The sequence below is a fragment of the Apium graveolens genome, chromosome 8 (genome assembly GCF_009905375.1).
Source record: "Apium graveolens cultivar Ventura chromosome 8, ASM990537v1, whole genome shotgun sequence".
NCBI lineage: Eukaryota > Viridiplantae > Streptophyta > Magnoliopsida > Apiales > Apiaceae > Apium > Apium graveolens.
In genome coordinates, this window is record NC_133654.1 from 262195008 (window position 1) to 262262951 (window position 67944).

Consider the following 67944-nt stretch of genomic DNA (forward strand, 5'->3'; position numbering starts at 1 on the left):
GTCAAGCCGAACGAGTTGAAGAGAGCTGGGACTTCGGACCACCTCACATAATATTAAATGTTGAGGTTCATCCTAATTAAGACATTGAAGCTGGAAGAAAATCCTGACGGTATACATTAAATCAAGGCAAGTAGGGCAGTAGTTTCGTCCCATTATGCTAGAAGGAGTTTCGGCCCACCACTCTAAAGGACTCGAGCTCACATGTATAAGGGGTTTGGGCTCACCTCTTTAAGAGATTTCATCCCACCTCTCTACGCTAGCAAAGAGGCTCTCATCTCTTTTCGATAGCAGAGATTCAGGCTCTCACCACTTTAAAGAATTCGTGCTCTCTACGCTAGTAGAGAGGCTCTCATCTCTCTTTGCTAGCAGATATTCGGGTTCATCTCTCTCCGAAGGACTCAGGCTCTCCTCTCTCTCTCAGAGATTCGGGCTCACCTCTCACTTATGAGTTCGGGCTCCCCCCTCTCTCAGAGTTTCGGGCTCTCTACACTAGTAGACGGACTCTCATCTCCCGTTGCTAGCAAAGATTCGGGCTCTCTACGCTAGCATAGAGGCTCTCCACTCTCTTCGCTAGCATAGATTCGGGCTCAACTCTCTCTGAAGGAATTAGGCTCTCCTTTTTCTCAGATATTTATACACACCTCTCACTCATGAATGTGGGTTCTCCACTCTCTCAGAGATTCGGGCTCACCTCTCACTTATGAGTTCAGGCTCTCCTCTCACTCATAGGTTCAGACTCTTCTATCACTCATAGGTTCAGGCTCACATCTTTAAGGAGCTCGACCTCACTTCACTAACAGAAGCTCTGACTCTCATCACGGGCGGGATTTAGAAGATAGGTCGCGAACCCACAATGCTTGGGCTATTGTGAAGACTTAAAGTGTGGTGAGACGCCAACCGGCTCACATCATGAATACAAATACATTAAGAAAATGCAAAAAAGAAAATGAAGTGAGGCCACAATGGCTCACTTCATGACTTTCTTAGGAGGATTAATTAATGGCCCTACCAAGAGGGTTGGTGTGAGCCGAGATGGCCGGTCTATCTCGCATCACCTAATATTGGATGAATAGGCTATAATCCCAACGCATGAAGGCCTGTCACACAAAAGATGAACACCGCGTGTTGGGATCATGAGCTCGCATATAATGAATAAGATAATTTAAGACTCTTTAAAGTGCGAGCTCGCATCTCATGAAAGGGTCATGCGAGTTGGAATAAACTAATAAGGAACTGGCATAACGTCATACAGGGGAGAAACCAGACGGGCTCACCTCTCCGCTTTTTTGAGTAATTCTCGTTGATGCGAGCCGAGGTGACCAGGCTGGCTCGCATAATGCAAATTATAGATGCATTATGGATAATGACTCATAGACGATTGAGTTATTCGTAAATTTCGTGGTCGACACGGAACATTTCTATAATTACAGGAAGAAATGCGGGAGATTATAGGAGTCGTATGCATTCGGTCGGGATTTGCGTGATTAATTGGCTGAAGCCCTCATTTGGAAATGAGCTTGGGCTGTATTGGTCGAAAAATCCTAACCCTATCTATGTAACTTGTTCCCCAAGAATTACGTGAGGTATGATCCCTATAAATAGGGTATGCAGGCACTTGTATGAGGGATAGGTTGACACTTTACGAAGAATAAAGAAAACTATATTCTTTCTTGAGGAGTCATCATACAAGCTCAGCCACCACTACAAACAATCTACCTCCGCCATTAAATACCACCCCTAGATCTTTATTTCGGCCAAGAACCTCCAAACACTATTGTACAAAATTTTTCCTATGAAAGCGTGTAATGCTTCTTAAACAAAATTAACTTTGAGATTAATTTAGTAATATAGGTGATGCTTGAAAAAGCTATCCTAAATTAAACTCAATCAGTATAAATTGTGATTAACAATGATGTTAATGTGTATTTTGGATATGAATATACGTATTCATCACAAGTAGTCAAATTAGGGTTATGTGTTTGGTGCTCGTGAATTTAAATTTTGCATATGAATATGGGAATTAATCTTATGAGTTAGATTCAATTGAGATTTAGAAGGTTCTCGTGAATATATATGAACCTTATACTAGCAGTTAGAACAAGGAAATAGAGATAGCAAAAGATACTTGTTAAACTCGAGAGAAAGTTGAAGGCCTAGATATCTTTGCTATTGTTTTATTCTTAAGGTGATATGTATATTTTCGTAATTAGGATTATCTAATAATATTGCTTTAATCATAGTTTAATATTTTAGGTCACACACACTGTAGAAGGGGGTTGAATACAGTGTATAATACAATCAAATCGAATTAAGAACACAAGTATATAATAAAGAATAATCGTATTAATAAAACAGTATTGCAATGGAACCGTTCTCTCTCAGTGATGAACAAATATCACGAGAGCTGCTAGGGTTACAATGAATAATATTCTCGATAATGATAACACTTATGGTGTAAACCCTATATCTGTGTTTATATAACACACAGTTACAAGATAATCTCTAATTGATATCGAATATAATTTTGTATCCTAAAATATATCAATTAGTTATCTTTTCCTCCAAGTCTTCTATTCTTCATAGAATTCTTCTCCATGCATATCTCTTCTTATTTTAGTCTTGATCTTCTTTCCCATCAATCAGCCGACTTCCTTATCTGAAAGTCTTCATAAGTCCTGATATTATCTTCTGATGAATATCTTCTGATATCTTAAGTTCTGATAACTTAAGTTCTGATATCTTACGTTCTGACTTCAGTATAAGTACTGATTTCCAGTTTAAGTCCTGATTTGTCCTGTTAGTCAAGATTTGAAAAACTAAACACAAATCATTATTAGACATGACATCACAAATATATCTAACATAATATTTAACTTGAATTGAGTGGAAAATAGTATTTGATATTTAACAACTTAAATTAGTCCTTGTGAAAATGAATTAATATATTACTCGGTATGTGTACTTCATTAACGTTTGTAAAATCGACGACATTCATATATTCATCTAAATTGAACAATCGCTTAAAATATAGATGTTGAATGCTTCTTCCTTAGAAAGGAAATCAAGTGATTTTTTGCAAATGATAGAAATATATGTACTTTTTGTGACCCAACTGTTTTGAGTAATCAGTCGTAGATGCAACCCCATAAAATTTTTATCACAAAATCAAAATCATGAAAATGTTGCAGATCTGTAACCCTAGACATGAAAAACACCAAAACATACCAAGATAAACCAAACTCACAAGAGGAAACAAAACAAAACCCAAAAATGGAGATTATTGAAGGAAAGTAAAAAATTAATCAAGAAAAACGGAAAAGAAAAAAGGATTGATGCTTTCCTGTAACAAACCAAGTTTATAAATAATTAATTGCTAGTTTTTTCGGACTGATCAGTGATGAGTTATTAGGTTCGGTATATATTTGAATATGGGGTTGGATGTTATAATTTCACCGGTGAAAACTAATCAAAATTCCTCAAAAAATATTAAGACAGCTAGTCAACGAAGAGAGAATATTTTTAAATTTTGTGCAATGGTTAAGCTCATGTTCCCTTACGAGAGGTTACGAGTTCGACGGGATGGAAGACCAGTACTCTTGAATTCTTTTCCTGTTGATCAAATAAGTGATGATGGGTTTTTTTTGAGATATATGTGAATCAAAATTTTAGATAAGTGATGATTGATTTCTTCTCGTGAAATATATGTGAATTTCAGATAAGTGATGATGGAATTCCTCTTATCAAATTTCAGATAAGTGATGATGGAATTCCTCTTATCAAATATATCTGACATGTGTGTATGTGATTAATTATCAAAAAAAAATTTGGTCGGTTGAGTGGTTAAAAGATCAAGTAAATTTTTGTTCATCAGGGACGAAATGTAAATCTATACTATATATATATACTATAATAACTGTAATGAGATATAATTTGTAGTTTGGTTATCCCTTTTAATCATGATCGTCAGATCCTCTTCAACAAATGACCCGAGCCGTTAAATTCAAATACTAAAAAACTATACTCCACAAGTTCTCATGTTCGAATCTCATCAACAACAAATATTTATATTATTATTATTTATAAAGATACATATTAGTTTTCATGTTCGAATCCCCTTACCAACAAATATTTTATTATTATTTATAAAGATACATATAAGTTTTCAGGTTATAATCTCATCAACAATAAACATTATGAATAAGATCTCATCAATCATATACTACTTATACTATTTGAACTTAACTTGAAATTATATGCAATAAAATATAATTATATTATCATTATTTAGTATTTAGTTATTTATATAAAATTTAATGAAATTATATAAAATAAAAATAAAAATATATAAATATTAATTAAGACATGTGCATCGCACGGGCCGTAAGCTGGTTTTTAATATAACTTCAAATTATCCTGATTGATTTTGTTGGTTCTGTTAGAGTTGATACTAACCACTAACCATTGGACAAAAATGAACTTGATGAACCCGAATATTTAACAAATATACGAGAATAATATTTTAAGGAAGTCTTTTTTTATTCAATTGACCAACTTTTACAAATGTGCTCTACCTTCCTTTTTATAGGAAAGCTGTAAGAGGCTTTTTTTATTACAATTGGGCTTTGTGGGTCTTAGACTAAATACTATCTATTTATTACAATAAAGTCATCTTGGGCCTTTTGCTTTGAGTCCATGGTCCTACATTTGTCTCCATCCTTATTTTGAGCAATATTTTTAGATTTGCTTATGGTATTTTGATTCTGAAAATTGGATAAGAAGAATAACGATGTAAATATAGTTAGAGTAATGATAGGAGGTAATTAAAATCATGATTAGTGTAATAAATAAAATAAAATGTAAGGTGACAAATAAAACATGAGTGGGCCCTTATTATGTTTTGTTTGTCGGTTGTTGTTTCATTTATTTTTTAGGCTATGTATGTGTGTGTGTGTGTATTATGAGGCATTTTCTTATTGGGAGATTGGGCAACCGTTCGGCTTCCTTGACGATCATACATAACCGTCGATGGTCTGAATCTGCTGCCACTCCATTTCCTTGCTATCTCTGTAAGTTCCCCTTCTTCATCTTCTTTTTCTTTACCAAGTTTCAAACTTTATAATCTGTGATTGTATATGTCATATCTCTTTCTCGTAATTCTTGTGTAAAAGATAATATCTTTTAGTATAAATTATGAATGTTGTTAGTTATTCTTCTTCTATCAGGACCATATCTGATCGGAACCTTGAGAAATGGCCCCTCGAGGAGGGTGACCAAGAGTCTTCGTGGAATCTGAATCACTTGGAAATTCCTTATGATCTAGCACAGTGTCATTCTTTTGATTTTTTGGATGAATTCATGTTGAAAGTCAAGTTTCTGCTCCGATGAGTCCTCGAACCTTGGCCCTTAGGAGTCGTGTTTTGGAGGATAGTTATCATTTGGGGAGGGAAGAATTTTTAGATAAGTCTAGTCTTAACTACCTTAGCCATTATATAAACAAAGAGGTCTCGCTAAAAAGTTGGAGACGTACATCGATTTAGCTAACGGGTTTAGGTATCGGGTCCCGACAGCTGATGAGCGTGTTTGGATGATGCCGGAATATGACATGCATGCTATCCCGATGCTTTTGTTTCATTTCGGACTTAGGCTGCCGATGCATCCCTTTTTCCTGGCGATGTACGAGGCAATAGGGTGTGGAGTTGGCCAATTGGCGCTCAACTCAGTTGCTCAAATCAATGGTTTTATAGCATTATGTTGTGATAGAGATAGGGTTCCTTCTATCAAGTTATTTTTCTTGATATATGGGGTACGTTATTACGAGGGTCAAGTTTACTTTGACACAGGTCACAAAAGGATGAAGATTGTGAGTTGTAGATCGTCGAACTCTGGCTATCATGCCAATTGGTTGTACATTGGGGGTCCGGACTTAGAATTTGTGATGTGTCAGCGGACGACACTGTGCATTGTCGGCGTTCGCGAGGTTGCTAATACGTCGACTCAGTGGACGGCTCATATTCATATTCATATCTCACGCTGTCGCTCTAGTTTAGCTTGAACAAGACGGGCCTCCCTTTCCAGGTAGTCGAGTTCTACATCGGAGTACAGCGGTTCCTCAAGCTCCTCCGCCTCCTGTGATTTTATGCGTTCAACTTTTTCCAGATGTAGGCGCATGTCGCTGGAGAGCACTTGTTTGCCTTTTGATGTTTGAACTCGCCGGCGTTGATCTGCCTTGCGTTTTCTCGCTGATGGCTCCGCGACAGCCGGATCCAGCGACTGGTCGTGAGTAGCTTTCTCAGACGGAGGAAATAAACATCTCGGCTGTAACGTTGGCTGCTTCGACGATCCTTAATCGTCGTGAAGTTTTGGAACGGTGGGTATCTCAGTCGTGGCCTCTGTTGGTAGGACTGGTTCAGCTTCTTGCGGATCGATCTCTTCCCCAATCATGGTTTGGTTGGATATCAAGAATAAAGTTTTTTCTAGCGCCAAATGATGAAACCGAATATTTAACGAATATACGAGAATAATATTTTAAAAAAGTCTTTTTTTATTCGATTGATCAACTTTTACAAATGCATTCTAGCTCCCTTTTTATTAGAAGGAGTTAAGAGATTTTTTATTACAATTGGGGTTTATGGGCCTTAGATTAAATACTATCTATTTATTATAATAAAATTATCTGGGATCTTTTACTTTGAGTTCATGGTCTAACAGAACTCGAATCAGTTTTTTACAAATTTAAAATCTGGGTCAAATTTATCAAATAAATACAAAGTATCGCCCCCTCGTACACTTCGATTTTTCAATGGAGTCGTACTTGTAGCTCTCGTCAAAATTCCTATTTGTGGTCGGCAAAATTATAATGATTAATTTATAATTCAATCTAACAATTTGTTAATGACTGCAAAAGTAACTGAATTAAGATTTGCTAAATAAAAATAAATAAATTTTACACTTGTTATTATGGCGTGTCGTTTTTAAATTTGTTGCATTATTATAAATGTTTGATTTATCTTATTATTTTATTTAGATAATGAATGAAGCCGAGGTGACAATAGTACACTCACAATAATAAGGTTGTAATAAGAAAAGTGAAAAGAATTTCATGCTAGTTAATCAGACAAATACTATGATTTTTAAATTTATAATTAAATTAATAGCAGTGTTTTGTTAATTGTTATTGTAAATCTTATACAAACAAATCAAATAGTTCGAATATATATATATATATAATATTGAAGAATTGGAGAAAACTAAAATTTTATATATTTAGTTGAAAGGTATAGAAAAAACTATTATTACTATAACAACTTCTCGTTAAAAATACCGTGTACAACATCGTCAGTACCGTGTTTAGCATTGATTATAATCTAGTAGTATAAAATAGAATAATTATATTAATTATAACTATTAATGCCTTACAGTCAAATTATAAAATAAAAATAACTTATTTTTTTAATTTCTTTTTGTTAGTTATTAAATTACATGCGCAAATATGCAAATATTGGAAGTTAAACTTATTGACCTCGCTTGAGAGAACACATAGAATCCTTTTGTTGGCCAACTCTTATATTGGTGTTCTTTATACTTGTGTTATCATATTGCTTTGTTAGTTAATTTTTATAATTGTTTGAAATTTTTAATAACCGACCATAAAAACTTGAGGCCAATATAATAATTTAATAAAAGGGTTTTATATCAAATTACCCACCGAACTCGTTAAAATGTATCAAGTAGCTACTCAATTTCCACGGCAACTCATTTAAACAACTAAAATATTAGTATATATCACTCCGTTATATTTTTAAAAAAAAATTAACAGAAGTGTTATGTTTGCCGTGTATTTCTTTGATTATTATGGTTTATCAGCAAACTTGAGTGATTCTATCTCATCTGTATATATGTTTAATTGATCCTAAAATAATCGTTATCTTCACGAGTAAAATAAAAACTGGGTGGTCTGCGATTACAGTATTAATTTGAGTAAAATTCAACAGAGAGATGAAAATAATATGTTCTTTCAATTAGGACTCTAAATTGTTTATCTCAATTTCAAATTTCATGTGTCTGACAGTTTAACAAAAAATATACGACTATAAATTTTTAGTGTTTATCGTGTATTTCTTTTATTATTATGGTTTATCAGTAAACTTGAGTGTCTCTCTCTCATCTGTATATATGTTTATTTGGTCCTAAAATAATCTTTATCTTTACGAGTAAAATAAAAACTGGGTGGTCTGCAATTTCAGTATTAATTTGAGTAAAATTCAACAAAAAAAATGAAAAGAATATGTCATTTCAATTAGAACTCTCGTTATTTATCTCAATTTCATGTGTCTGGCGATTTAACAAAAATATATGACTACAAATTTTTAAAGTTAATATTTTCCGTTAATTTTAAATAAAAAAAATCTAACGGAGTGATATATACTAGTATTTTTGTGGTTTAAATGAGTCGACGTGGAGATTGAGTAGGTACTTAATACATTTTAACGAGTTCGGTGGGCAATAAGATATAAAACCTTTTAACAAAATGATCAAAATGCCAAAAGTCGACAATTCCTCATGAATCTCATCTCAAGAATCAAGATTCATGGCCTTCACTACCCGAACCCATCTTCATCTCCTTCCCTCCCATCTCTCTCTCCTCCCCTCTTTCTCTCTCTAAACCCTCTTCACCAAAAACCCAATCTCTCTCTGTCAATCCCTCCTCATTTCTCTTCCTCTAAGCCCAAATTAAAGCCCAAACATGTCAGGGTTTCAAATCTTGGAGAAGCCAAATACACAGAGAGTTTCAAGAAAATATTTGATGACAATGACTTGACTGTGGATGGAGAAGTGTATAATAAGACACTGAGATTAGTTGAGTGTTCCATGTTTGCTGCACTTGGTGGTCTGACTTATATACTCAGCAGCTCTCTTGCTATTGAGGTAAAAAATGTAAAATGCAACCAATTTTTGTATGTATTTATTAACATATATGATCATGTTTTGCTAGTAATTTTCTTGGCTCATCAAGTAAAATGCAGTGGATTATAAAATACGCATGGCCTTGCTCTCGAGTTTTTAAAAGGGAAGAAAGTAAGTGATTAGTAGGTAAATATTTTCATCCCATTTCTGGAGTAAAAGTTCTGGAGTGAAAGTATGTTAAATTTGCATTCATCACCACTTGGTTTCGTTCCTTTTTAAAACAAAACTCGGGAGCACGAAGATGAGTGAAAGTGAAAGTATTTACTTAACTAACAATTGCTTTCCTTACTTTTTATTTTAAAACTCGGGAGCAAGGGATAAATACTATATAAAATGTAGGATTGTGTTGGACATTTTGCCTATTAACTGAAAAAACAGTTATAGACTTAAGATAGTACAAATCACTAGACTTATGATAGTACAAATCACCGGCCACGGTAATATAAATCTAATATATGTAGGAATGTGTTCGATCACAAACATTTTAGCCAGGTGCCAACTAGAAAAAATTGGTTCGAGTAGTACAAGTTTACTAAATAACTGTTACATGACAATATGTGAAGAAATCACCGTCGTAATAGTATAAATCGTGTGTTTCTCACTGAAACTAATCATCAGTTTGTAGCTTGTTAGCTAAATTAGTTTGTTTACATACGTGTATTTGTTTTTAATGGACAAGCGGCATTTAGCATTTGCTTATAGTTAAAAGACTGAAAGAATCTACAGCTGACATAATTATTGTCAGCTGTTTTAGCTCATAGTGTTTTCCTTGCCACATTTTGTTGAACAGATGATATGTTCATCTCAGTATTAATGTATCATTTTATATTTCTGAATTATATATGGTTCTATATCCCGTCAAACAATAGCTGCAGCGAAGTAAGGCATTTTATATGCATAGAGAGGGGACTATCCTTTTCGGGCTCTTAGGGGCTAAGACACGCCTTAGTCCTTACCCATTAATATGGAGAAAGTGATCATGTTCGACTGCATACTATTTTTAAAAATCTACGATTCACCAATGATAGTATGTTTTGGCCCTCCCTCATATTTAATCCTGCCTCCGTCACTGTACATGAGTGTTATTTTAGCCTACAAACTCTACAAATTAACAGTTACAATAGTATCATACGACATACTCGTCTCATCCCAATGCTAAAAACCATCGTCACCGCACTACAAATCACCCGTCATAGTTATGTTATATCACCAGTTTGTATTTTGCAAACAGAAATGATTTTGTTTTTAATTACACGTATTCGTTTTTCGTATACACGTATTTGATATTGCAGCTGAAAGACTAATACATTGAACATTTGGCAGAATTATTTTGGCTGTTTTTTCGCCTTGCCAATAGTATTCTCCTCTATGAGATGGGGTTTATCTGCTGGAAGAAAAACCATGGTTTGTTCATGTCCATATCTCTTTTGAAGTTTTTTTCCTTTGGATTTTCGTAGATGTTAGTTGAACATTACAATATCATCGCATATTGCAGGTCGCAACTGCTATACTATTACTTGTTTTAGCTGGTCCAATTAAAGCCTTAACTTATATGGTTAGCTCCTTCTCTACTCGTAGGCATTTTTTTGTGGGTCTTTACTTGAATGCATCTATATAGAATATATTGTAAATTTTTTACTACTCTTTTATAAGGAAAAGACTGTGATTTGCTCCATTGGGTGTTTCTCTTGGTTGCATTGAGAAGTTGAAGGCATCCTTTTGGTCTCTTCGAATATTTGTGGTGGTTTGGGGCATATTTTCTAATGTACCACCAACATGTTTGATTTGCTCTGCGCAAAAATTGTTTAATATACATAGTTAATTAACTGGTTCTACGAAGTTCTATCTTACCTCCTGCTTGCTGTTTTACTTGAATATGCCGCTTTTATTTTGCAGTTGATGTATGGGTTTCTAGGATTGACAATGGGTTCATTGTGGAGGTATGTACATCTTATCTATATTGTGCCTGTATGTAAAAATTTACTGAACGACAATATAAAGGATTGTAGTTTTTCTATGACCTTTTAAACAGTTGTGTGATGCTTGAAAATTTGGCGAAGTTGTGCACAGGTTATGCACTTAGATAAAAATGACTTGCTAGTGTTACCAGTTCCTTCTAGAAAACAAATCCTTTCTTGTAATGCTCGAACCTGGAAGATTGTAACTGCAGAACCATTGATGGCTTACTGATTGATAGGATATACCAATGCTTTTATTTATATCTCAATTTTACTTCACAGACTTCTTCATTGCAAAATTCTTATTTCTCTCAAGCAACCTAGGTGATTCTTTGAACTTTTAAAAAATATGTGTCATTTTCGGTTTCTTTTTTCTTTTCTAATTGATTTGTTCTCTATTCCAACATCTTTTAGATGGGCGTCTGTTCCAAGTTCAAACCATGTATTTTTATCATGTCTCCTGGTATATTACATAATCAAGTTGATACTTTTCTTCCACTTTTTTGATTTACAGGTTAAGGGCAGGTTGGGGGCTTTCGGTTGGTCTGTCCGCAATTGTAAGTTTCTTCCTTACTATTAGTTATGCACTTCTTTGAAGCTGTTATACGCTGCAACCTGTGGTCGTAAAGTAATGCTCGATAAAATATGTCTATTTGATTTGCAGGCTCGGGCTTTGGGTGCCTCGGCGTATGTTGTGATGTTATCGTTTTTAATCAGAGAGAACATTTTTGCTCTGGTAAATTTGGACCTTGCTTGTCCCTAATTGTATAGCCAAGACTCTGAGAGGCCAGTATTTCACTAATCGACTTCCCTTACTCTGTTTGTAGATCACAATAAATGTACATGCTTCTCTAACATACATCCTCACGTCATTAGGATTTTTCACAATTCCATCAATGAACACGATATATGTCATCTTTGGAACTCTGGTATGTCTGCTTCTGCATACATTATACCTGTCTGCTTATGTTATACTTCTCCTTGCATTTGATATATAATAGTTGATGCTCTCTTCTCTCTTTTGAACAGGTTCTAATCAATAGTAGCTTCTTTGTGTTTCTGCTCCATCTTCTATACTCGGTATTCTTTACACGGCTTGGGATGAAAGAATCACTAAGCTTGCCAAAATGGTTGGAGAAGGCAATATGACTTGAAAAGAGGATTTACTTGAACTGAAGAGAGATTCTTTAAAGAATAAGTTGTGAATATATTAAAAGAACTTGTCTATATTTGTTTAGTTAGAGTGTTTTGTTAATGAATTTTATTGCAAAACGAAGTGGCGGCCTCACAAAAAAAGATGTCAAATGGCAGTATTAAAAAAAATTCTGCAGCTAATCCGTGCATAGTAGAAAACTTGAAATGCTATTTAGTTCAAAGTATATAAATAGAAGCAGATAAAACTAGAATTGGTAATTCGTTCGTGTCGTATATTTTTGTGTCGTGTAATTTCGTATTTCGTGTACTTGAAGGTCGAAAGTGTATTTTCGTGTTTAGGATTCGTGTATTTTCGGGTTCATGTACTTTTGTTTCGTGTCATTTTGTGTCGTGTTTTTTGTATAAAATTGAATATTAATATTAATTACAAGAAATAAAAAAATATAAGATTTTTAGTTTAATTATTTTACAAAATATATTAAGAATATATATTAGATCACATTTATATACATATTATAAAATTCAGTAATTATTTTAAAAATAAATATACATATATCTATCATAAATATGCATATATTCATTACAAATAGGAATGTCAAACAGATAATTGGGACAGGTATATCCGTATTCGCAATCATCAAATTCGAATACGGATAATATCCGCTTTATTTCAGATACAGAAAATATCCATTTTTTTCGGATACGAATGCAGATATTTCGGATGAAGATTATTGAAGATTTTCTACGATTAAATACAAATAATATTTTTATATATGTATAAAGTCTGTGTACAATTATATAAAATTTGTACGTATTATTTAATACATTTACACATACTATAAATTAAAAAAAAAAAAAAATTAAATTATATAAAATTATATATTTATATAATTTAAATATCATATATATATTTAGTTTCAGATTCGAATAACCCGAATTCGGATACGAATAATATCCGCTTTTTATCGGATACGGATGCGGATTTTTCAGACGAATATCGTATTTTTCAAATTTTTTTGACAGCCCTAAATTTACAAATATTAATATTTAATTATAAGACATATATTAATATTATAATTATTAATACAAATTATTCTTGGTCATATTATTCTTGGTCATGTACTTTCGTACTCGTATATCTTCGTGTCGTATACTAAAAAAGACATACACAGACACTAAATTTTCATATCATTTTGTGTCATGTAAGTCGTGTCCAAAATTAACTGGTCCATTTTTGAACTCCTACGAAAGGAAGGGTGGTAATTTGATCATTTACCGATCTGGGTCTGATAGATCCTAGTTTTTTCTTTGATGGAAGGATAAAACCTTACAAAGAAAATTATATAAATGAACCCCCTTTACTACAAATTATCATTGTTATGTGAACGCTAGAGAACTGCCTAAAAATATACGAAACACGAATATTACCGGTGACGATTGTATCAGCTTTCAACCAAAGCGAACTTTACTTTAAAGAGATTACAAAGGACAGTTTACATCACCACTTCTACCTCTTGTCTGAAGCAAAATACTGCAAGGGGTATTACTACAAATGGATTTCCCGTCTATCAATGAGGAATGAGATGTAATGAATGGCATATAGCCAAGTATAAATACAATGAATCACAGAATCAACTGGATCATGTAACTGTGCTAGATGTCCTACTGCATCCTCCAAAAACCCAATCGATCGACCAAACATACTTCGCCAGTTGATTTCACAAATAAACCTTCCACACCAATCTGCCACCTAACAGTAGTAAAGGCAAGCAAAAGCATTCATCCCTTCTGTAGATAAATAGAAAGCAACTGTAAAGTTGTAAAAAAGTAACATTGCTCGAGTATTAGATCAATTACCTGAATATGAGATTCCTAAAGTAAAGAACTGCACATTTTCAAGCCTCCTTTCTTGTTATCCTGTACATTATCAGACAACTAATAAGATACTTGGATATTTATTAATAATTAGATACTTGAAGATAAACGAAGGTGGTTAAGGGAAAAACAGAATCTGATAAATATATAAAACACTTTCAACTTAATTTAAAGATTCTTCATATATGCATGATGGTATAAGCAATGACATGTCTGATGTGCAATAAAGATTATTTAGACTGGAATACAAGTCAGCTTTCTATGAATTATTAGATGAAAGTACCGTATTATAAATACCCCTAATAACAAGCAAAACAAAATGATCTTAAAAACACCAAATCAGTTACCTGAAGCAGTAGATTCCTAAAGCAGTTGTTATTTCATGGATAACTGATGTCGCAAAATGCAGATAGAGTGCACCTGCATTCAGTTTAAAAAAAACTATTTCTTAGGTCCTTGAAAGACAATCGTCTGTGAAGCTTCTGAAGATAACAAATAGAGATGGTAAAAACGTAAAACTAAAGGAAAGATACAATTACAAGCATGCATTTTCTTCCGGGGCAAAAGTAACAGATGTGCACCAACTTAAGTTAAAGCACGGTATTTTAATGATTTCTTGAAGTTGGAATATTGTAGTCACTCGAAGCAAGCAGTGTAAGGTTAAGGAGCAAGTTGAAAGTATTCATACCCGTGTAAACACAATAACCAAGGAGAACCCATTTCTCTTCGACCAATGGAATTCTGCATAGAAGTACAATTTTAACACAACGAAGTAGAACAATCACTAATCTTAATAACACTTAAAACTTTAATTGATTTCAATGAAGAGTAAATGGAAACTTTCCCATAAAAGTTTTAGTTTTGTTAGTACTCGGATAAGTGTTAGCACATACCCATCATTTAGTCTGGCAGTGAGGGTATTTGCAATGGCAAACGGGAGATATAACAGTGACTGCAAATCGCAACATAGCTCATATTAAAAGATAGTCAATAGTAAGGGCACACAATCTACACTAACATTTTAGTGGTAGACTTATTTTAGCTTGCCTTTCTTACAAGCACCTATAATCTTCTCAATTTTGTTATTTATCTTAACAAGCCTAGACAAATTCTTATATTACAAATATATTCACAACATAACACCTGACAAACGCCATAATGCAACAAACTTTTCATGGATAATACATTCCACATAAGCAAAGTCAAATCATAGACTATGTAATGCATGCACTAACAGAGAAGGAAGTAACATCTAAAATCAGAATGTAGAGGTGAGAAAAGGTGTTTCAGCATATTTGAGCTGTACAGGGTACAATTTAGCCAATAAACCTGTGAGCTTACAGTTTTAATTTTACACATGAATAAAATAAAAAGGTCAATAATTTGTTGCACAATGTCAGATGGGTCAGCTGTTTAGGATTCTAACAAGGAGAATGAAAGTCACCAAAATTATTATGCCTTCCAGACAAATACCTAGATTCTCATTTATCAAATATACACCTGATGTCGAAATATCTCTAACAAAATTATAAACCAACAAACCATAAATGATTAGTAGTAAAATTTCATTCAAGCATAACCTACTTGAATAGTAGAACATACCATGCACATATTGGTTTTCAGTCCCTTTGGTTCATCACACAAGTGAGAAAGAACCATTCTCCCCTGCAAAGAACATATCACAACCAAGTCAGCAATCAGGAACAATAAAATTAAAGGAGAACTCAATATCACTACATTGCAAAGTTATGAAGTCTTAAGAAAACCCTCAATTCCACCTACACGTACGCACACGTACGCACAAAAAAAATATCTGGGTTTCGTTTCATCAGGTAAGGAGTCAAATCATTGTCTATTTATGCAAAAATGGCCATAAGTGAAGACAGGTAACTTCATTGGCGTTAACAGAAAGGAAAAAGAGAAAAATACGTAGAATCCTAGAAAATGCTTTCAAAGGTTTAGTTAGTATATGTTAAGAGCAATTCCTATGCTAAATGCAAAATCTCTATAGCCATCTTTACGGTTTGGCACCAAAAAACTTAAATGGGACTTACATGACAATGCTAGTTGCAAAGTGCAACCAACTACATCCAACTTTAACTAACATTTTTATCCAGCTCTTTCGCTTTCATCTAGAGTGGACTGACTTGCACCTCATTTCTAGTTAGTTAATGATATGGCAAGGATGGTTATAGCATCTTCGGTTCTAAATATACAACTAATTATCCGTTCATGAATTTTCCCATTCAACTATAGCAATGAACTAGACTAATATTTTTGTAGTTTCAGTTCTATATTATAGCTATAGAACCAAATATAGTTATGCACTGGACTTGCTCTACATCAGCATTTGAAAGGAACAAAGCCTAACTTTTTAGGATCATGCAATATATAGGGAGCGTGTATCTTACCACCAAAAATCCAAAAGCAAGTCCAGTTCCCAACACAACCATATATGGATAGTTCACCATTATATCATATGGAGAAAGATAATCCCTGCAAAAAAATAGTTCTTTTCAGATTTATATATGCATGCATCGTTGCATCTATACAAGTAAGGTTCGTAAATCTCAATAAACCATTTTTTAATTAAAAAAATGTATTCATGTATTAAACTTATGCTCGTAGATCTCCGTAATTTAAATAATATATAGCATTTATCCACAACTTGGTGTAGATGCATTTTTCTAAAAAATATACTACAAGTTTAGTAACTCTCTGAAAATACTAGCTGTACTCCAGTTAAGTACGAGTTCATTAAAATTCACAAACATCAGTGTTAAGCCTCTCCTTGATATAAAATTAAAAAAAAACGTGCATTTTATCAAACACATCATATATTCACATGTAGAAAAATTAGTACTTTGAAGAAGAAAAAATCCAATGTGGCTTTGGGGTAAAGGAAATTAGTACAGAGAGACGTACCAGATCAAGATCCCTGCCATTAGCACCACAAATGGGTAAAGCTGGGGAAAAAGACCAATTTCTTATAAAGATATGAGCAATACGACAAAAAAATTTGTTTAGCACCACAGATGGGTAAAGCTGTGGGAAAAGACCAATTTCTTATAAAGATACGAGCAATACGACAACAAATATTTGTTAAGAAATAAGCATACCATTGCTAAAGCTAGAAGCATGCTTCCTTTTCTTGCCTGGACAACTTTATAAACATTTTGCACACTGTAAAAAGCACATCACCATGTAAGATACGCATAATCTCATGAATTCTTTGCCATACAAGGTTCGGCAGAATGCCTGTGTAGTTAGCAAAAAGTATATTCTGCATATTCATTATTGAAACCTAATCTCATAATAGTGGTAATAAAGTATAGAAAAATTACTTGAATGTCAACGTCGGAATAACAGCAAAAGCAATCATCAAATACAATACTGCTCGATATGTTGGAACTTCTGAAGTACGAGACACATAAACAAGAAGCAAAATTAATATTAAAAATCCATTTTTTTGGCATGGTTATAGATCAAAATTAACTGCAATATTTACAGTACAAATAAAGTCAGTAATCAGCTATAAGAGCAAAGCAGTTGAAGCAGAGTTAAAATTTTGCATAAGCACCGTTGCAGAATTCGCCAAGGACAAGATAATAATAAATAAACTTCTATAGTAGCGGATAATTTAGAGAAGCACATCCATACGATGCATTACCACTTAATATTGGGACCCAACTCAAGAACGGCAAAGATTTTCCAAACTGATGGACCCACCACTCGGCCCCTTAAAAAATGACAAGATATATTAGTGACATGATGCAAGGGTGTATTATAGTATATCGTGTTTATATGATTAAGAACATGATACAAGTATGGCAAAGTGAGCATACCAACTATAGCTGTAAAGATATGGCCCACGTATATCAGCATGAGGCCCTCCGTGGGTCCATTAACTACAGGAAGGATTAGTGTATTGGTGAAAAAGCTGCAAAACAGAAAGAGACAGATTGATTAGCCAGAACTATCATGTAATTGTGCAATTATATCACCTTCTTAATCTACCATCTTACCACACCTCGATAGTGTGGCAATTTACCATTCATATATATTAATAGTTCAAGACCACAAAAACAACCAACAGAATATTTACACAGTTTTCTATCAACCGATGCAACTGCCGTAGAAACTGTCCTAAACAGCTATCATCACTGATATCCAGTACGGAGGTAGGAACTCAACTCAGGGCAGGTTAAACACAACTTTTCTATAAAAATAAGATATAATTCCAGCTCATATGTAATTTCATACAATATTCTCTAAAATCTATTTGGAAAGGGTTCGTGGTGGCGCAGGCTCGATACTATGCAGTGCATAGTATGCACCTCCGCATCTGCTGATATATAACCACAAACATACAGGCTGATCATTGAAAAACAACGGAAACCCAAATGAAACAAACCAGTTTAATGAAAAAAACACTTACTGTTCCCATGTGGCACCATAAAATGGAACAGCTGATATCACCCAAAACCAAAAAGTATCTTTTCCACACATGGCAGTGCTCCCGAAGGCTAACGCCTCAAACTGAAAAGATGTTGGAGAAACATGACAATGTCTGCTAATACTTGCTAGTCCATTAAATATTAAAAAGGAAAGGTATATACATTTATTTTTTAAACAGCCACGGTAAACATATTTCAAATGAAAAAACTAGTTTTAATACTGAAATATTCATTTATTTATTCGAATAGTTCTGTGCGTGTAGATGGATATAGTTCTTTGGGTTATTATTTCTTAGTCTATGTTTATAAGAATGTCTTAAAAAATTATCAAAAAAATCAATTTGTTTAAGAATTATACAAAGGGACAGTACTTAGGAACAGATATAACAGATAGGTACTTACGGTGCATGCAAGTGCATCACATCCTGCAACACAAATTTATGTATCAGTACCAATAAAAAAAGTGTGTAGCAAGGAAGAAAGAAAATAATGAGCACAGCAGCATGTATCGAAATAATCACCATGATCAAAAAGCTCTCCCAATGGACTAGAAGAATTGGTCCTTCTTGCTTGCTTGCCATCCACAGCGTCAAAAGTCTAAAATGAAATTATGGTGTCAAAAGTCTTATACAAAACAAAACCTTCAAAAGGTAATTGAAATAATTATCTAGCTTACTGCAACTATGTTCATTGTAACAGTTAATACACATAGCGTAATTAATTTGAACAGGGGACAGAGCAAAAGCAGAATGCATAGACTGCAATCATTAGCCATGTAAAAACTATAGATAAAACGCAAACCGTACATAACAAATGTACATAAATGTCCAACTCTTTAACAAACCTGGTACAGGAATAGAAGTATTCCGTGAGCAAGATGTACCCATCTGGGAGGAGGCGAATCTAAGTGAGGCGAATAAATCTGTAAACAATGATCATGAATTGAGTTTGATTCTCTTAAAAAGAACACAGATTACACAAACAATCTACAACATGTCCTAGATTAAAAATGGCAAGAGAAGGAAAGAAAACAATTTAGTTTTGCTAGGCAAGCAAAAAAGAAAGAAAAATGGCATCACTATGCTAGATAATATGCAGGTGTTTGGCATATAATTGCTTGAAGGACCGATTGACTGAACGAAAATAATTTAAGGAAATGAAACAAATAAACTTCCACTCACAAAGCCAAGGAAAGCAGATGTGACCAAGAACATAGATCCTATGAGAGTAATCTGGCAAATGACATCAAATAAAGTACAGGTAAGTGAACCGATACGGACTTCCTCGAGCTTACAAATCATTAAAATCTAACATACTTGGAAAAGATGCATACCATATTGGGTCTGGAATGGCAATCGATTACCATGTAAGAGAAACAGAAATACAATGGTTAGTTACTTGAATTACAAAAGAAATGAGAAGATAACAGCATATGACTCGAAAAACAAAGAATAAGCACCATTTGCTAAATGACAGAAACTAAGACATAATCCCTTCATTTAGACATGTGGAATCTCATACTTTCACATTCCCAAATTGATTTATATCCATGTTTTACACTATATTGAACTAAAAATCATACACAAATCATGTCAGCATTGAGACGGAACCTCAATATGGAATTTTCTCAAAAACTAAGATAAAACATAAATTTGTTATAGGGGATCATCGAAATAAGGAGGAAGAGAGGTAGCAACTTAGAGAGAGAAGAGGGGAGGAAGAGTGGTGGGAGTAAAAAGGGAGGGAGGAGGGAAAGAAAACATTTACACTACTATAAGTATTACAAGAAAGGCAAAAGTATTAGAAGGCTTAACCTATACAAGTATACATATAGGAAAACAAAAACTTGGTGACTAATCTAGGAATAGTACCTGATGTCAGTGTAGTAGAATGTCTTGCTAATGTCATAACGTTCTCATTTTAAGCAGGTTTTTTCCTCTTTACACAAGTACAAAGCAAAGTCATGAAAACCAACAAATCACAAAGTAGTGTACTGGTGGTGGGTGCTAAACTAATCAAGTTATCATGTTAAAGCTGTTCTATTGGGTTCAGAAGGAAGAATCAGAGCGTTAAGGGCTGATCATTAAAAAAGCAAGGACAACTAAAGTAATACTAAACAGAAGTCAGCAATCAAGTACAGCCTACTTGCAAGTAGCAAGCAAATTCAACCTTCCTAAGTTTCTATGATACGATTAGAAAGGTGTAACGCACTTTTATTTTGCCTACATGATATAAAACTGTTCAGCTAGATCTATTCTTTTGTCTTTTGGTAATTCCCATCTTAAATTACGTATGCAACTTCGATATCCACATTAGATATATCCACCCATGTGGAAGTGTTACAGAGAAATAATAATAGAATCAGTTAGGAAAGTAGCAATGAAAAATTTAAAGGAAGTAAAGAGATGCGCAATAAAAGGCGTGATAAACTATAAAGATCTAACCATCAAGAGAAAAAAGAATAAGTGTAACAATATACAAAATACACCATGGACATTTGCTATCAATCAGGGTGAATAAAACAACATATATAATAGAATTTTCAAAGAAAAAAGATTAAATGTAACACTAGCTGAAATGTGACTGCCATAAGAGACCCCTGACGCTAATTATGCGCATAAAAGATTTAATAAATAATTTTGTATAAAGTGTATTTTATATATTATTCAGAAATGGAATATAACTGATTAGATGTTTTAATAACATTAATCATTGATATTCCAGATTGGTGGTAACAGAATCATAAAAAATGTAGTTCATGGTAGTACCTAGTAGTAGAAAGTAGATAGAGATAAGAATCAACGGCTTATGTGATAAGCCGACTGACATTCCCTCAAAATCCTATATGCTTAACCTAGTTGCCTCCAGCTTTCTGACTTGCGAACTAGTCATATATAGTCGGACGACTTAATAACCATGGTAAGGATTGATTTTCTTTTCAACAAATATTAATTGGCTTCTAGGCTTCCGCGTAATAGAATTTCTTTGCAAACTTTTCTAATTCTCATTATGATACAAAAATAAATAGTTGAACAATAAAAATACTAGGTATTTTAGAAAACATTTAAAGGCTTCAAGTAAACTACATCTATTGTCCTACATCAACCAACTTCTGCATTTATGTTTCAACCAGATGCTTACATAACCAAGTTCACTGTACTCTCTCTTTCCATTTTCCTTCTTTTCAATTCCCGTTTACATAAATAGGATTAGAAGTAACCCATTTTAACTTTACGACACGACTTTGCAGCTATCCAACATATATACGAAGCAACTACAAGGCAAAATAACAACACAGCAAAATAAACTACCAACATAACAGAAAAGCATCTTTTATTCCGGCATGGATAGTCCCATTGCTACACATAGACTCAATCCTAAGACCCCAAATCATAATCTTAAAATGCTAAAAAACAATGAACAAAACTCAAAAAAGTAAGCACACTTACGGCATCCAAAGCGGGAAGAATGTAACACATTTAGTCCAAAAGGGTTGCAAGATATATTTAGCAACATAAGAGTGATCAACCCCACTGTACTTGTGTTTATGTAGAGCAGCAACACCATGAGCCCCTATGTAACCCATCCTCGTACTCTTTTATTCCCACAAATTTTACTGCCCAAAAAATAACAAAATCAAATAAAAACACAAACACGGCCACAACGATACAGTTGCATATCTCTCTATTTCTCTCTCTCTCTCTCCTCTCTCTCTCCCTCCCTCTCTCCCCTCTCTCTCCCTCCTGTCTCTATCTTTCCCTTACTATCTCTCTCTCACTCTCTCACTCTCTCTCTATCCCTATCTCTCCCCCTCCCTCTCTCTCTCCCTCTCTCTCTCACTCTCTCCCTGCTCTCTCTCTCCCAACCCTCTCTCTCCCTCTCTCACTCTCCCTCCCTCTCTCCCTCATATCCCTCCTCTCTCTCTCACTCCCCCTCTCTCTCACACACAAACAAAGCATCAAACACTAGATTAAAAACAAGGCCTAAAATTCAAGAAAAACAATAAATACAAAAACAGATATAACAATCAATAATAAAAAAACACACAGATCTGAAAACAATTCACAAACACAAAATCTACACATCATGGAATTAAAATTAACCTGATTAAAAATGCGGGGATGAAAAAAGATGGAGAGGGCAAAAGGGCTTAAATAAAAATGTAAGTATAATAAGTGAAGGGAATATGTGAAATGAATAAAGGGGTTACGAGATATTTATTTATTTGTTTTCTTTTTTAATTTGTCTCCCGCCCTTAATAATGGAGGACAGTATATAGAGTGTAACGGGGAAGACAAGATGTGTTAAAACGGTGTCGTGTAGAGGACGAAACTATGATTGTTTGGACAGGTAAGTGCAAGTGGGTGTTTAAACTGGCATGGGATGCGTGTCTTGGAGTTTGTGTTTTCTGGGAGTTCGTGTTTTTTTGGTTCCCTTTTTTGTTGTATTAGTTTAGTCAAGACCCCGTAAGTATTGGATAGCCCATTCATGCTCGGGCTTCTTATTTGTAGTTCTAGCCCGTTGATTTAACGGCCCAAGTCCACAGCTGCTCGTTCACGTACATTTTTCATAGAATGAACAAGTTCTTTTTTTTAAAGAAAATGTCGAATTCATTGACAACATCGGTGTTATCTGAAAGGTCGGTTAAAATTGATAAAATAATGATTATATAAAATTTATTGAACCTGTAAGTTGATTTACTCCTGTGGAATTGACTTTAACGATTGTCTAGTTTTTAAAAATAATATGTTATTATTATTTCAAGTTATATATTATAAACAGTAGGTTGTCGGACATAATAAAAGGATACTTTCAAACACTTTTTACTGAAGAACATAATCAGGGAGGAGAAATCTGTAGCTGCATCTCGTCTCAGGTTACTGAGCTTCAAAATCAAACACTTTTAGAAGATGTGACGACAGAAGAGGTCAGAGAAGTCATCTTCCATATGCATCAGAGAAAGAATCACTCAGATGGTTTGTACTTTTTTTACGACGGGCGAGATTGTGAGGACATAAATGCTACAAACATTGTCCTTATTCCCCAAAAAAAACACCCCTGCAAGTTGACGGACCTTCGTCCAATAGCCTTATGTAATGTTGCCATGAAAATCATTATCAAGGTTATTGCCAACCGTCTCAAAAAGGTGTTGGAACTGATCATCTTAGACACGCAAGGAGCTTTTCTACCAGGTCGGCTAATTTCTGATAACATCATGATTTCTTTCGAAATTATGCATTATCTAAAGAAAAAGAAATTCGGTAAAGAGGGGTATATGGCGCTTATACTTGATATGGCTAAAGTTAGGGCTGAGCATGAATTAGCCAAACCGACCGAAACCGCCCAATCCAAATCAACCAAACCGAATTTTACGGTTTACTAACGGTTTGGTTCGGTTACGGATTGGCATTTTAAAAACCGAATTTTTTCGGTTTGGTTTCGGTTTTTACCTCCAAACCGACCGATATAACCGAACCGAACTGAATATTTAAATTAAAACATTAATATACATATATTTGTAAAGTGCAATTAATAATAAAATTATAATGTACAACATATGTGTAAACTAAAATATATAAAAGAACTAATCATAATATAGTTTATTCTAAGATGTAAATATTTATGTAATGTGTTATGTTTTCACATGTTTTTCGCTGATGACATTTATTTATTTTGTAAAGCAGACACAACTGAGGCAGGCAAGGTTATGGAGTTGATGGCTTTGTATGAGATGGCCTCTAGTCAGAGGGTGAATAAGGATAAATCCACGATATTTTTCAGTGCTAATGTTATAGACTATAACAAGGATATCGTATGCCAACAGTTGCTAATTAAAGAAGCGGATGACACTACGAAGTATTTGGGTTTACCTAATGTGTTGGGATGAAACAAAACAGTGATGTTTGGTTACTTGAAAGAGAGATTGAAAGCTAGCATCAGAAGTTGGAATGAGAAGAAGATCTTGAAACCCTCAAAAGAGATTCTTATTAAAATGGTGGCTCAGGCATTGTCGTCTTATGCCATGAGCGTATATTTACTTCCTCTTGAGCTCACTAAGGAAATTGAGAAAGAAATGAATAAGTTTTATTGGGACACCTCCAGTAAGTCGAGGTCTAAAATTCATTGGATGTCATGGGATAGATTAACTCGACACAAGCACGCAGGTGGTTTGGGATTTAAGAATCTTCGGGACTTCAATCTTGCAATGTTGGGCAAACAGTGTTGGAGATTAATTACCAATCCGGAGAGCCTGGTAGCTAAAGTCTACAGGTCTAAATACTTTGCAGATACAAATTTTTTGGAAGCAAAAATGGGAGGGAGTCCTGGGTTCATCTGGCGAAGTATCATGGAAGCCAGGAACGTGGTTTCAACAGGGTCAACTTGGAGGATTGGTACTGGAAACGACATTAATATCCTTAATCAGCCATGGTTAAGTGACTAGGAGAATCCTTTTATTCTAACTCGGTCACCGACAATCATTAATCAACAAGTGATGTCGTTATTCCACACTGGTACTAAAAATTGGGACTCAAAACTCATTCAAGACATTTTCGAGGAAAGGGATCAGAAGTGTATCTCTGATACGGTGGTAGAACACGAGCTTAGTAGTGATGTTCTGTACTGGAAAATGGAGACATCAGGTCAATACACGGTTAGAAGTGCCTACAAGTTGCTGTAGAAACAGAAAGGAGAATGGGGGTACAAACTAATAATGTGGAGTTTTGGAAAATGATGTGGAACATCCGAGCTCCTCCTAAGGTGTTAAACCTCATATTGAGAGCAATTAATTATTGTTTGCCAATAAAAACTCAGTTGCAGGCTAAACATGTGCAAATTAACAACTTGTGTCTTGTTTGTAACGAGGGTGATGAGTCAATATTTCATGTTTTAGTCAATTGCAGGTATGCAGCTAGATGTTGGAAGCAATTCAACCCAATTATTGACACAGACACAACCATGGAGTTTCCTGTATGGTTGATATCGAGGTTGGCAAATCAGTCGAAGGAGAAGAGAACGAAAATGCTCACCTTGTGTTGGTCAATATGGAGAGTCATGAATGACCTGGTCTGGAGTAATAAGCGCTGGAAGGAAATGAGAATTGTAGCGAAAGCTTGGGAATATCTTACAAAGTGGGAAGTAGCTCAAAATAGAAAAGTTGGACCATCAATTCAGCCTATGTTTCTAGCCTGTTAAACAAATTGTTAAGCCAAAGATAAATCTTGTTAAGTTTGTAGCTAAAACTGTAAAGTCTGATTTTGAAAAGATGGAAGATATTGAGACAGAAGTTAAGGCAGAGTCAACTTCTGAAAAATCAAAACAGGATAAGCAAACTGAAGTCAATATAGGCTTAATGACTAAGAAGCAGCTTGAGTATAAGCTGAAAGATATTAAGAATGTAAACAAGGCAAAGCCACCTAGGAAAAATAGGAATGGAAAAGAAGGTGTGAATAAAAGCAATAATATATACCTGTTCCTAATGCTCCTAGAAAGAAATGCTATAAATGTGGAAATTCTAACCATCTGGCTTCTTTTTGCAGGAAGAATAAGAATATAAACTCCTTACCTTCTAAGTCAGGAGTTAAGAGTCAGTCTGTTAGGTTTAATCCATAAAATCCTTATTTTCATTGTGGTAGTTTATGGCATTCTATTTATACTTGTAAGGAATATCATATTTTGTACAATGATTATTATCAAATAAAACCTTTTTTAAAGAAAATTGGCATTATTCCTTCTAGTGTAAGTTCTGATGCAAAGTCTGATAGTGTAAATTCTGATAAGAAAAATGTTGACATAAACTCTGATGTTAAATCCGCTGTAAATGTTAACAAACTTAATAAGGCCAAAGGATCCAAGCAAGTCTGGGTCCTTAAAAGTAATCATTAGTGGTCTTTGTGATTGCAGGGCAATATGAAGAACATCATAGTTTTTAATAGTGGATGTTCAGGACATATGACTGGAAATAAAGCCCTACTATCAGACTTTGTGGAAAAAGCTGGCCCAGGAGTTTCTTATGGAGATGGCAACATGGGAAAAACTCTGGGATATGGCAATATCAATCTTGGAAATGTCATCATTGAAAAAGTAGCTTTAGTCTCAGGACTTAAATACAATCTGTTGAGTATTAGTCAAATCTGTGACATATGTTATCATGTGGATTTATTTGAAGAACACTGTGAAGTTGTAAGCAAATCTACAGGTAAATTTGTTCTAAAGGGATACATGCATGATAACATTTATGAACCCAAGCTTTCAACAAGTTCTGATGGTTCTGCAATCTATATGTTAAGCAGAGCATCAATTGAAGAAAGCCGGGATTGTTACAAGAAACTCTCTCATTTAAAGTTTAACAATATAAATGAAGCAGTCAAGAAAGATCTTGTGTGAGGACTGCCAAAATCAATATTTACTCCTGATGGCCTTTGTGATTCATGTCAAAAGGCAAAACAAAGAGAGTCTTCATTCAAGAGCAAAACTAAATCTTCAATTCTTGAGCCTTATCACCTACTACATGTTGATCTATTTGGTCCAGTGAATGTCATGTATATTGCAAAGAAGAAATATGCTATGGTCATAGTAGATGATTTTACCAGATACACGTGGGTGTATTTCTTGCACACAAAAAGTGAAACTGCATCTATCCTGATTGATCATGTCAAACAACTGGATAAATTGGTCAAAGACTCTGTGAAAATCATAAGAAATGATAATGGCACTGGGTTCAAGAATATGATTATGGAAGAGTTCTGCAAAGACCATGGAATAAAACATGAATTCTCTGCTCCTCGAACTCCACAGCAAAATGGAGTTGTTGAAAAAAAAAATAGAACTCTTATTGAAGCTACACGAACTATGCTTGATGAAGCAAATTTACCAACCTTTTTCTGGGCTGAAATTGTGCAGACTGCTTGTTTTACTCAAAATGCAACACTTATCAACTAGATAAAACTGCAGTATATCAGACCGAGTTTTTAATTTGAAACTGAAATGTCGGCTAATAGGCCTGATCAATATGTATGAACTGATTGTTCCACTTTCTCAATTAATTATTATTTGCCAACAAAAACTCAGTTGCAAGCTAAACATGTGCAAATTAACAACTTGTGTCCTGTTTGTAACGAAGGCGAGGAGTCAATATTTCATGCTTTAGTCAATTGCAGGTATGCGGCTAGATGTTGGAAGCAATTCAACCCATTTATTGACACAACCATGGAGTTTCCTGTATGGTTGATATCGAGGTTGGCAAATCAGTCGAAGGAGAAGAAAGCGAAAATGCTCACCTTGTGTTGGTCAATATGGAAAGCCAGGAATGACCTGGTCTGGAGTAATAAGCGTTGGCAGGAAATGAGAATTGTAGCGAAAGTTTGGGAATATCTTACACAATGGGAAGTAGCTCAAAATAGAAAAGTTGGATCATCAATTCAGCCTATGTTTCCAGGCGATGGTGCAGTGGTTTGGGCGAAGCCACAACTCGATGAAGTTAAGATATCGGTGGACGCTGCTAATTTTGAAAATCTTGGCAAGTCAAGAATTGGAATCATTGCTCAAGGGAGAGAAGGTCAGTTCCTCTCAGCACAAACCATAATTTATCTAGAGGTTATGAAACCATCTTTAGTGGAGGCGATAGTTGTTAAGGAAGCATTGAGTTGGGCTAAAACGATGAATTGACACTCTATTATCATCGAGACAGATTGCTTGACTATTGCTCAGATGATTCGGAACTCTGCTGCTATGAGATCGAGGGTTGGACAAGTAGTAGAGGAATGACGGGATATGATTAGTAGTATGAACAACGTTAAGTTGTATTTTGTTAAACGATCTGCAAATATGTCGGCTCATGAATTAGCACGTGTGTTGCATATGTATCCTGATCGTATATTTGATTGGAGGTATATTCCAATTAATATTATGCAATGCATGATATTTGATTTGGAGTAATAAAATTTGTATTTCGTAAAAGAAAACACAGTTAAACGAAACATACAGAATAAAATGTCTTGGGCTTATTCACGCAGACACTCACAAAATTGTCAACCAACAGGCCCGATGCAGGCCCATAGTCCACATCCAAATACTATTCCTCTTTTAACCTCAACAGGTTCGTTAACAATAAGGCTAATAAAGTCTTTTCACTCCACCCTTCCTTATCCATCTCACCATTATATAAAGCACCGGCTACAAAACTAGGGTATAAAAGCCCCAATTTTTTCTCCCTCCTCTCTCGTCTCTCTCATCTCTCTCGAGCTCATCACTGTAATTTCCAATCTCTCTGTCTCTCTCTCTCTCACACACACACATATCTTTTCAATTCCTATATATTATACACAATCTCTCTCTCTCTCTCTCTCTCTCTCTCTCTCTCTCTCTCTCTCTCCCTCTCCCCCTCTCCCTCTCTCACAACACACACACGTAAATGTTTGAATTGAATTCGATAACAATCTGTATATGTTTGTAATTACATTTATGTGTTGATCTTGATTTTTTTTGATTTGCTATATATAAAAATTAACACTTTGGCGCTTTATGAATTTTACTCGCAATTACATATTTAGTAGAGTTTTTAATAGTATATGATAAATTATTGAAGCTCAATTATGTGCAAGTAGTAATAAATAATCCTTATCGGTGTTGCTGTGAATAATTTGTTAGAGAAAACACTTGTCGTAATTTTCGTAAGCCGTGATTGTTTATATTCTGTTAAGGTGTAAGATGAGCTAGGGATATAATACTTTGTTTGGAAAAAAACACTTGTAGTAGATTTCTGTAATAATTTGTTATCCCGTTAAGTCAAAATCACGGTAAGGTTTAAGATGAGCTAGTGAGGTAATAAGTTAATTTTATGTCCACCTGAATTCCTTTTCGTAAGCTTTGTAAGTGGTTATATATATATACCTTAATTTCAATCTGATTAGTTGATTTGTTATATATTTGCATACTTGTTTTGTTACTCTCAAATTGGACTCTATAAGCGGATACACATGAGAAGTTAGATTTGCTTATAATGTCATAAGATTGAAGTTTGTATGCTCTTATGCCTACTGTTGGGAGTTTTGCTTGGCACATACCTATACAATTTTTTGGCAGATGTCGGGTTGAGTTTTGTGTAGGATCAAAAACTAAAAAAGACGTTGTCACGAGCTTTGCAAAATATATTGGTGATTTTTATTTTTTTTGTAAAATGGATCCGACAGAGAGCAGCATACTCGCCTGTATGATTGATATGCTTAACTGATGTGATGAATTTGATAGTTTAAACATTTATGACAAGTGACTTTTGCTTATAAATATCCTATCTATAATTTTATAATGTTTGTATTAAATACTATGTATATATGTGTATTTACTTGTCTTCGATAAATTTGCGCATTGCGCTTATGCTTCAGGAGGCCTTTGCAGTTTCGGGGTTTGATAACACTGGTTGTAGATATATATTGCTTAATTTGATTTACGCATATGGCAGAATGGAAGTGTTTAATCCTAATGTAGCTCTGTAAATGTATATGTTTGTGATTGAATATGCAAATATGTAAAATTTTGCTTGCTAGATTAAGGCTGTCAGTTTTGTGTTGATCTGTAATTTTATTATTTTAAGATAATGATTTCAGTATTGTTTGGCAGAACCTTACTAAGGAAAGGAAGAAGAATGGCGACTTTTGAGCTGTATAGGAGGTCAACAATTGGTATGTGTTTGACTGAAACATTGGACGAGATGGTTGATAATGGAGTCCTTAGTCCTGAGCTTGCAATTCAAGTCCTTGTTCAGTTTGATAAGGTTTCGTATCTCTTGATTTAACATTCCTTTTACACCCTTAGATCGTGTATTTTTGGCAATTTCTAATTGCATCAATATTTGGTCAGCTTAGCGTCTTTTAATTTTATATTCTTAGATATAAATGTGTTTACACTTAGTAATACACGCTTACTTTGCTTTTTGTAGATTATGTTGCCAATTTCTGATCAGGATCAATGTTGTATTTGTTTGTGCAGTCAATGACTGAAGCTCTGGAAAGCCAAGTTAAGAGCAAAGTGACTATTAAGGTAAATGGATGATGTGACAAATGTTGTTTACAGTTAATAGCTCATGGCTCTGTTAGATATGCTGAATATTGGATGATATAGGTAACGGTATCTCGTAAAATATGTAAGCTTCACATTTTCAAACATTTAGATGACTTTCCATATACAAAGTATTCTGGGGAATAGCAGTTTAGTAATGGTGTCAGCGTTAATGTTTCTCCATGTATGGAACTTGGGAACCGTTACAAATAAGCTTCAAGGTCAATAGTAAATGGGCATGCCAGGTACTTTGTGTATCTATGCATCTTTGTTTATTTGGCATGTTGAATCACCATTAAGATGATTTTTTGGGTTGAAAAGTTTCAGCCTAGGAAGCAGGGATACTTGGGTCACTCAGTATATCACCGAACCACCACTCACCCCAGAATCGGATAGTTGGATTCTCGGGGACACTCCGATATTAAAAAATATCAACTAAATTTTTTCTTTTTCATGGCTTTTCCACAAAATATATGACTTGACTTAAATCCTTGTGTTTTAAATGTTTATAACATGTATTTGATTCAATTCACATACAGCTATTAGGTTTGTTAATGGATTTTATCATTTATAACATCGAGTATATATTTATAAGATATATTTATAAATTGTTACATATGTCTTATACCCCTTCACTCCCTAATCCAAATTATTATAATTGTTGAATCAATGGATCCCCTGCAGCCGTATCCTTGCTTCTTAGGTTGCATCCTTTGTTTAAAAGCTTGTATATGTTGTCCAAGTCATTTTGTATAAAAGTTACATAAGCTATCATCAGATCAAGTATGCCAGAATTGCCTTTAAGTGCTGAACAATGTAGCTGATATGGATTGTAAATTCAAAGGATTACTGTATGTGCTCAGCTTTATCGTAATTTAGTTTCTACATAGGAGCTTTAAGCTGTAATTAAATTTCTAAATAGGAACTTTAAGCTGTGAGGCATGCCATAATGAGATGCGTAAATAAACGTCTTGCAATACGGGTTTAAGTAATAATTGCTGTAGTAGTGAATCTTGTCGCCCCCATCCAACTTTTTAGTTAATTGCTCAAGAAATTCACAGCCATATGCCCATATCCCTTTCTCCCCGTAACTGTCTTCTTGTATTATAAAATTTATCTCTCTTACTGATCTATGTTCTTGCTCTTTACAACAATTATAATTTGTTACTCTGTAATAGTTTAATTAATTCTTAAATACTATTTATGACTGTTACTCATCTTTTTGTCCATTCATATGGCAAACTATCTGATCTGGAGCAACAAGGTATGTGAAAAACTGTAGTATATCAGACCGAGTTTTTAAGCTGAAATTGAAATGTCGGCTGATAGGCCTGATCAATATGTATGAACTGATTGTTCCACTTTCTCAATTGATCTGCCATTTCTAATGCTAACCTATCTTATGTATACATGTATTTCGCCTTTTAATATCAACTTATAAAGTTAGTTGTTAGCCCCTTGCTTATTGTCCATCCTTGCATTTTGGAAGGATAATAGTAAGTTTCTCTTAGTTTATTAGGCTGGCTATAGCAACTATTACTTGCAGATTTGAATGTAAAAGTTTTAGTGTGTGTATGGCTGTATGCACAATGTCATTCGGCCAGTATCTGCCGTTGCCCTGGAAATTGATTGTGTCGACAATCTGCTTATCAAGTATGTACTTCTTAGGTTGTTTTTTTTGGGGGGGGGGGGCGGTGTCTGCCTTTAGCGTGTTTTGTGCTGTTTGTTATTTGGATCCACCTTGTCGATTCACTTCAAATTTCATGTTTTTGAAGGATTAGTATTTGATTCTGATTTGGAATACAATTTTTTGATATGTATCAGGGACATCTACACACCTACAGGTTCTGTGACAATGTATGGACTTTCATCCTACAAGATGCTACCTTTAAGAACGAGGATTCCTCAGAGAACGTTGGCAGGGTTAAGATCGTGGCGTGCGACTCGAAGCTGCTCACACAATGAGATGTCTGCTCATCACCGAGACCCCAGGCAGGTTTGAACTGGATATCCACTACTAGCCAGGGGAGTAAAGAATAGGGAGCTAGACTTGTAGTGTAGAAGATGAATTTAGTAAATCTAAACAAGACATAAGACACAATAAGTATTACCATCGACAGTAAAGCATTTCTATTTGCTTGTGTTTCCTCTGTACTGTAAGAGTTCATATGATCTACTAAAATTGAATCGATAGGATTTGTAAACTAATCCTTTGGTTTGGTAATTGCTGATACATCTATCAGTTCCGGTACCATTCGCAATATTATGCTCACTGAGTTAAAAATATGGATTCGAGTTGTGATGCATTGAATTCCATTTCATACAAATTATTGTTCAAATTTACTAATGTAGGCTGTTGAGTTGGTGTATTATTGGTATGTTGCTTTCACAGGTGGACCTTGAAATTAAGCAATCAATTTTGAAATCTCACCTTCTTGGAAATCAGACTGTCTCCAGTGGGTGGATAAGATTATTAAGAACATGTACATGTACTATAATACTATTATAGTAAAGAAAAGCGTATACAGCTCGAATAATGTAGCAAATCTCATCGGAATATAAATATGTTAGTATGTAATAAGATAGTGGTGTGTATGACAAGTTTGTGACTGGACAAGATGCATCTTATCTTGGACTGTAATAATAAAGAAAAAATAAGAGAAGGGGGAAGAGAGATAAAGAAAGGGCCACATATATGACTTTCTGGAAAAAACGATTATGGCCTGAATCTTAAATTTGTCTCTTTTCATTAGTCCATCTCGTCCACTAATTCTCAACACCACGACCCACCACATCAAATATTGATATTAGTATATATATATAAACACACGTACATTTTGGAGGAAGGTGAGAGTCTAAGTTGCGGGCAGACATGATGGTCAAAGTTAGAAAAATTCGATTCCGAAGCGACTCCGTATGAGAAGGGTTGTAAAAATCGTTAATCGAGATTAGACGGTATATAAGGATAATTAGAATTTGGTCGAAATGATATTTATGTTGAAAATTATATTATATATATATATAGATCACATTATTCATTTCAAAATGATATTATTCTATGAAAACATCGTTAACCATCAAAATCCAATAAGTATTAAAAAAAAATATAACGTCAGAGATAAAATGCAAAAAAAATTTAGATGATTGATTTCTTTTCGAGTTTAAAAATGTGTATTTTCCTTTTTAATGTTTTTCAGATCACAATTCCCATGTAATATAAAAACATTTTTAGTTCAATTTATTGGTTTGAGAAAGAATATAAATACAAGTTATTACCATGATTTCCACTTGTTAAAATTATGTAATTCGGTAAAGAAAGGGTAGATGTTGAAATCTTATCCCCGTACGGAAGATCAAATTATGTAATTCGGTTTACATACGAAAAATCAAGAATACGACTTCTGACATGCACGTGTCTAATTTTATTAGTAAAAATATATATATAATTCGGGAGTGTAATAGTGGGAATTATGTAATATTTTTTATGTCAAAAAAGTCTATAGAGGGCAGGGGTTAAGCATAATGAAATTTCACGGGGAAGAAAAGACAAATTCCCTGCCATAAGATTCTAAAAGGATGCAATTATTGATATACATTTTCGAAAGCTTTATTTACAAGAATCGCGCAGGAAAAAATGGGCTAAATAATAATTATATAAAAAAAAGGAATCACGCAGGAAAATTGGAATACTGAAAAAAAGCACAATGTGAAAGCAGATCGATGTACTATCTTTTCATATGGGTCGTCTCGTGACTCTTCGCAGCTCGTTCATTGTTTGTCGTTTGATTCTTCCAAGAAAAAAGCTGTGAGGGGAATAAAATGAATAAAGAAAAGTAAATTTAAAGTCATGAACAAAATAGTCAGTGCTAGGGATTTTTTTTTAGGATTTTTCAAAAATAAGATTTTCTGATTTCTCTTTGTAGAAATATGATATTTTAAATTTTAATTTATAAAAATACGGTTTTTCAATTTCTTTTGTAAAATACGATTTTGCAACCCATCACCACTCGATACAATTTCAATTGCAAGGAAAATATTTTTAAAATAATTTTTCAGATAAGTTACAGGTTGTTTTTTATGGCAAATCGTATTTTTTCAATTCTTTTCAAGAAATGATAAAATTGCAAATAAACTTTTAAAATTTAGTATTTTTGGGTGTTACACTTACAAGTTACTACAATAACTCTACATTTTAAAAAGCGCTATTTATTACAAAAGTTATAATACTAGAGTAATTTATAGCGTATCACACAATTATATATTCTTTATTAAATGTTGACTTACAAGTTATAAGCACTCTAACTTTTAAAAATCACTATTTTTCAAATAGAAATTCAGTAAAAAATATTGAAGTATCACAATTCAAAAATAATTTATTGATAATTTGTCGAAAAAAGCCCCGAACCCAAATGTGACGGGCTCAATCGCATAAAAAGACTAAAATATTTTATGTAAGCCCGGACCGAATTGTTCCGGCTAGAATTTTCAGGGCTTCATAGACCTAGATCTGGCAAATCGTTCGTGTCCTATACTTTCGTATCTTGTATTTTCATATTTCGTGTACTTGAACGTAAAACACAAAACCGGCATGTTTAGGGTTCGTGTACTTTCGTTTCGTGTCGTGTTTTTCGCGTAAAATTGAATATTAATATTAATTAAAATAAATAAATAAATAAATATATAAGTCTTTTAGGTAATTGTTTTACAAAATATATTAAAAATATATATTTAGATCACATTTATATACATATTATAAAATTAAATAAATTTTTTAAAAATAAATATACATATATCTATTATAATTATACATATTTTCATTATAAATATTAATATTTAATTATAATATTTATTATGTTGTATATTTCGTGTCGTGTCGTGTACTCGAAAGGAAAATACAAAACCGACACTAAATCTCGATCGTATACTTTCGTTTTCGTGTATTTTCGTGTCGTGTACTGAAAAGATAAACACAAACACAAACACTAAGGGAGTGTATTCATTTCAGATTTTTAAAGAATTGATAATAATTCATAGATTTTAAAAGTTTTTTGTTGATTTTAGTTGTTCGTAGATTTTGACCGAGTCGATAAAAAAATCTTTTAGAGTCTTGCTGATTTTGTGAAATTTTCGAGAAATCTTTTAAAATCTCATGTATTTAAAAGAAAGATTTCAAAAGATTAACAATGAACTAGCAAATCCATCAAAATTCACAACTTTTTATAATAAAAATAAATCCATGGACTTTTGAATACCATCAGATTTTGATGGATTTTTAAAAATCCAAATTAATTACCGCCACATTTCAGTATACTTTTTAAAATCTCAATTACATACACTCAAATTTTAAAAACTTTTTTTTAATCTTTATTGACTACCATCAGATTTTAAATAATTTTTTAAAATCAAAATTGAATACCTCCTGATTTTAAGAATCCAAAAAAATCCTCTAAAATTTTGAATGAATATATCCCTCTTAAATTTTTATGTCGTTTCAAGTCGTGTTCAAAATTGCCGGGTCGATGGACCTGACCCAATAGGCTTTTTTTGCATCTCACACGTTTCCGGATGCTGCCCTCGTACTTTACTAAAACAAATACTCCCCCATTCCTAAAAACGTTTCCTATTTGTGTTGGACACGTTTGTCAATGCACACTTTTAATTGTTAATATCTTTAAATTCGTATTAGTATTAAATATAAAAATTTCACTTATTAAAGTACTGATAAATACGAATCCAACGAGATCACTCATGACTATGTTTAATATTATAGATTAGACGTAAATTAGTAGTCAATCGCTTAGCGTGAACAGTACTGAAAGTCAAAAGAGGAAACGTTTAAAGGGATGGAGGGAGTAATAGCAATTAAATAATCATTAATCAATCATTAAGCAATTTCCTTAACAACCCATTTATTTCCAAAACAGTCCAAATTCATCCATCACATCGTGGTTTCTTCCGCACCAAGCACTCCAACTTTCCAAGTTCATTTCCGTCATTTCACAATTAAATACCCCAGTGGCAATATCCGTAATAATATCCATAACCAAGGGCAATTAGATCTCCATCGCATATATAATAAATCGCTCGCTCATTTCGTAACGCCGCTCACACAACCCTAATCACCTCGAAAGTCACGAAAACACAAAGCCTGTAAACCCCTCTCGAAACATATACATACAACGTTTTTGTATCTATACATTTCAGTTGTAAGTACTCTTGTCTGAAAAACATGTGTTATGTACTTATACTTGCATGGCGTTATGTTCTGTAATAATAATCACGATTGTTTTATTAATTATTTTTTGATTGTAATTTTTTTTTTGTTTTGCAGGTTGATTGTGATTTTACTAGGGGAAACAATCTGGGGAATTTATATAATTGATTTTTGTAAGTATTTTTCATTTATTCTTGTTTGCTATTTATTTTTGAGATCTGGGTTTTTCTTGAAATTACTGTTTCATTTATATTATATGTTTTATATTGATATTTTTATGAACTGTTATATTGTTATATATTGATGCCTTTTAATTATTGACAAAATGAATGTTTAAAAATCAGAGACTTTAGCGTGTGATTCTTGGGCTTGTGTGTGTGAATTTTTGTTGTGTCATTATATGAGATTAGGTTCTGAATGAGTTTTTATATATATTTGTTTATATTAGTGCTGTTTTAGTTTTGTTCTTGTTCAATTCTTTTGGAATAATTTATGGTTTTATTTTGTGAGAATTGTTTTGTTTTGTAATCCTTGTATGTATGCTGGCTTTTGTGTAAACTGTTGTCAGTTGCTGAATTTATTAATGTTGAAAGTCAATTTAAGATAGATGTGAAGAAACTGACTGAATTTGCCTTTTTTTTAAAATGATATTTTTGTGATTAAGCTTTGTTAAGGGTTGTAAGTTTGGCCTTTTTTTTGATTTGGGTATTACAATTGCATAAGAATGTGCATAGCGAGGTCTTACTATTTAGAGAAAGAATAATGTAACATTCTTAATTAGTTTAGTCTTCGGTTGACCTCTATAATAATTCTTGAAAAGTGGCTGCCATGAAATTTCCAAGTTGCTGGGCGGCCGAGAAATGATAATGACTTGATTGTCATTTACGAATAATTTACTGCCTGTTACATATTGCCTATTTCCTGTAGATGGATAACATAGAATAATAATGTTAGATTTGGCTGTTAGCCTTCGCTTTTGCTTTTTGTTACTGTTGGTTCAGTCGAGCTCTGTTAATATTTTTTGTTTAGAGAAGCTTATACATCTCGGTGACCTATAACTTTAAAGTGCTGATTTGTTTGTTCTGCTCGATCTATCTATCAGGCAAACTGAATGTTCTAATGGAGACAAAAGGTGGGAAAAAGTCTAGTAGTAGTAGTAGTAGTAAATCCTTATTCTACGAAGCTCCCCTCGGATACAGCATTGAAGACGTCAGGCCAAACGGTGGAATCAAGAAATTCAGATCTGCTGCATACTCCAACGTAAGTTTTGGGTTATCGAAGTTGGAATGCATCTTTCTTAGTTATGCAAGTCTTGTCAAATTTCCAGTTACTACATGTACTGACATTGTTTTCTAATTTCTTTGTGCAGTGCGCTCGCAAACCATCCTGATATTCCTTAATTAAGTTTATTTATCACGTCTGTTGACGTGATTAGTTAGGTTTTAGATTTACAATTCCGTTTTTGATCCCCTTCTCTCCTTTTCTTCTAGTATCAACCAATCTCTTGTTTGCCCTCTTTGTGGCTGTTAACTTTTTTCTACAAACATGTCTTCCGAAGTTTCTGCAATTGGTTTCGAAGGTTTTGAAAAGAGGCTGGAAATCTCATTTTTCGAGCCAAGTTTCTTTGCTGACCCTGAAGGAAAGGGTTTGCGTGCCCTTTCCAAAATTCAACTCGATGAGTTCTTAGGACCTGCTGAATGCACCATTGTTTCTTCTCTGTCAAATGAGCATGTTGACTCTTACGTCCTCTCCGAGTCGAGCCTATTTGTTTATGCTTACAAAATAATCATCAAAACTTGTGGGACAACAAAATTGCTGAAGTCCATCCCACCAATCTTAAAGTTAGCTGATTCTCTTTCCCTCACAGTCCGATCTGTGAGGTATACTCGTGGGTGCTTCATTTTCCCTGGTGCTCAGTCCTACCCTCATCGTAGTTTCTCAGAGGAAGTTTCTGTCCTTGATAGCTATTTCGGAAAGCTTGGCTCAGGCAGCAAGGCTTACATTATGGGCGGTTCCAACAAACAACAGAAATGGCATGTTTACTCTGCTTGTGCTGCATCGGCGCGCACTCTTGACCCTGTGTATACAATGGAAATGTGCATGACTTCTCTGGACAGGGACAAGGCATCTGTTTTCTATAAAACCAATTCAAGCTCAGCCAATCTGATGACTGATAACTCTGGTATACGAAACATTCTTCCAAATTCCAAGATATGTGATTTTGAATTTGACCCCTGTGGTTATTCCATGAACGCTGTTGAGGGCCCTGCTGTCTCTACTATCCACATTACACCTGAAGATGGTTTCAGTTATGCAAGTTTTGAAGCTGTTGGATATGATCCAAATTCTACAAGTCTCGATCATCTTGTTGCCAGGGTTCTAAACTGTTTCCAACCAGGGGAGTTCTCTATAGCTCTCCAAGCTGATGTAGCATCTGAACTACTTGAAAAGACCAGCTCTGTACATGTCAAGGGCTATCGTATGGAAGAAAAAACTTGCGAAGAACTAGGAATGGACGGCTCCATTGTTTACCAGAAGTTTGTGAAGACATCCGAAAGATGTGAATCTCCTCGATCTGTCCTGAAATGCTGCTGGAAGGAGGAAGATAAAGAAGAAAAGGAGTATCAATAAATTATGGGTTATTTTTATATGTTCATCGTCGTCGCTTTCTCGTTAAATAAGTGAAGGCCATAATATGGTAGGTGGCAGATTGCCATACTCTTGGTTGTTTACAGTTTATGTTCTTGTTGAGCTTGTTACTATTTATTGGTCTGTTTTGACATTTTATTGTACCATGGATGCTGTTCTGCACCATTATGGCTAAGTTATTATCATTGGATTAAATTTTGCGGTATTGGTTTAATTTCATAAGTGTTTTTGCATTGGTTTGAGTTTGTGGAATAACTGATTAAGGCCCCTTTGGTATTTGCTGTTGCAGATAGTCCGTAACAGTTTTTTGCTTAGAAAAGTATTTGGTATAAATTTTAAAAGCTACTGTCTCGAGAAGCGTTTTTTTATCTAAAAATGTTATTAGCAAAAACATGTCTCCATGTTTTTGGAAAAAACTGTTTTCAGTTTTTGAAGTAGCTATCAGTTTCATGTCAAACTTTTTTAAAAATATTATTTTTATATATTGTATAAATAAAAAAAATTACCAAACAAAAATTATTTTTATATATTATATCTCAAAATATGTATAAATTAAAAAAAATTATCAAATAGTAATCTAATTTTCCTGACAATATTTTTTCTACCGGCATTTTTTCTCACAGCGCAACAGTTTTCAACAACATTATGAAACGGAGTCCAAGTAGTACCTCAAAATCAAGTTGCAAGAGAAAAATCAATTTGGCATTGTCCTCTGCTGTTCTTGTTGATGGCTACTTGTGATATTAATTTAGGAAAAAACCTGGAAACAGAAGAATTGTTCAAACAAAACATGAACTTGACCAAACATGAGAGTGGACCAGAATTTAGGTACCACCAACCCAGATAAATTTATTCAAAATGCGATGTATGTAGAATTCTTTCCAGGACTAAGAAATGTGTCGAGCTGAAATTGCAGGATTGTGTGTTGATTTTTCTGATTGCGAATGAGTTGACTGAGTTGACCACTCCACCATATACAGTTGGTTAAACCTTGATAAATTATGCTCGAAACCTGAAATTTTTAATCATTTATCTAGCTTAAAAGTACTTTGTCTTTGACGGGAAGAATTATTCATTTGACGAGATTATTCATTTATTAAATATTTATTTATCAGACAATATTCAACCTAATGTGCTAATAATATACCTTTTAGATCCCGTTACTATTATTCTTTTAAGGGGCCAAAAATCCCTATTTATACTATCGCTATTGTATGCACTTTGTTATAATTTTTTTAATTAATACCCTATTAATGTTTTACAAATTTATCAGCCTATTTGAATTTTATAATTTGATAAATTCTTATAAGTTTTTCTTTACCGGGTATGTATAATAATTTGTTAAAATTTAAGTACAGCGTACATTTACTTATGAATAATTTTAGAAATTTATGAAATAATAAATATATATTTATTAATAAATAACTAATAAACATTACAATTTTCAATATATTAAATAATATTTTATTATTAAAATATACCTAATTTTTACTCTGATTAATTTTTTCGATTAATCCACGATTTTCAAATAATCCAAAATCGATTAAGTCCGATTACAGATTTTATAACACGCATCATATGATACAACTAAGTAGTAAATTAAAGTTGTATAATTTGAGAAATATTTTTGAAACGAATACATTATATAAGCGATTACTAATAAATTGAACGATGAACGTTCTCATTTCATATATCTTATAATTAACATACAAGTTAATAGATACCCGTATTTCTGATTTGTAAGTAAATTATAAGCCCGTTCCAAACTTCCAACCAAACATTTGGACATGAGTTGTATTTTTTTTATGAATTATTTTTTTTTATTAGGGGAATAAGTGGGTGGTGCACCGAATGTTGTGCTCCCATGAACTTGCTGAATTTTCAAAATGGACTTTATGCTATATCTTGATGATAAGAAGGTGAGGCATTTCAAGCTTTAAATAATGTATTTGTCACATTTAGCATATATTCTCCTTTTTTGCCAAATAAAATCAATCATATTAACGGCCAGTTTTCATTTATACAATGTTAATTTTGAGTACACGTATCCGGCAATCTAAGTGGTGTTGACTGTTAAAAATAGAATAATTTCCCAACTTATTTTACCATCCACTTGGCGAATAGATTCGTCTGGGAATTTTGAAATCTCAATTGGCTAACTTAAATCCTGTGCAATTCTGTGTTAATATTTAAATTTTTTATTTATTCTGTCATATTATAATTTTAAAATTATTTATATAAATATATAATAATTATAAATTTATATAAAAAAGTATAATAACTTGTGATAGTAGTTTACTTGGATAAATATACTATATCTAGTAATTTAACAATTTAGCAGTTTAACAAATATATAACACTATTTTTTCTTATTTTTTTTAATTATAGGATATTTTTATTTTTATTTTTTTTAATTATAGGATAAACTGTGGTTATAATTTAGTAGGATAAGTAGACTATAATAATTTAGTAGTTTAGCGAATATATTACACTATTTTTTTTAATACTATCTAAAATTAGAAAATAATCATTAAACCAAATTATATTTTATTCTGATTATTATTTTATATTACATGAAATGTACGCACCAAACGTATGCAACACTCAACTGGGCATTTACTCAAGCTTGTAAATTCAATTTGTTTTGACAGCTTTCTTGATTGATTACTGTTAGTTTCAGTACAAATTTCTGTCATTGCGAAGAGATTATTGGGTCATTTACACGCATGTTTTCGACAAAATTCAAACAATCTCGTAAAAAAACGAGTTAAGAAACCGCTATATTAGTAAAATAAATTTATATCTTATATTAATATATTGAAAAATATATTTTGAAGAAAATTAAATATATTTTTAAATGATACTAAGTTTTGAATTATTTTTTATCATGTGTCCAAATACATATAATAAACACTTAAATTTATAAGTTTTAAATTTCTTATTTTTGAAAATGGTTGAGACCAATATTTGAATATAGATAAACTCAGAATTAAACATCTGCACTACCAATCTACCATATATATGTGTGATGATTTAAACCATATTTTATTTATGAACTTATGAACCAATATATAGTGTTTTCATACCAGTACGTAGCGTGCGTGTGCGTGTATATTGCATCATTGCATGGGCAGCTTTCGGTTCTTTTGATATTGTAATGGACTCTACCTCAATCTTTGACTGTATATGTGAGGAGATGATCAGAGTGTTAGTTGATTCTTGAGTGTGTTTCTAACCATCATTTAGCCGTTTACTAGCTTCCAGAGACTGATTTTTAGATTTAGGATTCAGATTCCTGGACAACTTAATCTAGTAACTTAAATTTGATGAACTTCTTTATAATAACCGGTTCCTTAACAGAGTATTAGAGTTCAGACGGAGACAGATTACTCACGTTGGACCTTACAATTAATTTGCTCCAAGATGGGCGATCATGATTCATTCTTAGAACCATAAGTAGGCTTTCGAGTGATACAGTCCGGATTAGAACAAATTCTCACCTCAAAATGACCGAACCATATTGTTTTTGTAAAAGGAGAAAATATCTTGGCATTATTGCTAGTTACTATAACATATACGTTGCAATATTGCATGCATCTTTAAAAAAAAGTTGGCAAAATATAATACAACCATAATGAATTCTACAAACACAAATTTCTGGAGACACGATTCTCCAAGCAAATGCATGATTGAAAGAATTTGCTTTTGAATTAATATGCTTTTTTCATATTTATAATCATTCTTGTCTCTCCCCTTCCCACTTTACTGAACAATGTGGCAGAGTATGTTAGTGTTTGCTCTCAACTTTACTACCAATTCTCTTTGTCTTTTACATCTTATGTGACCCCCTTCATTGCAGAAAACACTTCCTTTTCACCAGAGAATATGTGAATTTAAATTGAAATAACAGTACTCAGATAAAAAGTTATAATTGCAGTTCAAGATTTTATATTTATTGAATAAGTTTAGGTACTCATTAGCTTCATACTTCATAGCTTTGTTTACAGCTATGGGAACAAAAAGAGAGAAAGTTGCTTTGTTGTGTGTAGTTTTTCTCAGCCTGTGGAATTTTACTAGTTCTTTTCCAGCTTCTAGGAATGTTAATCCTGAAGGTATTTTTTAATTTTTTAATTTTTTTGTGTAGTTTTGTTGCATGCAGAAATGATAAAGATTGTTACTTTCTTAGTATAATGATTTGAAGTTACTATGATTTTGCAGTACAAGCTCTAGTGGATATCAAAGAGAAATTGAAGGATCCTCATGATGTTTTAGGAAAATGGGATGCAACTTTTGCAGATCCATGTACCTGGACATTTGTTACTTGTTCACCTGATGGTCTAGTCATTGGCCTGTATGTTTTTTTTCCTTAATCTTCATCAAGTTTAGTGATATTACAAATGATTAGCTTATGAACAGGTAGAAATGTAGAGTTATCATCTTTGTTCAAATTGCAGAGTAGCCTTAAGCCAAGGTTTATCTGGTCCTCTTTCACCAAGCATTGCCAACTTGACAAATCTTCAGACACTGTGAGTGTTTCATACTCTGCGTATGTTCGTGCTTGCGGCCATGGGAGGATATAGTAAGGGGCACCGGGGGACACGTGTCCCCACTTAAATCAAATTTTACGTTTTTTCACCATTCAATTTTTTTAAAATATAAGAAAATGCCCCCTGGAAATTCAAAGATATAAATGTATTTTCTCAAAATTTGTTCAGTGTCCCATTAAACGAAAATTCCTAGATCCGCCCCTTCTTGCGACATATATGAAAATTATGATGGTGAACTTATGAACTTAATATTTTTTCATCAGGCTATTACAAAATAACAAAATATCAGGGAAACTTCCATCGGAACTTGGAGAGCTGACTAAACTTCAAACACTTGATCTTTCTCGCAATCTATTTACAGGCGGAATTCCCGCTTCTATAACAAACCTTGGAAGCCTTCAGTATCTGTAAGCTATAGCAAAAATCTGAAAACATGTTGAGATTTTTTAATTGCAAGTTTGAAATGAAGTTTCTGAGTTGTGACTTGTAACAGGCGGCTTAATAATAACAGTCTCTCTGGTACAATTCCTTTGTCTATGGCAAACATGACCACCCTTACATTTTTGTAAGTCTTCTACTTCAGAGAAACTTAGTTTAAGTTACTGTAGTTTGTACTTATGATATGATGATAGACTGCATGTTTGTGTTTTGTGTGACAGAGATTTGTCATACAATAACCTGAGTGATCCTGTGCCAAAGTTTCATGCTAAAACTGTCAAGTAAGATGCTTTAGAAAAACTTAGTTCAGTGCTTTTTTCATGAACAAAACGGATGAAAATTAATCAATCTTTCTATATTCATGTTAATCTTTCAAACAGCATTATGGGAAACCCCATGATTTGTGCCTCAGGGAAAGAGAAGGGCTGCAATGAGAAAAAACCAATGTCGACCGTCTACTCAAATAATCAGCAAAGTAATTTTTTGAACTAATTGTAATTCATCGACTTGTTTCAGTCATTTGTTTACAGTTATGTTTACTCATGACATGTATTGTGATCTGAACCTTGTATGTTTCCTTAGGTTCTGAAACTTCTGGAAGATCTAAAGTTCAGAAGATTGCATTAGCAATAGGGTCAAGCCTTGGATGCATCTGCCTACTTACTGTCATATTTGGTTTTCTTCTTTGGAGGATGCAGAGGCATAATAAACAAATTTTCTATGAAATCAATGGTTGGTACTGACAAAAAAAGCTCAAAACTTATAATTTTGAAGTGTGATAAATTTATAGAACTGTTGTCTTTATAAACTTTCAGAACAATGTCGCCAAGAAGTATCGCTTGGAAACTTGAGACGGTTCCAGTTTAGAGAACTTCAGGTTGCCACCCATAACTTTAGCAGCAAGAACATTATTGGTAAAGGTGGTTTCGGAATAGTCTACAAAGGACATCTACAGGATGGCACAATTGTAGCTGTAAAAAGGTTAAAAGACGGAAATGCAGTTGGAGGTGAGACTCAATTTCAAACAGAAGTTGAGATGATCAGCTTGGCTGTTCATCGGAATCTCCTAAGGCTTCAAGGTTTCTGTATGACTGCAACAGAAAGGCTTTTAGTGTACCCTTACATGTCCAATGGAAGTGTTGCATTTCGTCTCAGAGGTAAAAGCACATCATACATCAGTCTTTTTATAGAACATTAGCTAGATTGTAATAGTTGAAATTATTCTTCAATGTTGTCACTTCTTGCAGCAAAACCTGCTCTGACCTGGGGAACAAGGAAACAAATAGCAATGGGAGCTGCAAGGGGTCTACTGTACCTCCATGAACAATGTGATCCAAAAATTATTCACAGGGATGTCAAGGCAGCAAATATATTGCTCGATGATTATTGCGAAGCTGTGGTAGGAGATTTTGGATTAGCAAAGCTCTTAGATCACACTGATTCACATGTTACAACTGCAGTCCGGGGTACAGTAGGGCATATAGCTCCTGAGTATCTTTCAACCGGACAGTCTTCAGAGAAAACAGATGTTTTCGGGTTTGGAATTCTTCTCCTAGAATTAATCACAGGCCAGAGGGCTCTTGAATTTGGAAAAACAGCAAGCCAGAAAGGAGCCATGCTTGATTGGGTAAGACAAACAAAATGGAAATTTCTCAATTTGTTAGATTGTTACGCTTCATTTCTTCAACCACGTAATTCTATTTCTGACTTCTATGATTGTTGCATTGCAGGTTAAGAAGATTCATCATGAAAAGAAGTTTGATATGCTAGTAGACAAGGACTTGAAAAACAATTATGACAGAATAGAGCTAGAGGAAATAGTAAAGGTAGCATTATTATGTACACAAAATCTACCAAGTCATCGACCAAAGATGTCTGAAGTGGTCCGCATGCTAGAAGGAGATGGACTAGCAGAGAAATGGGAAGCTACTCAGAGAGCTGAAGAAATCAGGTTTAGAGCCAATGATTTTTCTTCATCGCAGCAATTCTCGAATCTTAACAATAATTCTGTATTGCTTGTTCAAGAAATGGAGCTCTCAGGACCAAGGTGATCATATAATTACTAACTATACAAAAAAAATTAGCAGCAAAGTATATACTGTGCTTAAGAGGGCTTGTCTATATATGCATGGGGTACATAGCTTGAATTTGTATATCTGAATTGTTCTTAGTATGTTATTGTAAAGTATGAAATGTAACTAAGGGTGTGGCATTCATCATCTTCCCAGAGTAGTGTTAAACTTAAACTACACCAATCAAATTATTTACATAGTTTTAGATATTTATGATGAAGTCATAATGAAATTGCAAAAGCAGAGTCTTACATCAAGAGAAATTGTAATCAAATCATTATGCAATAATAATAATAATAATCATTATATGGTTTGAGTGCAACTTAGCTTGGGTACTTGATAGAGACCTGAGAACTCTGCTCACTATTTCCTTTCATGCAATTTTCCGGGCTGTCATGGAGTTATTGAACAACTAATTAAAAAAATGCAGTTATACATTAAATCTTGATATCTTGCAACTGAAAATGGAGATTGTGGAACTTCCTAAATCCCGATATCTTCAATGCCAGGAAGTAATCGGTTGCAGAGAGCTTCAAATTGCTGCTTCTTGTATTCGTACTCGTAAGTTTCAGCATCCATGTTTGCATCTAGCCATTCGATAGCCTCCTTAAAAGAATAGTCTATTATCTTCTTAACAGAAGTTTCGAGAGTGTAATTATTTTCAGTGATGTCACGGATGATATACACATAATCCTTAAATGCAAGCATTGCGTTGTTCTTTCTCTTGAACTCCTCATCCTCAGCTTTGAACTTTTCAGCATCCGTTACCATTCTTTCAACCTCCTTCTCCGTAAGTGTTCCTCTTCTAATGATTTTAATGCTATTCTGCACTCCAGTAACCTTATTTTCAGCAGAAACACTTAATACCCCATTGGTGTCAATTGTGAACATTACACAAATTTCAGCTTTGCCTCTCGGAGCAGGGGGGTAGGCCAGATAATACAAACTCTCCAAGTAAATTGTTGTCTTCTGCTCTTGTTCTCTCACCTTCAAAAACGCTGATCACAACATATGTTTGATTATCCCTAGCAGTACTACACTGGATTTGCTTTGAGTTGGGAATAGTTGTGTTCTTCGGAATAATTACAGTCATAGCACCCCCTTCATCTTCTATTCCAAGAGATAAAGGAGTAACATCAAGCAGCATCAAGTTCTTGATCATTTGATTATCCTCCCCACTCAATATTGCAGCTTGAACAGCTGCACCATAAGCAACTGCTTCATCAGGATTTATGTTCTTACAAAGTTGCTTCCCATCAAAAAACTCTTGCAATAGCTGCTGCACTTTAGGGATTCTAGTAGACCCGCCCACAAGAACAACATCATGGACCCTATTCTTATCCATATCTGCATCTTCCATGCATTTCTTAACAGACTCCACACAACTTCTAAACAAATCCATGTTAATATCCTCGAATCTGGCACGAGTAATTTTTGCAGAGAAATCCATTCCCTCATACAAGGCTCTACATCAATAGATGCCTTATTGTTATAAGAAAGAACCCTCTTTGCCTTTTCACAAGCATTTTTCAACCTTCGTAGAGATTTAGCATTATCACATATGTCCTTCTTATGCTTCCTCTTGAACTCTTTAACAAAATGAGTTAGCAAACGATTGTCAAAGTCCTCACCTCCAAGGTGAGTATTTCCAGCAGTAGCCAGTACTTCAATATTATCCTTTCTAATTCTAAGGATAGAAACATCAAAAGTACCGCCACCTAAATCAAAAATAAGAACAATTTTCTGTACTGTGGAATTGCTTGAAAGCGTTTGGTCAAGACCATAAGCGATTGCAGCAGCTGTCGGCTCAACAAGAATGCGCAATACATCAAGTCCAGCTATTTTTGCTGCATCTTTTGTAGCCTGGCGCTGTGAGTCAATGAAGTGCGCGGGGACTGTAATGACCGCATTCTTTATTACCTTTCCTAGGTACTCTTCAGCAATTTCCTTCATCTTAATTAGAACCATGGATGACAACTCCTCCGGTGAGAACAGTTTGTTCACACCTTTGTGTTTCACAACGATCTTTGGTTTGTCACCTGAACCAGCAATTACCTCGAATGGCCAGAGCTTTACGTCGCTTTGCACAGTTGAATCCGAAAATCTCCTTCCAATCAACCTTTTAGCACCTGTGCACACACATAGAACAAAGCCATTCAAATTTGCTTAACTACCATTACCATTTACATTTAAGTACAATTTTTATACAATACTACAAAAGAGTCAAAAGTGGACAAGTAATTAGAGACGGAGGGAGTAATTTGTACCGAAAATAGTGTTGACAGGATTGAGACAAGCCTGATTATTAGCAGCATCACCAATGAAACGCTCCGTATCCGTAAAAGCAACACATGATGGCGTAGTTCTGTTACCCTGATCATTTGCAATGATTTCCACTCGATCGTGTTGCCAAACTCCAACGCAAGAATATTTTGTGCTAGAGGGCTCTTGAATTTGGAAAAACAGCAAGCCAGAAAGGAGCCATGCTTGATTGGGTAAGACAAACAAAATGGAAATTTCTCAATTTGTTAGATTGTTACGCTTCATTTCTTCAACCACGTAATTCTATTTCTGACTTCTATGATTGTTGCATTGCAGGTTAAGAAGATTCATCATGAAAAGAAGTTTGATATGCTAGTAGACAAGGACTTGAAAAACAATTATGACAGAATAGAGCTAGAGGAAATAGTAAAGGTAGCATTATTATGTACACAAAATCTACCAAGTCATCGACCAAAGATGTCTGAAGTGGTCCGCATGCTAGAAGGAGATGGACTAGCAGAGAAATGGGAAGCTACTTAGAGGGCTGAGGAGATCATGTGCAGAGCCAATGACCATTCTTCGTCGCAACAATTCTCGAATCTTAACAATAATTATGTATTGCTTGTTCAAGAAATTGAGCTCTCAGGACCAAGGTGATCATATAATTACTAACTATACAAGAAAATTAGCAGCAATATAAATATATTGTGCTTAAGAGGGCTTGTCTCTATATGCATGGGGTACATAACAAAATATATATCTGAAATGTCTTATTATGTTATTGTACAGTATGAAATGTAACTAAGGGTGTTACATTTATCATCTTCCCAGAGTAGTGTAAAACTACATCAATCAAATTATTTACATAGTTGCAAAAATAATGAATGCAATTCAGTGAGTTCAGCCAACGAGTAATCTCGGTATCGCACAACTATTCAGTTCTGAACATCAGTCACCCAAAGCTCACAGGAACTGTATTAAGAAGCCTAGTGAGCAATGTAACATCTCTTTATTTAATGATTGTATATGTTGTTCTTTGGTTTTGTAAAATTAAATTGTTACATTGTTGAAGGTTTGTTATCACGGGAGCTAAAGTTTTCCAGGGACTAGACTCCATTAAGTAACCAACAGTTGTTGGTTGTGGCACGGAAGCACGAATAACACCAGCATTTTCTCCGGTTGTAGTTGTTGTTCCAGGTGAAGGTGTGAAAAGTAAAGGTGTGGTTGTTGTTCCAGGTGCTCCAGTTTCTGCTTGTGGACCGTGTACTCAGATGTTGAAACTGTGATCAGTGTACAGACAGTCGTGATGAGGAGTGTCAGCCTTTGGAAGACGAAGGTGATGTATTGGACGAGGAGTTAACACCATCTGAGTACACTGATCGTAGTTTCTCCAGTATGAGACAGTTTGTCTGACGAGGAGTTTATCCAGTATATACTACAATCATACATACTGAATTATCATACTGAGTTAACACCATCTGAGTACACCGATCAGTCTGTCGTGTGACTGTCTGAGACAAATGTGATGGGGAGTATCAGTTTTGATGAGGAGTATCAATCTCTACACTGGTCACAGTTTCAACATCTGAGTATACGGTCCACAAGTAGAAATGGGAGCACCCGGAACAACAACCACACTTCACTTTTCACTCATTCACATGGAACAACAGCTACAACCGGAGAAACAGTTGGTGTTGTTTGTGTTTCCGTGCCATAACCAGCAACAATTACAACCGCTAATAGGGTTAACACCAACCGCCCAAAACCGGGGAATATCCGAAGCAACAATACAAAACAAACTATTATAATTCCAACACAACTTTGCATGTACGGTAAGTAGAATCCCTATCAGTATCGTCCAATACATCACCTTCGTCTTCTAAAAAATGATACTCCTTATCACTATCTTCATCAGAATTTATCGATAGAGGGCTGTCCACATCCTTCCTACCATCGCTCTCAAAGTTTCTATTCAGAATATCCTTCATTCCATATTCATTAAATGCGGAACCGTAAATTGCTATCCATTTGTTTAAGACTCTAACATCTTCGGCTAAAAGATTCCGCGCAACATAATTTGGAATAGAAGTCGGAAAACAGCTCAGGTTTTTTTACTCTCCTTTACTAACTTGGGTGATTTCTCTGTTTTCTTAAGATACTTCTGTGTCCCCTCATCAAATTCTTTCAACATGTTTCTAATCCTCTCATCCGACAACTACCTTTTCCTAGCTTCTTCGGAAATACAAAATGATCTTCGCCATTCCGCGGATGCAGTTTCAAAATCAGAGGGTGAATACCTTACTTTCTTTTCCTTTTTTACAAAAAACATTCAAATTTTCTCAACACAAAAAACGCCCCCCAAACCACTCATGGCACCGATAAAAGAATTCACTAAATAACGAAATTCACAATTCGTAATTCTTTCCTAATTATTACACACATACACAATTCCAAGATCAGCAGAGAGCGCCAAAAAGATAATATTAATTGAAACAATCAGGGTCGGGGCAAAAAAATTGAGGGCACTGTACGAATTTTAAAATTGGGCCTTTAATCTTTAATAAAAATTCAAGTAACGGTGTCTAAACAAAATTAACTATTAAAAATAGATTATAAACGACAAATACATTTCGATATATTCACCTAAAGAGATAATTTTGTAACGAAAATCATCAACATTTAGCCTTTCTCACGACATAGTTGTTCGTAAATAAAATTTCTCCAACTTGAGTTTGAAAAAACTCTTTTCTCTAAGTGCAATGGTATCAGAAATAATTATTAAAATTATATATATAATTTTTACATTATGAAAGCACGAAATTTTTTGAAGAATTTTAATGAATCCAATTCTCCTATTACATCGAAATTTCTTATATTTTTTAAGAAAAATTTGACCAATTTTTTTTGTTAAGAACTAAAAAATTTTATTTTTAATTAATTTTTAAAATGAAAATTCGGGGCCTTATAATTTCGGAGGCCTTGTGCGGTGGATCACCCCGCGCTACCCTGACGCCGCTCCGGGAAACAATGTAAGGCATAATACCCCATTTCCTGTTGCCCAGTAAAATAATTATTTAAGGGGGGTTTGATACAATTACTAAACAAATCGATGTATTATGAAAGTAAAGTAAGAACAAATGAATCAAATAACAGTTTATATTGATCTTTAATAAACTGTTACAAAACTCTCTCAAGAACAATATTCGTAAGAGTTTCTAGGTTATGCGAATACTCGAGTTCAGCTCTTACAAAGTAATAATCTATTTTGTGTTTATATACTACACAACTACAATCAATCCTCTATCAATTACTCCCTCCATCCCTTTCAATTGTTTATATTTTTTAGAGAGTGTCCGACACGCATTTTAAGGTGCATATAAAGTATAGTTGTGCAATTTTTTTTATAATTTTTTTTTCTGAATAAAAGTTAAAACATTCAACTTTTATTCAGAAAAAGAAAATTATAAAAATAAGTTAAATAACTATACTTTTTATGCACCTTAAAATACGTGTCAGACACTTTCTCAGAAATGTAAACAATTGGAAGGGACTGAGGGAGTACAAGATATGTTACAGTATAATTCTAACACTTTCTATACATATGTAATTCAACTACGATCCTATAAATCAGCACCTTCTGATTTATCTCACAGTTCTGACTTATCATCTAAGTCATTCTCAATGGATAATCTGATCAACAGATATATGCTGTAGTTTCAACAGATAATCATTTGTATATATCAATGGATGACTAAAGATTGTTAATGGATGATAATGAAGCTTCCAACGGATAATCATATTACAGCAATTGATTATATCCTGATTGTTAGACAAATCCTGATTCTTGACTTGACAATTCTCAACAATCTCCCCCAATTTATGCTTTGCAGAATAAGAATAAATTCTAATAGAATTGTCTAGTGCCAAAAACCAGATAGACAAAATAAGTAGTGTAAAGCTTACTTTGTTTCAGACTTTGATCTTCATATTTCTTGATAAATTCTGCAATATCTTTGAACAAAAGCTTTAACTCTGTCATCAATCTTTTTCAACAGAATATCTTCTAAATTGATCTTCAAATTCTCCTCATACTCTGTTTTATCATATAATTGATAGATATAAGCTCTCAGATTTCTGATTTGAGCTCTTTTTGTCATCATATCTTCCAGTGACACATAACAAGTTTTTCTTCCATCAGGATTCATGGTTATATGCCTCTGAGTAAGAACATTTTCAATGACAGCTCCTCCTTTCTTCATGTTGATTTCTTGCCCTTTGAAATTTATGTATACAGAAACATATGATCCAAAATAATATTGACCATCATCCAGTATCCTTCTTCTGATATTGGTAAGAACTATGTTTGACCATAACCTTGAAGTTTCATCTTCAACTCTTAGTAAATAGTGAATGCATTTCAATTCCTTTTTACACATGATCATCAGTTCATCAAGTGAAAGAACTTGAATTTGATATTTGCAGTAAGAGTAAGGTCTACTGTTTAGATTCAGAACCATCATATTTGTCAAGAATAATATTCACAGCTTCAAGTCTATCCAGATGATCAGGAGTCACTACCTGACCAGGACTATCAACAAGTTTAAAGTTCAACAACTTCAAGTTGACAAGTTTAGCTTCATGATTTCCTATTCCGGCTCTTGTGAATGGTTCAATCAACTTGAGATGCTTGGCTTGTACTAACCAAGACTTCTTATCTCCCATGGTATTAGAACTAAGTAAATCATCCATCTTTGTTCCTCCAGGAATAAAACTCAATTTATCATTACAAATGAGATCAGCAATTTTTCTCCACTTGTATTTGTTCTTGATCTTTGGAAATACTTGAGCTCTCCTTTCTGCTCTTTTATGTAATATCTTCAAATATGTACTCCTCCATCTATTCCTCTCAGATATTTTAAGCATATTTTTGTATACTTGATCTGCTTTGTCAACAACAATTCTGATTTTTCCTTCCTGTGCCCTTTCTTCTCTGTCAAAAAACATTTCTTCTTCCTTGAAATTTTCAGCATTAACAGCTTCAACATAAGCAGAGAGAATCTGTAAATCCATCCGAAATAGAATTTCTTCTTCTTCAGTTTTCACAGAATCAGGAATCACTATCACTATTTCAGTGTCAAGAAAAGAATCAGATTTTGAATCTTAATTTGTTACCAGGAATTGAACTAGGAGAAGCTTCTATATTAGATCCATGTGATCTATCCTTAGATACTTGAGTTGACTGTGTCTTTTAACTTTGAATTCCAGTTCCAGTTTGAAGTTTCACAATATCAAAGGTCTCCTTCTCTTGTTTATCACCATCATCATCAGAATTGGTATTTCTCCTCAAAACTGATTCAGGTTAATATTTTTTTGTGGGTACTATCTCCCCCTTTTTGGCATCTAGACTTTGTTGAAGAGAGAAAATAGTATCTAACTTGGAATTTGTAATATTTTGACTAGCTTCCAAAGCTGTTAGCTTCTCAAACATGTGATCTTGTTTTTCTTCCAAGCTAAACATTCTCTTTATCAAACCACTGTATTTGTTTGTACATTTAGTAGTCACAAAAATACCAGCAATCTCTTCTCTAAGAGTAACATTATCTTGCTTGAGGGTAGAGTCAGAAGAATGCAGTCCTTTGACTAAAACTATAGTGGCTTTAATAGATGCTTTCATATCAGAATTTGAAACTAATTGAACAACTTGATCAGCTAAAGTTTGAGCAGATTCCATAGAGATCTTCTCATTGGGTAATCTCCAAGAATGATTCCGTTCATTAGCCCTATGAGGATTAAGAATAGGAGTATGACCAGATGATGAACCAAAAGTAGATAATTTAGATACTTCAATACCAGCTTTCATAGCATCATCATCATGATTATCATCATCAGAGTCATCAGAATCATCATGATCACCAGAAGATTTCTCAGGAATATCAGAATCAAAATCAGAATCAGGAACTATGCCTTTGATCTTTAAATCAAGATTTGACTTAGAAGGCTTAGTTACCTGTGTAGATCATGTAAGAAAAGAACCATGAGTACCTTAATCTCTCTGTTCTTTTAAAGTGATCTCATCACCTCTCACACCGCTCATCTCATGACTTTTAATAGTCAGAGCTTCCTCACAAGGATTAACTAAATCATGACTCTCATCTACCTCTCCTTTTGTCAGGTAAGGATCCTGCCTCTCTTTAATTCTGTTTTTTCGCCAAATCTTTTCTCTCATTCACATGAAAAGCTTAGATAAGTTTGTCCTACAGAAATAAGAGGTGGCTGAGAAGAGTTGTCTGTGATCATATGACTAGAGGTATTCCTTTGTAAAGGTCTAATCATAGTCATGTCATCAGATAAAATAAAGTGTAAAGGATTTGTACCTTGAGTTGTATAAACCATTGGTATAGCCTTGAGTGGTTGTAGCAAGATGGCTTCAATCTTATCTTGAGAAGTGATCAGTACATCCGGATTTGTAGAATCAGGAACAACTTCATCAGGAATTGTTTTTTTGTCAAGAATATGCTGCTTGTCAGAAATTAACCCCATATTAGGATTTGATACTAAGGCTGCAACAGTACTTTGAACTGTTGGTTCTTGTGTGACTTGAGGTGTAGAAGCCTCTTCAATCCTTTGAACTGAAGGTTCTTGTGTGCTTCCCTCAAAGATAGGATCATTGATAACAACATCCAATCCAACAATGTGCTTTTGATGAACTTCTCTCTCTTGTACTGTCTTCAAAATTGTATCAACCACAGAAATATGACTTCCTTGAGCAATGTTAGGAATAGTCAGATATGATGTTATGCTTGCACCTACACTTTGAGTAGGTGGTTCTTGTGCAGATGATGCATTAACAGGTGCATCTTCACTTTGAGAAGATGGTTCTTGTATATTGTACCTCTTCTGTGGTGACTGAAGTTTGGTCTTTTTACCTTGATAAACTGTGGAAGTCTGTGCTTTTCTCTTGATAGACTTCTATAAACCAACTTCCTTAGCAATTGCAACTATCTTGGCTATTTGAGATTTAGTAACTGTCTAATCAGGAATTGTCACTATCTTATCAGGAATTGCATGAGACCTGTCAAGATTTGACAATGACTTGTCAGGATGTGTATATTCCTGATCTAGAGCAATATCAGCCAACACTGTAAGACCATCTGATTTCTTTTGAACCTTTTTTGTTGCCTTCATCAGTCTTCTTGTCTTAGGCTTAGCAGCTGCAACTAAACTTTGGTTTTCTTCTGCATTAGCACCAGTAACCTCCACTGGTCTAGCATGCTTCTTGAATACAATTGGATCATCACTACCACTCTCAGTGTCTGATGATTCATCAACCAGCTTAATACCAGCTCTAATTTTCCTTCCTTCATTCTCCTTAATTTTTGTTACTGAAGAAACACTTTTCTTCCTTGCTCCAAAGATTGTGAATGGAAAACAACCTTTAGACCTGATTGTCTCTGAGACACATCAGTCTTAGCTAATGTCTTTACTTTTGCAAATGATTCCTTTTGAGAAGAACCGGAGGTGATAGAGTGTTTTGATTTAAGGAAGAAAAATAGACACTTTGGTCGGGAATAGGGTTGGATGTGCCCTGTTCCATAGTGTCAGGATTTGAAAATTTATATTTGTAAGGCATTTTGTTAGACAAAAATACCCACAATTCTCGTGGTAAAACTGTTCCTCTCCTGAAAGTATCTTTCATTTTTGCTAAATCAGTCAGAGATTTAAAATTGATTTGAAAAATCATCAGAAGTTCATCTTTTTCAAAACTTTCACCAGGTAATAGATAATTAAAAATCAATTGTAAAAACCTAGTGTAACCAACACCACCAACTTTATCACTAAATTGAGCTATCAAGAATTGCATAATAGTGTTACCATAATAAAAAACATGACTATATATCAATGAGTAACCTATCGATAGTGACGATAATGGAAGGGCATCAAAGTTAGATACCTTTTTCAGAAAAGCTCTGCTTATAAAATCAAAGTAGAAATTCCATTCTTTCCTGAGCTTTGTTCTGAACATCTCCTGAGCCTTAGTGAAATCAATGTTATGACCAATCTCTCTGACCCAGTAAAAAAGTGTTACAGTAGGAGTCACAACTAGAATCTTGCCATTCAACGCAGGCAATTTCAAAGCTACCTCAACTATATTGCATTGATCTCATATTCCTGATTTTTGTAAGTGAATAGAATGACCCCTTTCTCAGCATCAACAGTCAAATTCTCCCAAATCTGCATAATCTTTTTAAACCAAATTCTAGAATGAGCAGTGGGAGCATACCCAATATCACTTCGGCTTAAAATTCCTGAATTACGTGGAAAATATCAGGAATATCAGTTTCATACAAAGGGGATTTAAAGTTTGTAGCTGGAAAAGTCGTGTGATTAAATACACACTTAATCACAGAGAATGAAGAAGCAGATTCAGTGTTAGCCATTCAAAAATTTAGGATTTGTGCGAAGAGATGAGAGTACGAAAATTGAGGAGAAACAGTTCGTATAGTGTATGTCTTACATAAGATTGATTAATAATGAACTGATTATATCAGTAATAGACAGTAAGACACTAATACACATGGCATATGCTTATTGAATGGAATAGTTAATGATAAAATTAATGTGTAATTCTGGTTAAACATGCACGAATTTCAAGGAGCATATTTGATACTATACCGAAAAACTAGCAATCATGCTACTACACATATCCAATTTGCTAATGACTCAATAATAGTGCACAAAAATAATTCTCAAATATACTTAATATAAATCAAGTATGACTTACGAAAAATAATTGAACAAAATTATAATATACTCACAACCAGTGTCAGAATCTGGTTACATCATCAGGATTTAATGTGTTAGGATCTGACATAGAAGGACTGGATCTGACAAATCAATTTTTCTCATAGCTAACCAACCCAAGCTCATGGAGTAACTTTCCAAACATTGCTTCTGGTAAGGGCTTGGTGAAGATATCAGCTACTTGTTGATCAGTTGGAACAAAGTGAAGCTCAATTGTTCCTTTATTGACATGCTCCCTGATAAAATGATATCTTATACTGATGTGTTTTGTGAGTGAGTGTTGTACTAGATTACCTATCATTACAGTAGCGCTTTGATTGTCATAGAAGATATGAATCTTTGTGTAAGACAATCCATAGTCCACTAGCTGATTTTTCATCCAAAGAATCTGAGCACAGCAACTGTTAGCAGTGGTGTATTCGGCTTCAGCTGTAGATGTAGATATTGATTTCTATTTCTTGCTCTACCAAGGAACCAATCTACCACCCAAATACTGACAGCCACCTGAGGTACTCTTCCTGTTAATTTTGCATCCAACAAAGTCTACATCAGAATAGCCGACCAGACTGAAATCTGATTCTCTTGTATACCATAAACAAGAGATGGAGTCCCCTTTAAGTATCTCATAATTCTCTTTACGACAATCAAAAGAGATTCTCTAGGCTTGGCCTGAAATCTTGCACACAAGCAGGTTGCATATATAATATCTGGTCTACTAGAAGTTAGATAGAGCAATGAACCAATCATACCTCGGTAGACAGCAACATCAATTTCTTTATCTTGTTCTGGATCTAACTTTTTAGTAGTGGCCATTGGGGTTGCAGCAGTTGAACTTTCTTGCATATTGAATCTAGTCAACAGATTCTTTGTATACTTAGACTGATTAATGAAAATTCCCTCATTAGTTTGTGTAACTCGTAGTCCTAGAAAGTAACTCAACTCTCCCATCATACTCATTTGATACCTCGACTTCATAAGATCATAAAATTTCTTGCACAACTTGTTGTTAGTAGACCCAAAAATAATATCATCAACATAAATTTGCACCAAAAGCAGATCACTACCTTTATTTATGTAAAACAAGGTTTTGTCAATTGTACCTCTTTTGAAACCACTTTCAATCAGAAATTTAGCAAGTATTTCATACCAGGCCATTGGTGCTTGTTTGATTCCATATAAAGCTTTGTCAAGTCTGTACACATGACCAGGAAATTTTGGATTAATAAAGCCAGGCTGTTGCTAAACATATACTTCTTCTAACTCTCCATTCAGAAAGGCACTCTTGACATCCATCTGAAAGACCTTCGATTTCTTGTGTGCAGCATATGCTAAGAACATCCGAATAGCTTCCAGTCTTGCCACAGGAGCAAATGTCTCATCATAATAAATACCTTCTTGCTGCAAATAGCCCTTTACAATAAGTCTAGCTTTGTTCCTGATTATTGTGCCATCTGAAACTGTCTTGTTCCTAAAAATCTGTTTTGTTCCAATCACTGATTTGTTCTTTGGCATTGGAACCAGTTTCCAAACTTCATTCTTTTTAAACTCATTCAACTCTTCCTGTATTGCTTGAATCCAATCAGCATCCTTGAGTGCGTCTTCTACTTTATTTGGTTCCTCTTTAGAAAGAAAGTTGTGATAGAGACATTCATGTTCGGTTGCACTTCCGGTTTGGACTCCAACATTCGGATCCCCAATGATAAGATCAGGTGTATGATCTTTTGTCCATTTTACAGCCTTTGGAAGTTCATTCTCATTTCCTGATGCTCCCCATGCACTCGTGCTGTCATTTCCATGTGAAGCTCCCCCTGTATCAGTGATGTTTGTTCCTAATTGAGAAGAATTTCTGTTTGAATACTGTTCACCAGACTGATTTTGATTTTCAGTTGAATGATTACCTCCTGATGAGCTATCATCTGTTGTATTTGAAGAATTTCAAGTAGATCATGTATTTTCTAGTTTATCGTCTTCATCAGAATTTGAATCACTAGAGTCATCACTTTCTGTCTGTGGATGTTGCTCCCTCTCAACATGTGGATCTTCATGAACTACCACTAAATCTGGATCAGAATCGTCATCAGGATCTGACTCAGTGTCAGGATTTGACTATTCAACAGAATTGAACACATCATTAGAATTTGAATTATCTCCTAACTTGAGTTTTGTATTCACAAAACAAGTTCTTCATGCGTGTCTCCTTCAATTCCAGTGTTCTTCTTGTCATCAAAGGAAACATGAATTGATTCAACAATTGTCCTCGTTCTCAGATTGAAAACTTTGTAGGCTTTTGATGAAGGATATAAAATAAAAATGCCTTCATCAGCTTTTCTGTCAAATTTTCCCAGCATTTCAGGATGTGTTCTTAGAACAAAATACTTGCATCCAAAGATATGTAGATGCTTTAAGCTTGGCTTCTTTTCCTTGATCATTTGATAAGGAGTTAATCCATGTCTATTGATCAGAGTCGGATTCTGAATATAATAGACATTGTTGACAGCTTCAACCCAAAAGTATGTTGGTAGATTAACTTCCACTCGCATAGTCCTACCAGCTTCAATAAGCTTCCTATTTTTCCTTTCCACAACACCATTTTGTTGAGGTTTCCAGGTGCTGAGAATTGTTGAGAGATTCCCTTGTATCTGCATATCTCATCCATCTTGCTATTTTTGAACTCAACCCCATTGTCACTCCTCAGAATTTGCACTTTGTACTTTGTGTTATTTTCAATCAGTCTCGGATGATCCAAGAGAATTTCAGTTGTTTCGTCCTTACTGTGTAAGAAAAACACCCAAGTAAATCTAAAATATTCATCAACAATAACTAGAGTATACCTTTTCTTGTTAATTGACATGACATTCACAGGGCCAAAGAGATCCAAATACAACATTTGATATGGCTTTTTGATGGATGATTCTGATTTGCTTTTGAAAGAGATTCTTCTTTGCTTAGCTTGTTGACATGCATCACACAAACCATCAGGGGAGTAGTACATGTTAGGTAGACCTCTTACCAAATATTTCTTCACCAGTTCATTGATATTATTGAAGTTGAGATGAGAAAGCTTCTTGTGCCAATTTCAACTTTTATCTACTGATGCCTTGGTTACCAGAAAAGTTTCAGGACCATCAGTATTTGCATAAAGTTTGGCTTCGTAAATGCTTCCATGTCTATAAGCTTTGAAAACAGTTTTCTTTGTGATCTTATGAACTACTTCACAGTGTGTATCATAGAACACGACATAGAAACCTCTGTTAGTAATTTAACTAATGCTCAAAAAGTTGTGCTTCAGTCCATCTACCAGAGCTACGTTTGAGATGATGACATTTCCAATGATTATATCGTCATATCCCAGTAATTTTCCTACATTTCCATATCCATAGGAAACCATTGGGTCAGACTTCTCCTCATATTCTGACAATAGGGATTTAGTTCCAGTCATATATGTTGAACAACCACTATCCAAGACAAGCACATTCTTCTTGTTTGCCTGTAATCAGAAATATGGAAATCAATCAGAGTTTTAAAAACCCACACTTGTTGGGTCCTTTTAGACATCTTATGTAATTTTATATTAGCAGACTTCTTGTTAGGATTTGATCCATCAGGAATTACTCCATCATGATTTGTCTTGACATTTATGACTCTATAAGATGTATGCACATTCAGTTAGCAGTTTTATTTAAAACAACAATTTTATTGAATTTTGGTAAAGGATCATAATTGTTGTGATACAAACTATGATGATCTTTACAAGTGTAAATAAAATGACAACTGCTACCACAATGAGAACATGGATTTTGTGGTTTGTATAGTACTGATCTACCACTAATATCAGACACATGAATCTTAGATACTTTCTTTTTAGGCTTCCTGCAATCAATAACAATATGATTAGTATTATCACAGTTAAAACAAGCTTTCCTAGGAGTATTAGGAATGTACTTATAATTGTTTGCCTTGTTAATTCCTTGTTTTCCATTTCTACTTCTCTTAGACCTAGGTTTGGGAGTCTTAGCAGTTACCTCACAAATTTTCTTGTTTAAATGACTTTTAGAGAGAAGTCCTATATTTTTGCTTTTCTTTTCTTGCATTTTAGGATCTCCTTTCTTTTTAGCAGGGACTCTAGGTTCAACTTTCTCTTCAACAGTATTCTTAAAGGTAGAAAAAAATTCATAGACAGGGTATACTCCTCTTTCATCAGTTCCAACAAACATAACTGGAGTAGTGTTATTGATGGATTTATTGATATTCCCATAAGTAAATTTGTTATAACCTAGACATTCTTTCCAGTTTTTATCACTAATGAAATTATGAATTTTTTCTTGAAGTCATTCATTTTTTAAACACCACTCTTTCTTTTTCTAGAACTTTCTCTAGTCTGGCATACTTGATGTTTATTTGAGTTTCATTATGTTGTGTCTTCTTACATGCTTTTTCATTCTCATGCATGCAAACTAACTCAGCTTCTAAAAAATCATTTCTTTCTCTAAGCCTCTTATTATCAGCAATCAAACTATCACATTCAATAGTCTTACTTTTGAAAGTAACATGCAAAGAGTATAAGAAAGTTTTAAGTTCAGATAAGTTATCAGTATCAACAGGATATATAACTTAAGGTACCTTATCAGTTCCTGAGACATCCTCATCATGAGTTGCCATGAGTCCATAACATTCATCATCATTGTCAGTTCCTGATGAGTCCATCCAGTCTCTATTGGAGTTTGTTGTGGCCAAAGCCTTTTCAGTTATCTTGGGGCACTCAGTAGCCATATTTCCCCTTTCATTACAGTTGTAACATGTCACATTGGTCTTGTCATACTTCCTTCCCTTGGTGTACTGACCATCACTTTTTCTGAACCTGCCTTTGCCATCACCAGAGAACCTTCTGTTGAAACCACCTTTTCTCTGTGTTTTTTTAAACCTCATCCTTCTGAAGCCTTTCACAAGCATTGCAACCATTTTAACAACTTGAGGATCATCCAGATCAATCTCAGAATCCTCGTCAGTATCTGCATCAGGATATGATACATCATTAGTATCTGACTCTTCCACAATGTTCCTTCTCCTAGACCTCTCATTCATCTTTTCCTTGCCCTTATGAGTCTCAGTATTAAGAGCTACAATTTTCATCTTATGACCCTTTCTGTTTTTCCTTTGTTGGATCTCCAAGTCATGAGTTTTCAACATCCCATACACTTCATCCAGAGTCATAGAATCAAGATCATATTGATGCCTGATTATTGAGGCCTGAGTATCCCAATCTTCTAGAAGAGCTCTCAGAAACTTGGTGTTTGAGTCTTCTCTTTCGTATTCTTTTCCAACCAATGATAGATCATTCAACAGTGTCAGAAATCTATCATATATATCAGTAATTGACTCATCAGTCTTGGCATCAAATTGCTCATATTATTGCACAAGAACAACTCTTATGTTCTTCGTTATTGCCATTGTACCTTGGCACTGTGTCTCCAATGCATCCCATATCTCCTTTGAAGTCTTGCAGGCAATCACTCTGTTTGACATCACATTGTCCAAACTATTGTGCAGAATATTCCTGACTTTAGCGTCCTTAAGCATTGCAGCTTTTTTAGGATCTGACCACTTTGATATTTCCTTCCTGACATAGTGTTCAGGAGCATCTGCAGTCATAGCCACAATTTTCAAGGGTATGGAGGTCCTGTTTTGATGATATCAACATATGCATCATCAATAGCTTCAAGGAACATCAACATCTTTACTCTCCATGTAGAGTAATCAACTTTCTTCGGGATGGGAATTTTCATGCTTTCATACTTACTTCCATATATCTTGACCTTTTGCAAATTAACAGTTAATTTGACCGCTCTGATACCACTTGTTACCCAGTAAAGTAATTGTTTAAGGGGGTTGAATACAATTACTAAACAAATCGATGTATTATGAAAGTAAATTAAGAATAGATGAATCAAATAACAGTTTATATTGATCTTTAATAAACTGTTACAAAACTCTCTCAAGAACAATATTCTTAAGATCTTCTAGGTTATGCAAATACTCGAGTTCAGCTCTTACAAAGTAATAACCTATTCAGTGTTTATATACTACACAACTACAATCAATACTCTATCAATTACAAGATATGTTACAGTATAATTCTAACACTTTCTATACATATCTAAATCAACTACGATCCTATAAATCAGCACCTTTTGATTTATCTCGCAGTCCTGACTTATCATCCAAGTCATTCTCAACGGATAACCTTATCAATGGATATGTTGTAGCTTCAACGGATAATCATTTGTATATATCAACGGATGACTATAGATTGTCAACGGATGATAATGAAGTTTCCAACGAATAATCATATCATAGTAGTTGATCATATCCTGATTGTTAGACATATCATGATTCTCGACTTATCCAATTCTCAACATTCACAGAAACCAATAATTCATAATGCAATTCAAAATCACATATTACATAACATGAAGATACATATTCTAAACAATATCTTTCATAATGCAATTTAAGATCACATAATACAAAACAACAAGATCATATTCAAAACAACATCTAAAACGTAACCCTAACTCAATTCAATATAAACCCCCCAAATTTTAGGTAAAAAAACAAAAAATTACCTCGACAACCTAAAGAACAACAAGAATTTGTGGGAACATCAGATATGTGTGCCGGAAAATACAATATTCCATCGGAGCTTCTATGTGTAAAGTTCTAGAGATATAAAAGAGAGTGTCTATGTTGGATGACAGGGGAAAAAAGTCTCGTGGTCGTGGCAATTGTAAAATTACGAAATGAGGTTGTGAAAGAAATGAGAATGTATATTCGATTCAGCTTGTTATTTACAGAGAAAGATTTTCAAGTTACATAATTTTATGACGAAAAGTTCAAATTTGGATCATAATCGAATTTAAGATATGAATAAATTGGGAAGCAATTAATCATTTTAAAATTTTACTCAACCGAAAGAGATATTAATGACCATATTCTTTATATCACTTAAAAAGGTTGGGCATTCTTAATAACTATGTCAAGATTAAACACGACTCATCAATCTAACACAAATTTTATGGGCCATAAGGCTCGGGAATACATAAACCATATGTTAGAGTTGTTCTTATTTAGATCGAATCCGAACTTCAGTCACATAAAAAAAATGGATTACAGACTTACCATTTTAACCCTAACCAAGCTCGTGTAACAAGCATAAAATCCTTTTTTTTAATTTTTTAAAATACATATATATGTAGAAACTATCGTAATCAACTAAAACCCAACTTAATGTCAAACCACGTGCGTGGAAATCATAACGGAGTTCATAACGAACCAACTTTAATATTTAACCGGAATATTTACATCTATTCAATTTTCACAAAAGAGAATCATATTTCCACCTCGGTACATTAGTGAAAGAGAAACAAACTCTTATCTGGCACTTGATTCCAAAATAGTCACGAGAATAAACTAGTCATATTTCCACCCAATACATCAGTGATGCTATCAACTACTACAGTGTACCCGAAATATTTATTAAATATTTCGGAAGAAACTGGTCTTTTACTTGTATAGACATATTTATTAAATAAATGTGACCAATTTCATATTCATTTTGAAATATTTATTATCTTAGTTAAATATATAGGATAAAAGTGTTGGTGGATGGGTTTTGAATGATTACTATGAAATAGGGGAGATATATGTAAATGAAATATATAATCATTAACAATCATAGATAATCACCATTTTCCACTAAAAAGCAACATATCTGGAATTTGAACATGATACATGTATACGAATACCAACTGATTTGAAATAAATCACTAGATCTACACTTTGATCACTAAGTCGTACGATGACAATCAATTATTTATATCACACAAATCACTTAACTCTCCTTCCTTATCCTGGGGGTTTCTTTGATGTTCACCCCTCCCCTCACCACTCACACCCTGTTCACTCCCCTCAGGGTTAATGGTTGGTGTTACAACTGTTGTCTTTTGAGAAACAACAGAGGTGGTTTTCTTTGTCTTTGATTTTGAAAGTTTAGTTTTGGTGACCTTGGTAGAAATCTGTTGGGGCATTGTCACAGATTTTATGGCCACACTAGAAGATAAAGAAATAGAGGGGTTGGAAGAAGTAGGAGTTGTAGAAGCAATTACCTCACCTACCTGAGGTGCATTCATGATTGGTAAATATACCAATGGCACACTGCTGTTGAGATCCATTCTCAATAAATCTGCAAGAACTCTTTTCTCTTGTGCCCAGCACTTGAGTTTATTATTCTCATTGATTATGACCAAACCTTCAGCAACATGGTTAGCCAATAACATAAAGAATCTAGCATAATAGATGTTATTAGGTCTATTAGCTTTGTTACCTAATCTAGTACCCAATTCTAGCATCACATAGTTGCTAAGGTTAAAATACCTATCAGAAACAAGCATATAGAGCATATTAACAAGAGATGAAGTTATGGCATCAAAATTACTAATTTTCCCAGAGAAAACCTTTATAAAGGCATCCCCAAGAAAACTCCATTCTTTCCTAAGGCCTTTTCTTCTAATACTCCCTAAACTAGCAGAGTTAAGAGAATAACCTATGGAATCTAACATGCTGGATACATCATTATCAGTGTGTGGTGTCATGGCATTGTTCTCAGGTAATTTAAAACATGCTTGTAAATCATCACAGTTAATACAGTGATTTTTACCTTTGAGATTGAAGGAGATAGTCATATCTATGGAGTTGAACTCAGCAGTTGTCCAAATCTCCTCAACTACTTCACAGTAAATCGTTGGGGCTTCCAGCATTGCATAGCTAAGTTTACAGTTTTTGATGAAGTCCATCATTTTGTGATAGTCTGAATGGGCTTCATTCTTTTCTACCAAAGCTATGAAATTGTTCTTCTCATAGATGAACCCAGATTGAGACATAATTTTCACGACTGGTGCCATTGTTGTGAGTAGAAATTGCAGAGAATAACTTGAAGGTTTTGCAGAGAGAAAATGGTAAATGCTTGAAATTTTAAGAAAGCGTAAAGTAAAAATGAAAAATCAGAAGGGCTTATATGCTTTCAAAAAAAAAAAAAATTAGTAAAAGATTAATCAATAAGTATATGTTAGTGAATTTCAGCCGTTTAAGAATAAACTGTAAGTATTCTAACAACTACCTTTAAAACCAATACATACAGATGTATGTATGAGTATTAACGGTTAAGAAATTAGAATCAACGGCTGTGAAACACCTGAATCGACTGATGTGACATTTCAACGGATAAGGCAAATTGTCATCCGTTGAAAGGTACTTCAGTTTTATCCGTTGACGGATAAAAATTCCAGAAATGTATTTGTCTTTCAACGGATAATGAATATCCGTTGATAGAGCAATTTTGACTTTCAACGGATAGGAAACATCCGTTGATGGAATAAACTTTGTTAAAAGTCAAATTTGTTCTAGCAACTAATATATTTCAGGCTTCAATTCAAATTGCAATAAGGACATGAATTTTAAGAGTAATTAAGCATACCTAGCTCACTTACTAATCTTGTGAATGTTGATTCATCAAGTGGCTTGGTAAATATGTCTGCAATTTGTTGTTCACTTGGAACAAAATGTAGTTCCACTGTACCATTCATGACATGCTCCCTAATGAAGTGGTACTTGATATCAATGTGCTTGGTTCTTGAGTGCTGTACAGGATTCTCTGTTATGGCTATGGCACTTGTGTTGTCACAAAAGATAGGAATTCTATCAACATGAAGTCCATAGTCAAGGAGTTGATTTCTCATCCATAACACTTGAGAGCAGCAACTTCCAGCAACAATGTATTCAGCCTCAGCTGTAGAAGTAGAGACTGAATTTTGCTTTTTGCTAAACCATGATACAAGCTTGTTTCCCAGGAATTGGCAGGAGCCTGTTGTACTTTTCCTGTCTATTTTGCAACCTGCATAGTCTGCATCTGAATAACCAATTAGATCAAAGCCAGATTCTCTAGGATACCAAATACCTAAATTTGGTGTACCCTTGAGATATCTGAAAATCCTTTTGATAGCTATTAAGTGAGACTCCCTAGGATCAGCTTGAAATCTAGCACACAAACATGTAGCAAACATTATATCTGGTCTGCTAGCAGTTAAATATAAAAGTGAACCAACCATGCCTCTATAACTTGTAATGTCCACAGACCTTTCAGTCTTATTTAATTCAAGTTTGGTGGCAGTGGCCATGAGAGTTTTTGCAGATGAACATTCCATTAAGTCAAACTTCTTTAAAAGATCATGAATATATTTAGTTTGACTAATGAAAATTCCATTACTAACTTATTTAATTTGTAAACCAAGAAAATAGGTTAGTTCTCCCATAAGGCTCATTTCATAATTACTTTGCATTAGCTTAGCAAACTTTTTACAAAGTTTATCATCTTTAGAACCAAATATTATGTCATCTACATAAATTTGAACAAGTATACTAGAGCCATTAACATTTCTAAAGAAG

General features: G+C 34.1%; 6 protein-coding genes and 1 pseudogene across 9 annotated transcripts; 5 read left to right on the top strand and 2 right to left on the bottom strand.

Moving 5' to 3' along the window:
- Window positions 1–8520: 8520 nt before the first annotated feature.
- LOC141681041 (uncharacterized) lies at window positions 8521–12335 on the top strand. The gene is made up of 8 exons (XM_074487103.1): window positions 8521–8925; window positions 10288–10368; window positions 10460–10519; window positions 10861–10904; window positions 11437–11479; window positions 11587–11658; window positions 11750–11851; window positions 11952–12335. The coding sequence occupies exons 1-8, from the start codon at window positions 8560–8562 to the stop codon at window positions 12069–12071; spliced, it is 888 nt and encodes a 295-aa protein (XP_074343204.1). The 5' UTR covers window positions 8521–8559; the 3' UTR covers window positions 12072–12335.
- A 1188-nt stretch (window positions 12336–13523) lies between these two features.
- Window positions 13524–22722, bottom strand: LOC141677206 (choline/ethanolaminephosphotransferase 1-like). 4 transcript variants are annotated; one of them, XM_074483018.1, is made up of 20 exons: window positions 22513–22722; window positions 21859–22025; window positions 19743–19752; window positions 19591–19641; window positions 19254–19331; window positions 18931–19006; window positions 18812–18834; window positions 18391–18491; window positions 17798–17892; window positions 17623–17691; window positions 17297–17366; window positions 17072–17135; window positions 16878–16918; window positions 16364–16448; window positions 15555–15617; window positions 14846–14904; window positions 14641–14693; window positions 14300–14372; window positions 13935–13994; window positions 13524–13827 (listed from the first exon to the last, which is right to left on the bottom strand). In XM_074483018.1, the coding sequence occupies exons 2-19, from the start codon at window positions 21993–21995 to the stop codon at window positions 13973–13975; spliced, it is 1170 nt and encodes a 389-aa protein (XP_074339119.1). In that variant the 5' UTR covers window positions 21996–22025; window positions 22513–22722; the 3' UTR covers window positions 13524–13827; window positions 13935–13972. The 4 variants fall into 4 exon arrangements, with proteins under 4 accessions (XP_074339119.1, XP_074339115.1, XP_074339116.1 ...); XM_074483014.1 differs by lacking the exons at window positions 21859–22025; window positions 22513–22722 and having other exon boundaries at window positions 19743–19790; XM_074483015.1 differs by lacking the exons at window positions 21859–22025; window positions 22513–22722 and having other exon boundaries at window positions 13524–13865; window positions 19743–19790.
- Window positions 22723–27616: 4894 nt separating this feature from the next.
- LOC141680828 (uncharacterized) lies at window positions 27617–28075 on the top strand. Its single transcript, XM_074486941.1, has one exon. The coding sequence runs from the start codon at window positions 27617–27619 to the stop codon at window positions 28073–28075; it is 459 nt and encodes a 152-aa protein (XP_074343042.1).
- A 480-nt stretch (window positions 28076–28555) lies between these two features.
- LOC141678833 (transcription initiation factor IIA subunit 2) lies at window positions 28556–32749 on the top strand. The gene is made up of 4 exons (XM_074485239.1): window positions 28556–28660; window positions 30026–30179; window positions 30395–30445; window positions 32288–32749. Exons 2-4 carry the CDS (start codon window positions 30051–30053, stop codon window positions 32426–32428), a joined length of 321 nt encoding a protein of 106 aa, XP_074341340.1. The 5' UTR covers window positions 28556–28660; window positions 30026–30050; the 3' UTR covers window positions 32429–32749.
- Window positions 32750–38064: 5315 nt separating this feature from the next.
- LOC141678565 (S-adenosylmethionine decarboxylase proenzyme) lies at window positions 38065–39559 on the top strand. Its single transcript, XM_074484910.1, has one exon. The coding sequence runs from the start codon at window positions 38223–38225 to the stop codon at window positions 39306–39308; it is 1086 nt and encodes a 361-aa protein (XP_074341011.1). The 5' UTR covers window positions 38065–38222; the 3' UTR covers window positions 39309–39559.
- Window positions 39560–42974: 3415 nt separating this feature from the next.
- LOC141677874 (protein NSP-INTERACTING KINASE 2-like) lies at window positions 42975–46691 on the top strand. Its single transcript, XM_074483984.1, has 11 exons — window positions 42975–43438; window positions 43545–43677; window positions 43781–43852; window positions 44137–44280; window positions 44367–44438; window positions 44533–44592; window positions 44692–44786; window positions 44894–45043; window positions 45127–45468; window positions 45559–45938; window positions 46042–46691. Exons 1-11 carry the CDS (start codon window positions 43336–43338, stop codon window positions 46360–46362), a joined length of 1872 nt encoding a protein of 623 aa, XP_074340085.1. The 5' UTR covers window positions 42975–43335; the 3' UTR covers window positions 46363–46691.
- A 6-nt stretch (window positions 46692–46697) lies between these two features.
- Window positions 46698–50836, bottom strand: LOC141680830 (heat shock 70 kDa protein 18-like; annotated as a pseudogene).
- Between the last annotated feature and the right edge of the window lie 17108 nt (window positions 50837–67944).

What these genes read in the sequence shown, in the direction of transcription:
- LOC141680828 (XM_074486941.1), top strand. Translation starts at nt 27,617, where the DNA reads ATGGAGTTTCCTGTATGGTTGATATCGAGGTTGGCAAATCAGTCGAAG.
- LOC141678833 (XM_074485239.1), top strand. Translation starts at nt 30,051, where the DNA reads ATGGCGACTTTTGAGCTGTATAGGAGGTCAACAATTGGTATGTGTTTG. An exon ending in TCCTTGTTCAGTTTGATAAG is followed by an intron (nt 30,180 to 30,394) that starts GTTTCGTATCTC and finishes TTGTTTGTGCAG; the next exon opens with TCAATGACTGAAGCTCTGGA. An exon ending in AGAGCAAAGTGACTATTAAG is followed by an intron (nt 30,446 to 32,287) that starts GTAAATGGATGA and finishes GATATGTATCAG; the next exon opens with GGACATCTACACACCTACAG.
- LOC141677206 (XM_074483018.1), bottom strand. Translation starts at nt 21,995, where the DNA reads ATGGGTTACATAGGGGCTCATGGTGTTGCTGCTCTACATAAACACAAG. An exon ending in ATGGCAGGGATCTTGATCTG is followed by an intron (nt 16,449 to 16,877) that starts GTACGTCTCTCT and finishes ATTTTTTTGCAG; the next exon opens with GGATTATCTTTCTCCATATG. An exon ending in ACTGCCAGACTAAATGATGG is followed by an intron (nt 14,694 to 14,845) that starts GTATGTGCTAAC and finishes ACTTCTATGCAG; the next exon opens with AATTCCATTGGTCGAAGAGA.
- LOC141677874 (XM_074483984.1), top strand. Translation starts at nt 43,336, where the DNA reads ATGGGAACAAAAAGAGAGAAAGTTGCTTTGTTGTGTGTAGTTTTTCTC. An exon ending in CTTGGAAGCCTTCAGTATCT is followed by an intron (nt 44,281 to 44,366) that starts GTAAGCTATAGC and finishes GACTTGTAACAG; the next exon opens with GCGGCTTAATAATAACAGTC. An exon ending in CTACTCAAATAATCAGCAAA is followed by an intron (nt 44,787 to 44,893) that starts GTAATTTTTTGA and finishes ATGTTTCCTTAG; the next exon opens with GTTCTGAAACTTCTGGAAGA.
- LOC141681041 (XM_074487103.1), top strand. Translation starts at nt 8,560, where the DNA reads ATGAATCTCATCTCAAGAATCAAGATTCATGGCCTTCACTACCCGAAC. An exon ending in GCAGCTCTCTTGCTATTGAG is followed by an intron (nt 8,926 to 10,287) that starts GTAAAAAATGTA and finishes AACATTTGGCAG; the next exon opens with AATTATTTTGGCTGTTTTTT. An exon ending in CGGTTGGTCTGTCCGCAATT is followed by an intron (nt 11,480 to 11,586) that starts GTAAGTTTCTTC and finishes TTTGATTTGCAG; the next exon opens with GCTCGGGCTTTGGGTGCCTC.
- LOC141678565 (XM_074484910.1), top strand. Translation starts at nt 38,223, where the DNA reads ATGTCTTCCGAAGTTTCTGCAATTGGTTTCGAAGGTTTTGAAAAGAGG.